The sequence below is a fragment of the Callospermophilus lateralis genome, unplaced genomic scaffold (assembly GCF_048772815.1).
Source record: "Callospermophilus lateralis isolate mCalLat2 unplaced genomic scaffold, mCalLat2.hap1 Scaffold_2286, whole genome shotgun sequence".
Taxonomy (NCBI): Eukaryota; Metazoa; Chordata; class Mammalia; order Rodentia; family Sciuridae; genus Callospermophilus; species Callospermophilus lateralis.
In genome coordinates, this window is record NW_027513193.1 from 10,318 (window position 1) to 82,406 (window position 72,089).

Here is a 72,089-nt window from a genome sequence, read left to right on the forward strand (position 1 = left end):
TAAAGTAACCCTTGTAGTTTCAGCAAATTGACAATGGTTAGAATTACCAGTGCTTGGAAAACTGACCTGCTCTTTTAAAGTAAAGGACACGATGAAAAAAATTCAGGTAAATTTGTGATTTGCACCTGTGTTAAGGCTATTAAGATTTTGTCTGTAAAGTGCATCTGTGTTAATTGTGAGTTTTGGTGCTCTCAAAAACTTTTGCAACTTGCTCTTTTAAAAATTTTTCTTTAAAAACACAGAATTTTACAAAATAACAATAATAATATGTACACTAGCAAAAAATAAAAAAATTGAGAATCAAATTAGCACAGTTTTCAAAAACAATTTGAAAACTATGATACTGTAGCAGCTGAGTAGATAACACCATATGGATATATATGATGATAATTATGTTGATATTTGCACAATGTCAGTGATGGAGATTCAAAACTTTTAGCTTCAGGTCCAAGATATTCACATGAATTTTTAAAGAGACAGCTTGTATTAAGTCATCCAACTTCTCTTCCATTTTTGAAGTACAATCTCTACTATTACATTTGCCAAACATGTGGACATTTCTTTCAAGGGAAGGGATAGAATTAGATTAAGTTAAAAACTAAAGGCATTTTCCCATGAAGTTAAAAAATGAAGGAAAATAAAACCAACCTCATTGCAAAACAAAATTCAAAGGATATAATCTCAAAATTAGTTTTAATCTATTCATGAAAATACCTGTCTACCTACTTCCTATTTATCTATTAATGGTGATTCAACATTGTGGAAAATCATGGGGCTATATCACTTGGAAACACAGAAACAAATATTCACTAGGTGTCCTGGACTTTTTTCTCCTCTATAAAATATGATTCTCCAACTTTATACCTTTCTGAACAGCTGAAAATTCATATTATTTAAATCTTCCTTGAGATAAGTTGTTCCTATGTCAGCACACCCTCTCTCCCTTCCTTAGTAGACTCTGCTGTGGACACACACTAAGGAAGAAACATCTTACAGAACCCCTGCAGGGACACTCTGAGGATAATCTGTTTCCAGAAATCAAGGGACACTTTGTAGTGTTGTCTGTTAGAGATTTCAGGAGAGTCATTGCACAAAGCTATGAACTCTAAATAACTGAGGTGATGCAAAATAGTTCTTGTACATTTACAGATGCAGCTGCAACCAGCTTTCTTAAAAAATGACTGTGGTTCTATGGAATCCATAATCTAAATCTTCCCAGTAAAAGGGACGTGGCTCCTGGTTTACCCTGCAAGGTCAGGACCCTCAGGGTATCTCAGATGAAGAAGAAAAGTGATTCCAATCTCTGCAAAGCATGGTCGAGGGTGTTATAAAGATTCAAGGCATCCATTTGTTTTCTTAGATATCAAAATCTGTCTCTGTCAATTCATTGTATTTAGAGGCTTAAAAAAGTCCAGATAACCTAGAAAACAACCTGCACAGCCAACTTAAAAAAGCTTTTTTGGTAAATTCTCATTCTTGTTGAACTGATGCAATTAATTAGAACAAACATTATAAAAATAGCCTTATTTTGTAATGAACCATTATTGAGAATAATTTTGACCAAAGGAAAGAGAGTATAGGGGAATTATCAGGATCTGCCTGAATGCTGCCTTATCTGGATTCTGAAGGACCCTCCCCCTTGGTTCATAACAGTGTGCCCAGGTCCTGTCTCATGACAAGATCATCAAATCTGTGGTTCACTTATTTATTATAACAATCAGGAGCATTTGATAAATATTTATTTATTAATTCACAAATCACTAAGAAGATGCATTTTTTAAGTATCTCACTTTCAACTTTGAATAGAAGCAGAAGAAAAAGAGGTCTCTGTAATGAAATAAGGCACTCTGTCAAAGAAGGAAACACGCCATTAATTTTGAAACAGGGGTCACTTAGAGAAATTTAATCAATATGCTAAATGCACACACACTCAACTAATTTTACATAGGAAAGAGCATATTCAGGTGGTTCTGTCAGCATGTCTCCTATTGGGCATAATTTGTTATTGTGAATAATACAAATTCTCAAGTACAGACTCTTAAAACCATATTTCTCTGAAGATATTTACAATGCTTGCAAGGTCAACTGAAAGAAGAATAAAACAGGTCATATAAGAAGTTGAGAAGGGTCAATTTTCAACACTAGGATATCTCCATATGTGATTAAAGAAGTCTCTCATATTTTTTTCTCTACAGTTTGCTACTTGTATGCAATTTCTAAATTAATAAATTTTGTTTCTTTGTTCTTTTGTAATATTTTGTGATTAAAAACTGAGCAACTATTATTTTTTGATTCATTACCTAAACAAACATGGCTAGACTGTAAGATATACTTGACAGTTATCAAAAGCTTACATGATTGATTTTTTTTAAATAATGTAATATATCTTTGTGCTTTTTAGTATCACCTGTGTGTTCACATGTGTAAATTATATGTGATTTCATACATGTGTATATGGACTTCATAGCTGGAGGTCTGGGAAAGTTCACTAAAAGTCCCTGAATCTCAGTTATGTCATTGTGCAATGGAATATCCATACAAAGGTCCTGTTATTGGGTTTAACCTATATTGCATACAGGAATAAACCCTACTACATTCAAGGGGCCAATATGAGACAACAGTCAAAACAAACCCATCATCTGACCTTTCTTCCATGCAGGGCAGGATGCAGATTTGAGCCTCCATTCTTCTACTTACTATGAAACCTTTGGATACCTGCTCTTTCCTCCTGTTTGCAGGTCATCAGTGCTGGGGTCAAGACTGAACAACTTTTAGGGGATCTTAAGAAAATCAAATCAAGTGAAAATATTATAACATGGGCTGTAAATAAATTTCTTATTGCTCTTTAGGTGACTAAAACTTAAATTCTCAAAATATAGCAACAGGATTCATTTTCAAATAAGAATAAATGTCCTCCTCACATCATTGAAGCAAATGTACCATGTTGAAAGGTGCTCTCCTGTGAGACACAGGCTTTTTATTTACATACTACTACAAGGTAAGTGTTATTTTGGCAAACTGGAACATGGATAATGAAGGTACTGTACTGACAGCTGTGTTTCACAGGGTCAGACATCAGTTCTGATGCTGCTGACATTTGTGCCTGTGGCTATATGTCCCACCTGCTCTCCTCTGAAGCCCTGAATGATTTCCACTGAGTGCAGCCACCCCATTCTGCTCATCATCTCTCCTGTGGGTGGACATGAAGTCCAGACTGCTCTTTAGGATCTGCTCTGCTTTCTCGAGGTGCATCTCAGAGGTGGAAGAACTTGATCACTTACTGATAGCAGTCTTAATGTTTTCAAAGAATCACTAAGCTGTTTTTACTCAAGAACAAGGCCTTTTCACATTGCTGCCCAAACAACGATGTTTCTCATTTCTCTGCACCTTTGTCAAAATATATTCTCTGCTTTGTTTCTTGATTAACTTTCCTAGTGGATTGAAATTAGTGTCTCTTTGAGTTTTATGTGCATTTCTCTTGTGATTTTAGAGAAAATACTTTTAGTTTTTCTCTATTTGGTATGATGCTGGCTTTGGATTTGTTTACAGTGCTGAGGCAAATCCATCTATGCCTTGTGTTTCCAGCATTTTTAATATGAATGGGTGTTTATCAAATATATTTTGCATCTATGGAGATGATTGTATGATACTTATTCTTTATTCAATTTAAGTGGTGAATTACATTTATTGGTTTGCTATGTCAAACCAATCTTGCATCCCTGTGATGAAACCCTCTTGATTGTGGTGTATTACCTTTCTAATGTGTGTTTGAATGTTTGCTAATACTTTATTATGATTTTTTTTCATCTCTACTCATAAGAACATTGATCTGTAATTTTCTTTCCTTGATGTATCTGTCTGGTTTTGGTGTCAGGGTAATATTGGTTTCATGGAAAGTGTTGGAGAGTGTTCCTTTCAATTTCTTGAAGGATTGAGAAAAAATGATGTTAGTTCCTCTGAAAGGTCTGCTAGAACTCAGCTGCAGATCCAATTGTTCCTCAGCTTTTCATTTTTGTAAGGATTATAATTGCTCTTTCAATTTCCTTACTGGGTACTTGTGTATTTATGTTTTCTATATCCTTATGGTTTAATTTGGACACACTATACATGTCTAGAAATTTATAAATGTCTTTTATATTTTCCAGTTTAATTGAGTATGAATTTTCCAAAAAGTTTCTAGTGATCCTCTGGATTTAAGAAGTGTCTGTTCTGAAATCTCTTGTTTAACCTCGATTTTTCTTACATGCGTCTTCTCTTTCTAGAAGTATATCGATATTAATAACCTTTTCCAAGAGTCAAATTATTACATTGATCCTGTGTATTTTATTCTGAATTAATTTCTCCTTCAATCTCAATTATTTTCTCTTGTCTACTTATTTTTTGATTAGTTTGTTCTTGCTTTCTAAGACCTCAAGATTGAACGATAAGTTTATTTACTAGGAATTTCTACACTTTAAATGTAGGCACACAGTGGTATAAATTTTCCACTTAGAACTGCTTTTATACTGTCCCAGAGGTTTTCATGTGTAGTGTATTTCTTCTTGTTTGTTTCTTAGAATTTATTGATTTCTTCTCTCATTTCTTCTATTATCAATTCTTCATTGAAAATAGAATCATTCATCTCTATGTTTATATGTTTTTTAATCATTTTTCTTGATGTAATTTCTAGTTTCTTTCCATAATGATATGACAAGAGGTACAGGATTCTATCTTTTTTTCTATATTCTAAGACTTACATTGTGACCTAGAATATGGACTGTTTTGGAAAATATTTTATGAGCTGCTGAGAAAAACACAAATTCATCTGCTATGAGATTAAATATACTGTATATATGTTAAGTCCATTTGATTAGTAGTATTATATTAGTCGAAATGCCTGTTTGGATGACCTGTCTATTGATGATAAGGGTGTGTTAAAATCATTGTATGGTTGAATTGGGGTTTATCTATGACAATGTCAAGAACTTGTGGGTGTGCATGTGTGTGTGTGTGTGTGTGTGTGTGTGTGTGTGTGTGTGTGAGTGTGTAATTATATACACTGATATTTGTGGTACATGTATTTACTATTTTTTATCTTCTTGTTGGATTATTATCTTTACCAGGATATAATGGCTTTCTTTATATCTTCTCATAATTTTTGCTTAAAATCTGCTTTGTCATATATGAGAATAACTACTCCCGCTTGTTGGGGGCTTCATTTGCAGATAATTTTTCTATGCTCTTACCTTCAGCCAATTGTTGTCTTTGTCTGTGAGATTAGTCTTTTGAAAATAGCATATAGTCATATCTTGTTTTTGGATGCACTTTGGTAATAAAACTCTTGTAATTATGCATTTTAGGCCTTTTATATTCAGGATTATTTTGGATATGTTTTTATATTTCTGTATTTTTTGTGTTATGCTTAATTTTGTCTTGATTTACATTTAGTTGGTTGTTCTAGTGATTGGTGTCTATTTTGGAGCTTTGGTATTTGTTTTAGATTCCTCTGTGTAGTTTATCTTTGAATATTTATAGTGCTGGTTTAGTGATTATGAACTCTTTTAGTTTATCCTTGTAATGGAAAGTTTTCATTTCCACATTGATTTTGAAAGAGAGCTTTGCTGGAGATAGCAATCTTGTCTGGCAATTCTTTTCTTAATGATTGGAATACCTCATTCTAGGATCTCCTTTATTTTAGGATCTGAGTTGAGAAGTCAGAAGTGAGCCCTATTGATTTTTTTCTAAATGTGTCCTGATGTTTCTCTCTTGCAGCTTTTAATATTCTTTCCTTATTTTCTATGCTAGAACTTTTGATTATGATGTGTCATGAAGAACTTTTTTTCTGATTGGTCTATTTGATTTCTTGGATAGACCATGCATGAGGGTGTGTATTTCATTTCTGAAATGGTGAGTGTTATGATCTTATTGAAAATACTCTTTCTGCCTTTAGAGTGAATATTCATGTTCTCTTCTTCCCAATGACTCTCAGGTTTGGTCTCTTGATGTTTACCCAGACTTCTTTTTTTATTTTGATTAGGTTCTTTTTTTTTTCCTTTATTGCATACTGAGTATTCTAGTTCACGTAGCCTGCCTTCAAGGCCTGAGGTTCTGTCTTCAAGGGCTGATGTTCTGTTTTCTCTGCAATCTAATTTGTTAGTGAGGCTTTCAAGTGATTTTTAATTTTATTATTGTTTCATTTACTGGTATCACTTGTTGATTTTTATCATCTCTATGCTTTATTGAAGTGGTGTTTCATCTCCTGTACTTATTCTTTTAATTCATAGAACATTTTAATAATCATATTTTAGATTATTTCTCTGGATTTAATTCATCCATAGGATCTTTTGTTAGTGAATTGTGAGTTTAGGGATGAGATTTATTTGTATTTTTTTCATATGTTCAAAGGTCTTGGACTTGGGCTTCATCTGAATTTGATTCCCCTTCTTTAATACGTGTGCCCTTTTTGTGTAGTTTGTTTTTTTGTTTCAGAGTTCATCCACATACAAGTAGATGTCCAGGAGTATGATCTGAGATCTTTTGGGGTTGTTCCTCTTTGGCTTGGTTATTGGTTTGTGATTATAGGCTCCCCAATTCTATGTGTTGAAATAATGTTGAGTCTCATATGTGGTTAGATCTGTATGGGGTGAGATCCACTTTTACTTGGCTGAGTTTTGAGTACTATTCAGCTGCAGTATCTCTACTCTGTAACATATTCTAATCTCTCTCCAGTCCCTGTTGGTGGAAAGTGGAACCAGGAAGAGCGCTAATGTTAGTAACAGATGTACAGCCTCAAGATAAATATCTTCTGTAATACTAATTGCCATTTGTATAGAAATGGTGAGGTTACTATTTAACATCAGTATCAACAATAAAATCTGTGAACTAGATCAGCAATTAAATAGCAGGTTGCTACTATGTTGTCCACTGAATTAATAACTACAAAAATACAAATGGGTTAGGCATATAATTTATTTGTAATTTTATCACAGAGATTTGAATTTTGTGAGTGAAGAGAAAATAGGATAGGAAGGAAAGAAAAATATTAGAATACCTTAAAAAGCAGATTAAAGACAAGAGATAGGTATCATCTGGAAGAAAAAAGGAATAAAATTTAAAAGGAATGAAAAATAAAGAGAGGAAAAGGAAACAGGAAAATTGAGCCATTAATTAGGAAATAGTCAAGTTGCAAGAAGAGGGACAAAAACCAAGTTATCAAAAAAAAGTAAATGCAAGATTAAAACACCTTAAACCCATAATATAAACATTCACATATGTATATATATGTCCTTACATATACATATATATTTTAATATATGTACAAGGTGAGAAAACACACACTCCCCCATCTCCACACACAAATGGAATTTTGTTCAGTGGAAAAAAAGATTAAAATACAACAAAATGATACTTGAAAATTTTTTGATAGTTAAAATGTATTTAAAAAGTAAAAAAAAATGAGGGAATACATAGAACAAAACAGTAAAAAGAGATGAGAAAAGAAGTGATATAAAAAAGCCTTAATGAGAAGTGAGGAGCTTGTTTTTGCTTAGGTGGTCAAAACTGTGAGCAGTTGTAGATTTTTATTTTTTATTGTGGGAATCCATCCATGAAATGCATGAGGAACTTCTGTCAGCGAGGAAGCCAGGGAGAGTGAGGCCTGGCACTGGGAACTTTCTGTGGCTCTCCCCCAGCAATAGATTGCCCAATGCCTGTGACCTTCCCATCCGCTCTGCTAGGAAGGCTCCTCATAGTAGCTTGGACATGGGCGTAACCCATTAGGAACTGAACTGCCCACCCTTAACCATTATTAGAAGAGAACATTGTATAGAATCTCTTTGATGTTCCCTGATATAAATAAAGCAGGCATGGCCTGTTTTGTCTAGAAGCTCCATCTGCCTGATCAGCTTGCCTGTCCTGCCCCTGCTTTGAATACCCTTTTTTTCTGCTTTCTAATTTTTCTAGGTTTTATTTCTCAGACCTCCCGTTCCATCCAAGGGGAACCCCATTCCTACTGCTCACACAGGACATGGGCAAGACCTTATATTAATTTTTGGCTCTGTAAGCCTTAAGTCAAGGCCTAGGCTTTTAAAAATTCAATTATTTTTGTGCTCCTCATTCAGATAACAGACTTTGTGTCTGGAAGCCAAAACTAGTTGTAGTAACTGTTACCTCCCTGTCTCCTGGTTAAGGGTGCAATAGACTAGGGGATGTTGAGTAACTGTGTCTCTACTGTAGCAGGCTGTACAGAGTTCTGAATCAGAAGTGCCAGTAGTTGAGGTTTGGTCTTGCCTGGGTTTGGGTGAGTGTTTGAGATTAGATCCCACCCCACTATGTCTGGGGGGATATTGAACTTTGCTGAACATCTGGATTTGTGGGGCCACTGGCAAAATTAAGGCATAGGAACTAACCCTCCACAGGTTTTATAATCACTGTTATGAATATAAATTGTTGGGTATGTGCCCTGGAGTGCAGATTCACCTGTGTAACTCTTACAGACATCTTCCCAATAGCTCTTAAGGGGCATCAACAACAAAAAGTGCACTATTTTCTTGATATCTGCAGCTTCTAATGCTCCACATGTAATTTTCTTAGTATCCATTTCAGTCCCTCTGTTTCAGACATATTCTGAGGACCTTAACTGGTGACTGCTGCCAACATCTTTTACAAACTGCATAAAATATCTCTGCTACCTGACATGCAGCACTTACAGATGTTTCCAAATTTGGCCACCAGTTTCCACAGTGGTGATCCTATTTCCTGGATGAGCTATCCACACATGGGTGGAGTGATTTTTAGTTGGTTTTCCTGAACAACTTCCCCACCAACACTGGGACCATTAAGTTAAGCTCCTTCCCTATTCCACATCTCCTCTCAAGGCAATTATTCTAATATTCTTATTTTTATCCATGAAAATGTCTTTTCTTTCTGCATTCAATCCCTCCCCTCAGCAGGTGCAACTGCTACCTGCTACTACTGATCAATTTGGTGCATCTCTAGCATATTATTTCTTACATTGTCTTTGAACTGCCTGAATCTCTGTGTCATACAGGGTTTCCTTTAGACTTCAGTGTATGTTTCAATGAGTTCCCTTAGTCACTCACCTTTCTATGGAGTAGTCATCCCACTTTCTTGGGCAGGTACAAAGTAAATTCTGGAAAGTGCATCCTTCCTCTAATTTGCAATCTTCCATATAATAACCCAGTCTAGATTTCTGAACAGAAAATCAAATAATAATTACTGATTTAAAAGAAGTTGCTAATGATATTATTATACAAATCCTACTCAAGAAGAAACAAAAAAATCTTTACAATGAGAAAGAAATCTGAAATTTTAGACTTAAGTCTTAAGCAATAAATATGGAAGAAATGAGTCATACTGTGAGGGTTTTAACATGTTTTTATTTATAAACCTACATTTGTGCATTTACATGAATTTTCTATGTCTGTAGTTTGAGTGTACCTTCTGACTTGGATAACTTTAAGTTTGTGTGCAACCATAAAGCATACATACTAAGAAGTTGAAACACAAATATTTTTGTTCAATAATTTTTCAGATTTCTCACAAAATATTTTTATCATAAATTGTTGTCTCAGAAAGTACCAATCTCTAAGGAAGAATATTAGATTTTTTTACAAGTAAGTAATACTGGTTCTTTTTTTGAGAGGCATAAATTTTATGAATAAGCCACAGAGTCTAATTACACTAAGAAATTTTTCCAAATTGGCTTAATAGAATGTATTGGACCTAACTAATTTTTGTATCGTCCTTTAGGATAAACCATATGAATCCTATATGGAATATTACAATCAAACATCAACTGATTTCATTTTATTGGGATTGTTCCCATCATCAAGAAGTGGACTTTTACTCTTCATTTTCATTGCTCTCATCTTCCTAATGGCTCTAATAGGCAACCTGACCATGACCCTTCTCATCCTCCTGGATATCCATCTCCACACACCCATGTATTTCCTGCTTAGTCAGCTCTCCCTCATTGACCTAAACTACATATCCACAATTGTTCCTAAGATGGCTTCTGCTTTCCTCTTTGGAAACAAGTCTATCTCATTCATTGGGTGTGGGATTCAGAGTTTCTTTTTCCTGACTTTAGCAGGTGCAGAAACCCTATTGTTGACATCTATGGCCTATGACCCTTATGTGGCAATTTGCTGTCCTCTCCACTATCCCATCCGCATGAACAAAAGAATTTGTGTGCTCATGATATTGGGATCTTGGATGATGGGCTCTGTCAACTCCTGTGCCCACACCACATATGCTCTCCATATCCCTTACTGCAGATCCAGAATCATCAATCATTTCTTCTATGATGTCCCTGCCATGTTGACCCTGGCCTGCATGGACACCTGGGTCTATGAGTACACAGTGTTTGTGAGCACTACACTTTTTCTGGTGTTTCCATTCATTGTAATTGTTTGCTCCTATGGTCGTATTCTCCTTGCCATCTGCCATATGCACTCGGGGGAGGGGAGGAAGAAAGCCTACTCCACCTGCAGCACCCACCTCACTGTGGTGACCTTCTTCTATGTACCTTTTGCTTACACTTACCTACACCCAAGATCCCTCCGCTCTCCAGCAGAGGACAAGGTTCTGGCTGTCTTCTATACCATCCTCACTCCAATGCTCAACCCCATCATCTACAGCCTGAGGAACAAGGAGGTGATGGCGGCTTTCAGCAGATTGACTCAAAGAATCTGTTCTGTGTAATGTAGATAAACTTTCTGCCTCATCCCCCAGGAATTATCTGCAAGTCCTTTCAGTAATGTTGGTACCTGAAAATACAATTTTGTGACTATCATGAAGAGACTACACATAATCTGGAATATAAGAAAACTGCTCATCTCTGTACAAATTTTTTCTATTAATGCTTGTAATTTGAAATAAGGACTTTTTATTTTATATTATCCAATTTTACTCTCACTCCATAGAACCTTTAGCTCTTAACCATCAACAGCTAAATCCTGTCTTCTCTATATTCCTAGATATTGTTAACTGATTATCTTCATTTATTTCACTTTAAATATGGATTATTTATTCTCAGTCCCTGTATTAGCCTGTAAAGTTCACCATAAAATTGATGACATTTGAGACTGGCTACTTGGAATCCAGAGAATAATTTACTTAAACAAAATATTTTCTCTATCAAGAAACTTGATTTATCAACTAAATATACTCTAACATATATATGACAATTTTTGAATCAAATAAACTCATCCATATCCCATTAATAAGTACAATGTGTTTTTAATTTCACAGATCACTCACAATTTTTTCTGAGATAGGGTTTGCACTATGTGCCAGGCTGGCGTCCAACTCCTGGGCTCAAGAGAACCTCCTGCCTCAGTCTTCTGAGTGATAGGGGCTGGAGGCCATGCCAACATCTTGACCCACATAAATGTCTGTCAGCAGAATTTTGGATGTTGGGGACACAGTATGGAGTTTATCAAAATGAGTAAACATGACTACTATCTTAAAGACCATGTAATTTAAGAATTATTCATACGAATCAAAGAAATTTTAACATAGTATTATAATAGCTCCAGTTTATTTAAAATTCTATTCTCATGTTTTCCTTTAGAATAACCCAAAAGTTTTGGATTACTCCAATCTTAGTACTAGAGTTCTTCTGGGGAAGTGTGAAGTGCTTGATGCCTCCATGTTTGGCCCCCTTGGTGACAACAGTGACACTTAAGGAGCCTTCCTTTTGCAGGTCTCCTGGATTAGGTAGAAGTTGAGAGGGTTTCTCCCTCAGTGTTTCTCTTTCCACCCTACAGACAGCCTGACGGGCCAACACTCCTTTTTACCATACCCATTGACATTATGGGATCCAGGGATGGATTTCTCCTGAGACTCATATCATGGCCTGCCTGGTGTATTATGCTTACTGCATTATGTTCCTGTCTCCAGTGTTACATGCCAGTACCTGACTCCAGTGTGTACTTGGGGTCACCACTCAAGAAGTGTGTCTTTCTTGTAGAAATTCTTTCCAATCCCTATTCCCATACAAATGAGGATAATTAGCACCTCCTCCTTCAGTGCAAAGGTGTGGAGTCCTCTAGGGGAGCCATAGTCCCAGCTCAGAGTGGGCAGGATGTGCACCAGCTCTATCACTCAAAGGCAGTTTGTTAAACTTAGCAAGTGCCCCAACTTCTCACATGCAAGAACATTGAAATGTCAGTGCAGTTTGCCTTCCAGGAGCATCTTACCAACAAATATTAAAAATTCAAATATTTTTAAGACCTTCGAAATGTAAAATGAACCAAATTTATCCTTCCTGAAAATGAGATTACTTTATCTAATAAAAACCATGTGAAATGTGTTAACATGTTAGCTACTATATGCAATATGAACTTTATTGCTGATAATATTTTGCGTGTGTGCTATAGATTGAGCCCAGGGCAAGCGTCTATCTCTGAGCTACAGCCCAAATTGATGAATATTTTAAAATAATATTAAAAAAAAACAGAAATAAAGTATTACTCATTAACTATTTAACAGGAGATTCCTGTTTTATAATTTAATGGGCATTTCCAAAAGAAAAAAATGTGAACCTATGATACCTAAAATATGTTAATAAATTCCATGTAATCGAAATTATAGAAATTCCATCATGTGTTTTTATTAATTTAGGTTCATTTTATAGTAATGTACCTTTTGCAATATAAACCAAACTGAGAAAGGAATGATTTTATTGAGAAACATTACTTTGTGCCATTAATATATGCATATACTGAATAAGAACATATAAAACATAGGACAGAGTAATACTGAGACAATCTCAGTGAATAAATTTGTTTTTTTTTTCTGCACCATGTTGACTCTTGACATGCCTTGAAAACACCTCAACACCTTGCTGAACCTCACTCCTCAACCTTGGCCCAAGGCTGTTTTGTGTCATTCCTGAAGTGGCCTGTTTTCCAGATGTCATTGACACCCTCATGAATAAAAGCAAATCATTGGCCTCAGCCCAGATGAAGGAAGACTGGACCCATGGCTGCTTCCTTTCTCCATAGAGATATCTTAAGGTGTGAAGATGAAGAGGAGTGAGGAAGAGGTATGTTTGAAAAAGAGTCAAGAAGGTTACCCAGAAAGTGACTTGTTCACTGGTAAACATTGGACACAGGTAAACAAGGCAGTGAGATTTGAATGTAGGGGTAATAAAATATACTTATCCAATCTAAATGTTTATTTTTATTCATCATGTGGGAGAAGAAATGACTTGTTCACTGGTAAACATTGGACACAGGTAAACAAGGCAGTGAGATTTGAATGTAGGGGTAATAAAATATACTTATCCAATCTAAATGTTTATTTTTATTCATCATGTGGGAGAAGAAATGTCTGCTTCAAAAATAGATCTGAAGTTGAATTTGAGGACCAGTGGTTAAATGTTTAATCACATCATTCAGCAGAAATCCTGGGGCATGAAACACAGGACACAGGAAGTGATTTCCAGCCCATTCACAAATGTGCTCTCTGGCTGGCAGGGGGATGGGGTAATGGAAGAGGTGGGACACATTGCCTGGGAGTGTGCTTTGATAGACAGGTGAGGCTAGAGAAAGAACTGAACACCCAGAGCCTGAGTTCATAGTAAGGATGTGATTCCTTTTTTTATACATGGATTCTAAATTGTTTTGGTTTTGCTTTTTTTTGTTTGTTTGTTTTCTACATTTGATTTGCCATAAGTGGTGATTAATTATATGATTCCCTTTATAATCTTATTACTGCTTTATGCTACTAAATTTTCTTCTGTGAATTTTCATTATTCCAATTAACTACTTGGAAATTACTGGTGCTATTTTTATATGAAGATGAATAATGGCTTCTAATAAAAACACGCTGTCCTAATTTTCTTTCTTTTTTAAATTTTTATTTGTTTTAATTAGTTATTAAAGGAAACAATTGAGGTAATCATAGTATTGGCAGCTGTGCTATAGGTTATTCAGATTTGGTTTGTAAAGGCAATTTGTGTTAATTGTGTTTTTTGAATGCATTTAACATCTGAAAATTGCTTTTGTAAATTTCCTTTTAAAAATGCTAATTTTCAGGGATAACAGGAATATAGCTCAACATCATAAAGTTTATCTACACTAATCCCCAGGCCAACATCATTCTAAACAGAGAAAAATTAAAGTCATTGCCTCTAAAAACGGTGGGGGGGGGGATGCACTTTTTCACCACTTCTACATAGTTCTTGAAAAACTGGCCAGAGCAATTAGACAAAAGAAATCAAAGGGATATACATAGGAAAAGAAGAACTTAAATTAGCACTATTTGCTGGTTATATGGTTCTATACCTAAAAGACCCAAAAAGTTTCACCACAAAACTTCTAGAAATAGTAAGTGAATTCAGTAAGTGAAAGTCGCAGGATATAAAACCAATACCCATAATTCAAAGGCATTTCTGTATATCAGTGACAAATCCTCTTAATGGGAAATGAGAAAAACTACCTCATTTACAATAGCCTAAAAAAAATAATTGGGAATCAACAAAAGAGGTGAAAGATCTATACAATGAAAACTAAAGAATGCTAAAGAAAAAAATCTAAGAAGGCCTTAGAAGATGGAAAGGTCTACCTTGTTTTGGATAGGCAGAATTAATATTATCAAAATGACCATAATACCAAAAGCACTATACAGATTTAATGCAATTATGATCAAAATCCCAATGGCATTCCTCATAGAAATAGAAAAAACAGTCATGAAATTCATCTGGAAAAATAAGAGACCCAGAAGAGCTAAAGCAATCCTCAGCAAGAAGAGTGAAGGAGATGGGGTCACTACACCAGACCTTAAACTGTACTACAGAGCAATAGTGACAAAACAGCATAGAATTGGCACCAAAACAGACTGATAGACCAATGGTACAGAATTGCGGACACAAAGGCTAACCCACAAAATTACATTGTCTTATATTAAACAAAGGCGTCAAAAACATACATTAGAGAAAACATAGCCTCTTCAACAAATGGTACTGGGAAAATTGGAAATCCATATGCAACAAGATTAAATTAAACTCCTCTCACCCTGTACAAAACTCAACTCAAAGTGGGTCAAGGGCTAGGAATTAAAACAGAGACCCTGTGTCTAATAGAAGAAAAAGTAGGCCCTAATCTTCATCATGTGGGATTTGGCCCCAACTTCCTTAATAAGACTCCTATAGTGCAAGAAATAAAACCAAGAATCAATAAATGGGATGGAATTAAACTAAAGTTTCTTCTCAGCAAAAGAAATAATCTGTGAGGTGAATAGAGAGCCTACATCTTTGGAGCAATTTTTTTTCCACACATCAGATAGAGCACTAATCTCTAGGATATATAAAGAACTCAAAAACCTTAACTCCAAAAAAAAAACCTCAAAAAATCAAATAACCCAATCAATAAATGGGCCAAGGACCTGGTCACTTCTCAGAAGACAGAAAAATACTTTAAAATAGTAGTTGCTGTTTAACCACAGATGTACAAACCTTAATTTTTCTAAGACTAGTTGCTCTAGAGAATAAGACACAATGTAATTAGTATTTTTAAAAGTTTTTGTCACTTTAACATATAGATCAAACTTTGGTTTATATCAATACATTAATATTTGTTCTTAAGGAACAACCGTGACAGTTTTAACTGTTTATATATATATGTTACTTATATATAATGTAGTTATACATAAACCTTTTAATATTTATCCTTTATTTATAGGCTTTACGTTACATAATTAGACCCTCTTATTGTTTACTTTGATGTACTACAATTATACTTTGCCACATAAAGTCTTTTTTACCTGGAAATATTTTTTTTCCTTTCACTAAATAGATCTTTATATTTAGAAACTTTTAATATTTTTTAATCCATTGATTCCTTTATGTTTATACTTTGAAATAACCCTTATAAATTTTTGAATTTATATAAATTATTTAATAAGATGAAATACTTTGTTATTTACAATACTCTAATTGAATTATAGTTGAAGCCTTTGGACCCCTTGTATATAAAATTATACTAGTTGAGACATTAACTTTTAATGCCTTTTTTTTTTATCTCTAGCTTTTACTTTTGACCTTTTTTTAGAGCTGTTTTCATCCATTTACATTTTAATGCAAGCTTTAGTGAGCACAGTTAAAACCTTTTAACCATTTTTTAACATTAGAAACAAACTGAGGTAGGGCTGGGGTTGTGGCTCAGGGATAGAGCACTGGATCCTCAGCACCACATATGCATACATAAAATAAAGGTACTGTGTCCAACTACAACTATATATATCTATATATTTATCTATATCTATCTATATCTATATCTATATCTATATATATATCTATATTATATATATATATATATATATATATATATATATATATATAAAACTGAGGTAGAAACTAATACAAAACAAAAAGGGAACAAACAATAACAAACAACAAACAAAACAAGTAATCTTGTTTTAGTTATGACAAAAAGTAATTTTAAATGTCTTTTTAATTTCTCAATTTATGAAAGCACCAATAATGTTTAAGTATTTTACCTTATGAAATTTAAGGAATTAAGAGTTTTTGATATTATATTTAACAGTTAGCATTTTAACTTTTAAACCAATCATATGTCTCTAGCAAACACATCCATGGTTAATTTCATATATGTCAGATATAATTTACTTAATTTTTTTAAAAAGCCAAGATATCAGACAAGTGCCTTGAATAGCATTAGTCATTTTTTTCCTATTGAAGAAAAAATTCTAGAGACAATGGATATTAGATACTTTATAGACATTAACATTTTATTCACAACTGTTTGACCACCTAGAAACAAAACTGTGCATTAGTAAGTTTAAACAAATTTGTACTCTTATTTATTTACCGTATTTAAATTGAACTTTTTAAATCATCTGAACCAAAGGTATTTGGATCCATTTTTAAATTTTAATTTATGAGCTTGTATGTCAATTTTGGTACCAAATATAGCAATAGACATAGCAATACATGTAGATGGACAGTACACCGGTACACCTACACAAAACAAACAGATAAACAAAAGCCTGGTAGGTTATTTTTTAAAAACCTATTCAATTGAGAATTAACCCTTATAAATTGGCCTTAGAACAATGCAGAATGTAATCAGAAAAACACATTAACCTAGGCGTTTCAGATCAAAATCATGAATTTAACAAATATAGAATTTTAAAAGTCTTCCTGGCCTTTGTCCTGAGGTGGTTCTGCTCATCAAAGGTGAAAAGAGTTTAGGAAACATAAGACAAATGATGGGGCCTTATTCCTCTCTGAAGGAGCTTCCCAAAGATGCAGCTCCATTGGTCTTCTTGGGAAAGTCCCCAGGTTGGGGTCCCATTCTAAACTGTTTTTTTCTGGTGTCTTGGATAGCAGCCACCAAATTTTTGCCTGACATTTTTAATAGTTGGGAGTTTTTCATGCTTGAAAATACTGAGAAAAAAAAGCCAAATTTTCTACACAAAATTATGCTTTTTGTTATATAATTTAGAAATAATAATTTTATAAAACACTATAGTTCTAATCTGCCCTCTGTAGGAACTGACATTGTCTACCCTGCAGGCCACCTGGCCCAGTTCCTAAATGAAGGCAATCTCTAGAATTTTTTTTTTTTTTACCTCTAGCTTTTACTTTTGACCTTTTTTTAGAGCTGTTAGCAGCCATTTACATTTTAATGCAAACTTTAGTGAGCAAAGTTAAAAACTTTTTAACCATTTTTTAACACTAGAAACAAACTGAGGTAGGGCTGGGGTTGTGGCTCAGGGGTAGAGCACTGGATCCTTAGCACCACACATGCATTCATAAAATAAAGGTATTATGTCCAACTACAACTAAATATATTATATATTTTATAAATATATATATATATATAAAACAAAAAAATAAGGTAGAAACTAACACAAAACAAAAAGGGAACAACAATAACAAACAACAAACAAGACAAAAACACAAGACAGACAATAAAACACACTACAGGTAAGGCGCCAAAGACAAATTTAACTGATAGAAAACCAGGCTCAGACCAGAGGACTGAGTAAAAACCAGACTTGGAGCAGAGGGCTGACTAAAAACCTGACTTGGAGCGGAGGGCTGACTAAAAACCTGACTCAGAGCAGAGGACTGAGGAAAAAGCAGGCCAGAGGACTAAGGAACGTCTTGCTAGCCCTGGACTCAGAAAATAATGCCGCATCCAGCTTTCCCCAGTCTCTCCAGGTGCGGATCCACGCAGACCAGATTTACCTTCCCAGGGAAACACAGACAACTCTTTATAGTTTTAGTGAGGGGGGTCAGGAGTGAGGAACATCTTCTCAGAGGCCTTCCCCTAGGTGATCTTTCTTCCAAGGCCCCTCCCTTGGTGGTCCTGAGTGATCTGAAGAATGCAAGAAAAGTAGGTCTTGGTGGGACCTCCAGATGTTGTAGGGCAGGTCACTCAGAAAACACACCTAGTCCCAGTTTTGTCTAAATTGAAGAGTCTTTATTTAGCCAGCTGGCAACTGCTCCCCACAAGATCCATAAATGTCTCTGCAAGGAACAGTTCCAAGCCTGAGCATTTTAGTATGTTTAAAGACAAAAACTGCAAAACCCAGATTGGGGTTGATATAGCTGCAAGTGAGCAGGTACAGAAGCTGAACTGGGCACTCAGAGCGGCAATGCAATGGATACATTGGTATTTCCCATGGGACTATCCAGGTTGGCATAAGAAGCAAGGAAGCAGAAGGGAAGTGGTTCAAAATGACCCTAGTTGAGTACAAGTTAGAGAGTGATTACTAACATCTAGACAATCAATCTCTGACAGGGTACATGCCCAAGAAAAATGGAAACCAAAGAGAACAATTTTACATTGTATAAGAATTGCTATTTTGTGTTGCCAAGTATGTCATGATAGGTAACTATTAATGGGTACAGAGGCTGGGCTTTCCCATGGGAAAAGCATTTCTTACATGACATGAAGTCTCAGGGTAAAATGGAGTCTGTTTGGTCATTGCTCATATAGCCTGGCCCATAACACTAGGAGCCTCTTGAAGCTAATTATTTTTGCAAGTATTAAAACTAAAAATTAAAAGAAAAATGGCTTTTTTAAAGAGTTTCAAATACAATTCTTTGTCCCAAGACAAGGGAACATAGAACAATAAGGCACATTGTGTACTAAAGGAGAAGACTGCAAGTCACCAGAGGTCCGATCATCAGTAGACACCGAGTCATGTGACCTTGGGACACCTGAAATATGTAAAGTGCAAGTTGGTATGAGTTATAAAATCCACACAAGGGTCTCCAAAATTAGAATTAAAACAAGATATAAAAGCACAGTAATAATATCAGATATGTATAAGTAATAAATGTCAATGTACTGAATTTATGTAAAAAAGTTGTAACAAGAGTACAATATAAAATCAATTCATTGTTTATGCTGTATTAATTATAGCACTTCCTATAAAACACATGTTAATAATTATTATATTTATGCTTAGAAATTGACATATCTAATTAATTTTGCTAATAAATATGTTATTAAAAATGTAATTACATATGTAGATTATATATACCGCTATAGGTCAGCACTGTTCTAGAGAGTTCCCAGTCTGCATGGAGAGAAGCCATACAGAGGAGCAGAGATTGCCATGCTCACTTCTTTCTGGAGGAGAGCATCCCCCAGACTCTTCCCATGGCCCCCAGCACCTCTTTGTTCCTCAGGCTGTAGATGATGGGGTTGAGCATGGGGGTGAGGATGGTATAGAAGACAGCCAGGCTTTTATCCTCTGCTGGGGTGCGGAGACTCCTGGGCCGGAGATAAGTGTAGACAAAAGGAGCATAGTAAAATGTCACCACGGTTAAATGTGTGAAGCATGTGGTGAAGGCCTTTTTCCTCCCTTCTTTTGAGCGCATTTGGAAGACAGCAAAAAGGACCCGTCCATAGGAGGCCATGATGCCAAGGAAAGGAAGGAGGAGAAATATGACTGTGCTCCCAAAAATTGTGTACTCATAGACCCAGGTGTCCATACAGACCAGAGGCAACATGGTGGGGACCTCACAGAAAAAGTGATTGATGACCCTAGACCTGCAGTAAGGAAGATGAAGGGCATAGATGGTATGTACCAGAGAGTGAATGGAGCCCAGTATCCAGGTTCCTATGATCATCTTCAAACACATAATTTTACTCATGCAGACAGGATAATGGAGAGGGTGGCAGATGGCCACAAAGCGGTCATAGGCCATGGAAGCCAGAAGTAAGCCTTCAGAACATGCAATGGTGACAAAGAAGAACATTTGCACACCACAGCCCAGGAAGGAGATACTCTTCTGGCCAGAGAGGAAGTTGATGGCCATCTTGGGGACAGTGGTAGAGATGTACATCAGGTCCATGAGGGAGAGCTGGCTGAGGAGAAAGTACATGGGGCTGTGGAGCCGGGGGTCCAAGAAGATGAGGGCAGTCATCCCTGAGTTCCCCAAACAGGCGAGAACAAACGCAAAGATGATCAGGAGCAAGAGAAGGAGGCCAGTTTGGTTTTGGGGTAACAGGCCCATTAAAATAAAGTCACTTAAAGTTTGGTTCCATTTCTCCATGAAAATGCACTGCTTTAATTTCTTTGAAATATAAGCAAAATTAAAACTAAGACCTAAACCTGAAAAGACACATCAAAGAAAAATAAAAATAAATTGACTTTATTTGTGTTTTTTAGAATGAATTATTTTTCCTTCAACACCATATCCTTGTTCAACTGTATTTAAGACCTGAATAGAATGTTCCTGCTGCAGTTTTCTCTGTAACCATCTCAGCACATCCTGGACACATACATGGTCTTGGAATACAAAGTCTATATCAGGCACAGGAAACCCAGTGAGGTAGCTGGAGCCTTCCTTCCTGCTGATTCCTGGCAGGAGCATTCCTAGGACTATGCACCAGGCTTAGCCCCGGAGGAAGCCAGGATCCTGCTTTCCCAGCTCCCCAACTCAGCACTCAGGTTCACCACAGACATGGCCTGTGGGGCACAGAAGTACACTGTGTGCTTGAGTCTGCATCCTCAGTGACCTCGCCTCCTCCACACCTTTAGTTTCTGCTCTCCCCTCCTCACTGGCACTGCTCCAGCTGAGTAAGCCAGGGTCTTCTCCCAGAGCTGTGCTGCTCATCTCCTAAACAGAAGCTGCTCGGCTGGTCCTAGAAGTCAGTCACTGTCCAAAGCATTGTTCTTAAATGTAAGGGTATCTTATGTTATATAAGATCCAACCTAATTATACTAAGATCTTTACATAGTCTCTCTTTCCTGAAGAGGTGTCCTTTTTCTGATGGCCTAAAAACCCAAAACAAACACATAGAAATCCATGTACATTTTTATTGTCTTCATATAAGCAAATAACATGTTAAATGTGACAGATTAAATAATGTGCAAAATAGTTTTCACCCTGTTTTTCAGAACACCAGTTAGAACTAGCAATGGAAATATAGCATCATTGTAGATATAGAAATGGAAATATAGCATGGGTGTAGATATGGGAAACACACACACTCAGATATTCATATTTTTATGGGAATCTTTAGATACCCCAACTTTGTGAACTGTTCATCATATTACATTATTTCCTATAATTTATCAACAGCTCAAATTCTGTAAATTTAGGCATTAATGTCTTCATTTTAAAAATGGAATTCATTGATGTGAAGAATAACATTTTTATACTGAGTTCCTCTGGGTAACAGGCTATGAGCTCGTCTACTTCCTATTTTAATCATTTAGTAATGTTTTGGAAAAAGCTTTCCTCTGTATATGATTCATTCAATTCTTGTTAGCATTGGACTCCTCCAAGAGATCATGCCTGATTCCACATGGGGACCAGGTAAGATCATGGAGACCTCAGTGATCATTTTATCTTTCTGTCCTGTAGTTACTTTTCACCTAGTCCAGGCAGGAGAGTGGGTCTTATGCTGAGCCGTCCAACTAGGAAGATTGGGAGCACTGGTACCTTACTGATTTGTAGCTTACATGTTTGTAATTATCATCTTCATAGTTAATCATTTAAGAAAAAGAAAACAAAAGATAGGTGTTAATCATTTGGAGTAAAATAAAAATGAGTAAAAATTCCCTTCCTACATAACATCGTTGCTTCTTCTGCCCATGCCATAACTTGGAAATTTGTACCTGGAACTTGGACCCCTCATAGCCTCTCTTTTCTCTTTGTATCATTCTTGTCATGGCAAGTTTTTCTATAATTCAGTCTCCTAAATATGCAGAATTGTGTTTTATATTTCTAGTCTATGTGTTTTGACTTCTTTGTTTATATAGACTTGGTATGAGATTTTCTACTTTATATGTTTGTGTTCTTCCATCTTAAAAAAATACTGATGACACACCTGTCCCAGCTATTACTTTTGATGCTTATTTGGCATTATCAATGTTGCAAAGGAAGAAAAAGGTATTAATAATTTGTTGCCATTATTCACATTTAATAATTTAAAATCAACTATCACTTTATAAAACTCTAGTAAGAATGAATAAAACTGTGACAATTTATCATAAAACTTGGAAAGCATTTTGTTAGCTATGAAATTGACAATACTGATAGTTAAATATTCATGGTCAGGGGACCAACAGAAGCATAGAATCACAGCACAAGAGAGATGGGAACACAGGCTCCTCTGCTTCTAACAACTTCAGGAACAAAAACTCAAGATCTCACAGAGAAGATAAAAACACCAGATCCACAGCATGTAACACATTTGTTCCTTCATATTGAGTAATTATTGATGGCAGTGTTCCTGGCTATTGACTTGGTTTAATGGTTAAAATATACAACATTCCACAGTCTGGAGCTCACATTTAGTGGGTGACACAGACAACAGAGCAACAGCTCAGACATATGCTGTGAGCTGTGTGGACATTAATGACAGCAAGAACCATAGAGCAGGAATGGAGGACAGAGGGACAGCTGGGAAGTAGCACTGAGCACCTCTCCAAGGAGGTGCTGCTGGAATCCTCAGGCTCTGGACCACTCTGCACAGACTGAGGAGCAGGACCAGCCCTGGAGGGAGCCTGCCTGGGTCATCAAGACAGCAGCAGAGACAAGAGGGCTCTGGAAGCTCAGGCCCCAGGGCAAGTGTGTAGGGAGGGGAGGACTCAGACTCTGCTCTGGACCAGGTGAGAGGCCAGTGGGTGTGGCATGGGGTCAGGTCCCCTTCTGGAGCTCACACAGGAGGCTCTGGTTGAGGAGAGAGCTGAGAGGAGGAGCCCAGGGCAGAGACTGGGCAGTGGGCAATGAGGACAGCTGGGGCTACCCTGGGTTTAGCAAAGGAAGCCAAGCATGCCAGGGACCCCTGAGGCCTGGGCACATCAGCACAGCTGGGTGCTGCTTAGGGACAGGGTGGGACACATTGAGTCCTCTGTCTCTGCCCCCTGGCTCAGGGGCTATTGCATAGTAGGCTCTCAGCAGATTTGTTAATTAACTGAACCAAATATTAGCCTCAGATGTAAGTCAGAATATAAACCAAACTGAGAAAATGTGAATAGTGTTATCAGTCCTTCTTTAGCCTATAGACCCTGAAAACTATGCATGAGCGTCTCTCAGGGACTTTCTCCACTCCTTTGGTTTGTCCAATTTTAACTTCAAAGGCAGACAGGAGCCAATAGACCTGGCAGTGCCAAGCCCTGAATACTTAGTATGCTATAAGTTTATGCCTTCTTTGGGCCCATCATTTTGAAGAGAGACCTGTGCTTACATTTAGACTATCTACTGTATACATTACAACTCAGAATATTATTAAGAATTTTTGATGGTAGTTTACTAGAATAATTTTTTTTCTAAGTTGAAACTCTCACATTTCAGGCAATGGTTGAGATCAGCTCAGGACATGTTCATCTGTGAGTCTAAGCTTCTAGAATCTGGGTCATTGGAATTAGACATGAGGGTCAAATTTTCATTGATTACCAGTGACTTACTTAATCAGGCATGGAATTTTATTTCATACCCCAGAATTACATAATACACCTGCTCTTGGCTACTTTATTCCTTGCAGAATATTCTTCCTGTTCCTATAAGACAGGTTGAAGTTTAATCTCTCCCTCCATCATCCTACAAGACATATTGCTCAAATACAGAAAGTGAAGAAACCCTCACTGGAAAGGGCCTAATACATGTAGATGCAGCAAGTGTAGAAAGCTAAGTTTATCTTGGTAAAGTCACAAGAAATGCATACTTTTTTCCCTGGTGCTGTAGATTAAACCCAGGGCCTCATACATGTGAGACAAGCACTCTACCAACTGAGCTATATCCCCAGCCCATAATGCACACTTTTAGAAGTGTTGTAGATAATCAACCCAAGACCTATAAGTAAATTTTTCCTGTGAGCCTCAGCTAACTCGGTCCCAACAGTTTCATATGAGAGCTGAGAAGATGAAATTGAATGAACTTTGTGTGTAGCACATAGAGGGGCCTGACTGTGTGTCCATTCCTTCACTTCCTCCCATACATTAAACATTGAGGACACTCAAGTCCAGAGAAATTCATGATTTCAAGGTCACATCACATGGAATTTCAAAAGGTTTACATAGCCTCATTTTACATTTAAGTTTACTCATATTCTTTCTGGTTTACTATAGTATTGCATGTGTGTGTGTGTGTGTGTGTGTGTGTGTGTGTGTGTGTGTATCTGTGTACAATATAAAGTGTTTCCTCATGAAAGAAAAACCACATCTCTTAAATAAAATATCAACCTGAGTTAACGCTAACACAAATCAACAGAGATCAATAGTATCATTGCAACTCACATTGTCTGGAGTTCTGTAGTTTTTATTGCGGGAGGTGTAGTTTTATAACAACAAGATTCCCTCCTGAGAGTCCATTGAACTATTTAAAATATTTAAACCCAAGGCCATGTTCATAGTCAACCAGGCTAAGCATCTTGGACCTGCCACTGGGCAGCAGCCCTGAATCTCACCAAGCCTTCCCGAGCAGAGAAACCACAGGCAGCAGGAAGGGACACTCACAACACATTCAGCGCTCACTGCTCCCACCTCTACCACTGTCTTTATGCTCAAATCACAAAGCTCTTTACCTTGTGCAGTGTTCCCTATGATATTGCTTTGCTCACACATCTTCCTTTGCTATTATCTTGTTCAAGTGAAAACAGATAGAAATGTCACACTTACTTCCTTGGGTTATATAAGAGAGATAGGAAAAGCTAATGCGTATGATATTCTTCTGTCAATTCTTAGATGTCCTTTTTTCTCCTCTAATTGATCCCCAAGCCCATAAAAAGAGAATCCTTGTTTTTTTTTTTTTTTTGCCTGATCAACTCCAGTTTAAGTTCGGACATATCAACCAACTCATTGAATTTTGAACCACTGTCTTTGTACCCAGAATTAATTTCTACAGGGATGCAAGCACTTACTCCAGAATGTGATTGCAGAGCTGTAAAGGATACTAGGTAGTGATTTCTGAAATCCTCTCTTTGCGTAAGTTAGAGAACGTAGGATCAAGAAGATGCAGAAATTAATTATGAGTGCTCAGTTGAATAACAGCAATATTAGAAGAAGGGATAATTACCTTTTACTGTCTTGTCAGTCCCCAAAGGAAAATTGGCATTCATGACTAAACTAAATTATGCTATGAACAAATACCCTGATTTGGCTAAAGTGAAAAGTCGACACACAGGTCCTGTGATAATAATAGGATTTGGGCTCGGAGACAATCTAGATTGCCAACTTCACCCCCAACTGGGAAAGTAAGCTGGGAAATTACATAAGACTAACTGAAGAACTATCTGAAAGAGTAATAAGACTAACAAGACTGCCAAGTGTCTTTTGCAGGGGTGGAAATTAATGAAAATGAGGATTTCTTATTATCTTATAAAACCTCAGATTTGGGAACCATGTAAGTGCACATTTCATGTTATCTCAGGCATTTATCTGTGACATGGAGTTTCCTGTGATAGGAAGTGATAGCAGAATATTATTTAATGAGATAGGACTTTATAAACACATTACCCATGTAATGGAACTATCCCCACTTTAAATCTCATTAGAGGATCAGTTGTAAAGACATATTTTAGCATTGCTGTTCATCTTTCTGGATCCATTCTCTCCCCCACCCCCTTGCTCAGAGTGATTCCCATTGCATATGCCTGCAGAACTGCCAGCTAAACTCTACCTCCAGCCTGCAGCCAGTCAAGTCCATTTGGCAGGATGAAACGTTGCTAGAGAGGACCGAAAGCCACGGTGACAGGTCTGAGCTCAGTTTGATGGACACAACTCTCCATTTTACCCTTTGGATGTCACTCTGTGTTCTTAATCTCCAAATATAGCAATGCTTGCTTTGACCAAGCTCCAATAGCCTTCTACATTCCTCTAACTCAGCTTAGAAAAGAAAAATGTTATTAGGAAAACACCATCAGTCAAAAGTCAGATCTCTTGCACTAAGTCACTGGTCTCCTTCACCCTGGGCCCAGGTACGCAGTCTTGTTTCCACTGACAGAGGAGGAAGTCTCCCTTCTCTAGTCTACCCCCTCCTGATTTGGCAGGGAGCTCATTTCGTCTTTTCACCTCTCCTTTGTGGGCTCCTATCAGCTCAGTAGTCCTCAGAAGCCTCAGAAGCACCAAATATGAACTTTTTAGAGGACACAGGAGAAGTCACCAGGGTTAATCAGGACACGGTCCGCACCACACACTGAATCTGCAGGCCTCATGATCCTGAGCTTCCCGGGTTCCAGGGTCATGAGCAATGGACTATGTCACTTATTAGTTTAAAACATCCTGTTAAAGCAGATTGAGGTACAGTTTCTTTGCTCTCCTTTGGAAAGGACCTAAGAAATACTGAGTAAATTAAGTGGAGGTATTTAGTGCAGGCCCCGTCCTCATTCCGGACAGTGAATAGTAGAAGGAACCAGGAACATGGGCCACTCTAAAACAACCATACCTTTGGGAATTCTAGCATCTCTCTGAACATAGTTTGCTGGGGAGCCAACCTGGGGCATTGTGCCCTGCAATGTCAGTGATGGACTCACTCAAGCCCCTCTTGCTTATAGTGCCTATTTGTGTATTTTAACATGCACACAAAGAAAAGCAATATGATAATACTGATCTAAGATAGTCCTGAGATACCAGAAGGGGAAATGACTAATATCACAAACAACTGCTTCAAAAACTGCCCAGCAGTTTGTCTTCATGACTACATTTGTTGTTCTCAGAAGGTTTTGATAGAACTGAAAAATGTGACCTTAAGACTAATTTTACGAAGCAGCTGCTAGACTTAACTTTCAGAGCTTGCCTGCTCCCACGATGACTCAGGAACATTCCTCTTCCTAATGAGCCCTTCCTCCTTTCCCCCCTTTTTCCAGACATAGCAGAGTCCCTCCAACCTGTGCACAGTACCCTGTATTACGAATCTATTTTTCATTTCCAGAGAAAAAGCCTTGTTTGAAGGTTCATCTCTTTTTTTTGTTTGTGTGATTGATTGATTTGCAATCAATCAAATTAATTGATTGATTGATTGACTTTCCTTCAAAGATCAGAGATGGTGTAACTTTTCATGCTAAGAACTCTTTATTACCAGCAAATATGGAAAACTTTAAGGCACTCAGAAATGACTCTGAAATTCTTCACCTGTAGGTCCTCTGGAGCGAGAAAATACTTTAGTCATGCCCACTGCCATGTGATGCCCACAGAGGCTCTCCTTCCCCTTCAGATCCTGACAGAGGTCCTGAACTTTGGAGATACCAGCCCCATGTGGCAGTGGACACTTGAAATGCATTTTCTGTTCATTTCTCTGTGTCATGAATTTAAAATGCACACATGGGTTGATGACTTAGAATGACAACAATAAAAGTGATATTTTCATAATAAATTCACAGAAATGAAAACATGTAAATATCAGTACAAGTTTTACTACATTAATAATACTATTGGAACAAACAATGTGTTATAATAACAAACTATAAATAACAGAATTAATTACAACAGTTAATTTTAATATTGCTTATGTTTTCAACTAATTAATATATTAAAAATCCTTACAAATGGTTATATGTGATGATCATTTTATTGTAAATTAATTTCACATTGAAGTGTGTCCAACAAAAGCTATGACTCTATATCTTACAGTTAGCTTGGTCATTGCAGCTCTAGGACTTAGTCTGAATGGAAGGAGGAAATATTGAGGAGCAGGGACGGCCATGCTCATTTCTTCCTAGAGGACAACATCCCCCACACTCTTCTCATGGCCCCCAGCACCTCCTTGTTCCTCAGGCTGTAGATGATGGGATTGAACATGGGGGTAAGGATGGTGTAGAAGACAGCCATGTTCTTATCCTCTTCAGGTGAGCGGAGACTCTTGGGCTGGAGATAAGTGAAGGCAAAAAGAGCATAGTAAAATATTACCACAGTTAAGTGTGTGGCGCACGTGGTGAAGGCCTTTTTCCTTCCCTCTTTTGAGCGCATTTGGAAGACAGCAAAAAGGACCCGTCCATAGGAGGCCATGATGCCAAGGAAAGGGAGGAGGAGAAATATGACTGTGCTAAAAAAAATCATGTACTCGTAGACCGAGGTGTCTGCACAGGCTAAAGGCACCATGGCTGTAATGTCACAGTAGAAATGATTGATGCCCCTAGACCTGCAGTAAGGAAGATGAAGGGTATAGGTGGTGTGTGACACAGAGTTGATGGAGCCCAGTGTCCAGGACCCCAGGATCATCTTCACACATACCCTTTTACTCATGCGGATGGGGTAGTGGAGGGGGTGGCAGATGGCCACAAAGCGATCATAGGCCATAGAGGCCAGGAGTAAGCCTTCAGAACATGCCATGGTGGCAAAGAAAAAGATCTGCATGGCACACCCCAAGAAGGAGATGTTCATCTGGCCAGAAAGGAAGTTGATGGCCATCTTGGGGACAGTGGAGGAGATGTACATCAGGTCCATGAGGGAGAGCTGGCTGAGGAGAAAGTACATGGGGGTGTGGAGCCGGGGGTCCAAGAAGATGAGGGCAGTCATCCCTGAGTTCCCCAAATAGGCGAGAACAAACACAGAGATGATCAGGAGCAAGAGAAGTAGGCCTTTCTGATTTGGGGGTAACAACCCCAACAAAATAAAGTCATTTGAAGTTTGGTTCCATTTCTCCATGAAATTGTACTGCATTACTTTCCTTGAAAGAAAAAAAAGTAGAAACTAATGACTAAACATTAAATAAAGCATAAAAGTGGAATTAAAAAGTCATTGGTTTTATTAGTGTTTTTTAAAATGAATTATTTTTTTCTTCAATACCTTAGCCTTTGTTCAATCGCTTTTAAGACTTGATTTCCATGTTCCTGCACAGTTCTCTCAGGTAATCACCTCAGAAGTGGTAGACAGATGTAAGGTCTTAAGATATAAACTCAAGTGCCACTTGTGTCAAACCCAGTGAGGTAGCTGGAGCCTTCCTGCCTGCTGACTCCCAGGACTATGCACCAGGCTCAGCCTTGAGGAAGCCAAGAACCTGCTTTCCCAGCTCCCCAACTCAGCACTCAGGTTCACCACAGACATGGCCTGTGGGGCACAGAAGTGCCCTGTGTGCTTGAGTCTGCATCCTCAGTGACCTCGCCTCCTCCACACCTTTAGTGCCTGCTCTTCCCTCCCCACTGGCACTGCTGCAGCTGAGTAAGCCAGGGTCTTCTCCCAGAGCTGTGCTGCTCATCTCCTAAACAGAAGCTGCTCTGCTGGCCCTAAAAGTGGGCCACCATTCAAAAATATTCTTCTGGAACACTAAGGTATTATAGGTATTATATAATATCATTAATAATATAAAGGTATTATAGACATTATGTAATATCATTAATAACATACAGGTATTATATAATATCCATGCTAATGATAATGTGCTCTTTGGCCAGTCTCTCATTCCCAGTGAGGTTTTCATTTTTGAATCCCCACAATCTCAAAATCAAACACCATACATATTCATACACTTTTTTTTCTTTTTTTCATAGAAACAAATCGCACATGAATAAGATGAAATATTATGCAAGGTTTTCACCCTATCTTTCCCAGCAGCCATCTCGAACTAGTGTGATAATGGACATGTAACATAAGTATGAAAAACAGAATCATACACTCAGATATTCTTTCTGTTTTTAGGTGAATCTTTGAGATGTCCTACCTTCATTCACAGTACTTCATTCATCACAATCTGTGTACTCCCTGTTCTATAAATTTAAGTCTTAATGTCTTCATTTTCCATAAGTTACCAGTAGAATTCACTGATGGGCATAATAGTATTTTCAAATAAAATTTTGCTCATGATCAGATTTCGAGTCTGTGTGCCTGATTCATGTTTGTAATTGTATGCTAGGGGTTTATTAAATGCTTTACCGTGTATACAAGAGTCATTCAATCAGTTTACATAAATATTGCTCTCCTCCATACTCCAGGCTCAGTCAGGCTAGGTCAGGCCTAATTCCATACTCCGGGTTAGGTCAGGCATGTAGACCTTGGAGAGAATGTTCATTTCCCTTCCTGTCCAGTGGTTTAGTTTCACCAGGTTTAGGCAGGAGGTGACTCTGCTGCTGAGCTGTTCACCTAGGAGGGAACATGAACAGAGGTGGCTTCCAGACTATAGTTTATTCAGGTGTGTTTTTGCCCCATTCAGAGGAATTTATTTAAGTAAAGCAACATAAATTAGATGTCAACATTCACAGTAAAGAAATCAAAATCAGAAATTAATGATTAACTTTCCTTCCTAGATAATTTTTTTTTCTGACTTAATATGCCCAGGCCTTTAATTGGGAACTTATATCTGTCATTCAGCTCTTTGTACCACCCTTTCCAATTTAAGTCATCTCAATTCTGGCAATTTGTTTTTCATTCTCCCAAGTATGCAACAGTGTGATTGCATCATTTCTTAAGTTCCCAGCATATGTGATTTCCATCTTCTCTCATCTTGTGTCAGTATGGGATTTTTTACTTTATATATTTGTGCTCTTCTGACTGAAATGCTGATGTCCCCTCCTGTAACAGATATCCACTGGGTAACCAGATTGTGTTACTAATTTTTCATAAAAAAGAACAATTATTAATTCTTTGTTATAAAAATTCATATTTAGTAACAAAACAAATATTGCTTCATATAACTGTGGTAATCATGAAAAAACTGTGCAAGAGAGCTTATCATAAAAAGTAGCAATGCATTGTTAGAACTAGCTAGTTGACAAAATATGACAGTGAAAACCTGCATGGAGAGGACTACAGTAGAACCACAAGGTCACCAGGTAGCAGGAGAGGTGACCAGGCAGCTGTGTGCTGAATGACTTAGAGATAAAAACCTATGACATCATAGGAAAAGACAACTGCAAGGTGCCATCTTCACAATGTATCCATTCCTTCAAATTACGCCTTCCATTTGGGGGCATTGTTGCTGGGTATCAACTTGCTCTAGTGGTTAAAATACACAAGATTCCACAGTCTGGGGCTCATATTTAGTGGGTGACACAGACAACAGAGCAGCAGCTCAGACACATGCTGTGAGCTCTGTGGACAGTAGGGACAGCAAGAAGAAGGACAGAGGGCAGCAGCACTGAACACCACTCCAAGGAGCTGCTGTGGTAGCCCTCAGGCTTTGGACCACTCTGCACAGACTGAGGAGCAGGGCCAGTCCTGGAGGGAGCCTGCCTGGGTCATCAGGGCAGCAGCAGAGACAGAGGGCTCTGGAAGCTCAGGTCCCAGGGCAAATGTGTAGGGAAGGGAGGACTCAGACTCTGCTCTGGACCAGGTGAGAGGCCAATGGGTGTGGCATGGGATCAGGTTCCCTTCTGGAGCTCACACAGGAGGCTCTGGTTGAGCAGAGAGCTGAGAGGAGGAGCTCAGGGCAGAGAGTGGGCAGTGGGCAATGAGGACAGTTGGGGCTACCCTGGGTTTAACAAAGGAAGCCAAGCATGCCAGGGACCCCTGAGGCCTGGGCACATCAGCATAGCTGTGTGCTGCTTAGGAACAGGATGGGACACATTGAATCCTCTGTCTCTATCTCTTGCATCAGGGGCTATTGCATAGTAGGCTCTTAGCAAATCTGCTGATCAACTGAACCAAATAATAGCCTTAGGATTAAATTTGTAAAATATTTCAAACTAACAAAATATGACTAGGTCATTTTATAAATCATTTTTTGGCATCCATACCCTAGAAATAAGGGCATGGCAGAGTCTTGAGTTTCTTTCCTTATTCCTTTGTTTGATTCTAAATTGAGAAAAAGGAAGGTGCCAACAGCCTGGTAGGACCAATCCCTGAACACACTCTTGATGTAAGTTTATGTCTTCCATGGGCTAGTCATTTTAAAGGTAGGCTATGTTTATATTAGATTTTTTCTTACATAGACTAGACTTCAGAGTATCATAAAATAGATTGATATTAGTTACCAGAAAAACTATTTTTCCCTAAATTGAAAATATTTGTGTTCTCAAGTATAAATGAGAAGAGTTCCATCAGGATCCCGTATTTCACTTTGGACCTGAATTTTTTAGGATCTGGGGCTTTGGAATTAGACATGGGGGTCTATTCATTTTTTATTGGGTTGAGGTGTTTTTTTTTTTTTGCAACAGAATTACATGAAACACAATTACAATATAACTTGGAGAATACAGTTCCTGGGATTTCAAGGTGGGTCTAAGATGAGAGTCTCCCTTGACCATCTTAAAAAGCAGAGGGTTCAAATATAGTTTAATGACCCTCATTTCACCAGGACATATAGTGTAACAAGTGTAGGACTTTGGTTTACCTTCCAAGTATTAAGAGTAATGCAGTTTTAAAAACATTGCAGCCAGTCACCAATGAGCAAGACCAATGAGCAAGCTGCCTGAACTTTACCCAACTCATTTCCAGCATCCCCAGGTGGGAGCTGTGGAGGGAGTGAGCTCTGTGTGTTCAGCACACAGTGGGGCCTGAAGCTGTGTCTGTCTCCCCTCTTTTTTCCATACCTCAAACATGGAGGAAACTCATATCCAGAGGCATTGACTGTTTCAATTACAGTCAACCCCCCCCCCACCCCGAGAGAAGCACATTGTTGGATTTTAACAAGTACCCATCACCTACATTTAAGTTGAAGCTTAACCTTAGCTTTTCCAATTTACTATGGAACTGCCCATTCTTTTACACAGAAAGTATGTCCTAGCCCTAGAAAAAACAAGCCTCCAGAATGTCCCCCTTAGATAAACCTAACCCAAACTTACTTGGTTCAATAATATCATGGGTCTTACCTTGTCTGAGGTTCTGAGTTTTCATTTGAAAGGAGTAATTTTATAATTATGACATTCATTGCTGAAAGTTCATTGAGTTCCATAAAATATTAAAACCCCAAGCCATATTCCAGCCTGCCAGGCTAAGCAACTAGATCCTGCCTCTGATCAGCAGCCCTGGCACAAGAGCCAAAGGCACCAACTAGGAAGGAATTCTTAGAACACATTCAGCTCTGACCACCCCCACCGATAGCACTCCCTTAGGCTGAATCACAGAGCCTTTCACCCTTGTGCAGTGTCCCCTATGTTACCACTTTGCTCAAACACCCTCCTTTGCTATTACCTTGTTCAAGTGAGAACAAAGAGACCTGTCATACTTCCTTCCTCAGGTTCCACAGGGGAAGAGAAGGACAGCTGCTCCACCTGGTGTGCAGAGCCTTCCTTCAGGAGCTTTATATGTCCTCCCTCCCCTCTAATTGATCCCCAATGTCCACACCCACAGGGACAGAAGCCTCAGCCATCACGTGACTTTGCTGACTTGGAGATGAAATCAGCTCAAGTTCAGAGCAAATCCACCAACCTGCTCAGCTCTGCCTCTGTCGCCTGCTGCCCAAAACTAGCCTCAGGAGGAAAGAACCAGTTATCCCAGAACATGTTTGGAGGGCTGTAAGGGGTGATATGCAGAGATAACTGAAACCCCTTGTTGTGTTAGAGACCTCAGGATCAACAATATGCAGGAATCACATGAACCTTCAGCTGACCAGGAGCAATCCCTTCTATAGTCAGCTTCCAGAGCAAATTGTTGTTTGTGACTAACGTTTTTTTTCAGGGAATGAAACAAGCAGTTAAAGTGTTTGTGATCGATTTAAATTATGCTATCACAAAATACTTTCTTCTATTTGAGGAGAGGTAGGTAAGTGATTCATGAAAATACTAATGCAGTCAGACATTCTACTAAGGTGAGAAGTTGACTCAAAGGTCTCATGATACAATGAGGATTTAGGCTCAGAAAGATGAGTCCAGCCTGCCACATCCACCACTGATTGGGAGACTGAGTTGGATTTTTTTTTAAGACAATGGTTTTTTGCCAAATCCTTTTAAAATAATGACTAATAGCATCTGGAAATTAAGTGAATGTATGTACGCCAAGTGCTCAAAAAGTGTCAGTTGCAGAGATAGGATGAATAGACATGAGAATCTCTTATTATCTTGTTCACTTCACACATTGTCAAAAGAGAGAAATGCACATTTCCAGGTATTTTTGATACTTACCTGTTGGAATGACTTTCAGTCTCAGCTAGCTGCTACTAGCAGCTCAGAAGTGCCTGAAATATCCACCTTCCTTCAGGCCTGACAGGAGGACCTGCAGGATGGGGTGAAACCACATTCTCAGCACTTGTGGTTAGCATTGCCAAACTGCCCTGCCAGGAAACTGAGAGTCAGGGGCTTCAGGGATGAAACCCCTGACTCAAAGGGCTAAAGACCCTTACAGATTGCTTTCTGCCATGACAGCAATATTTAGAGTATCCTCACAGTGCAGTTACATTAGGAAGAAGATGATTGGCTTATGGATATTGTCTTGCTTATGTATGATTGACAGGCACACGCCACTCAAACCCTATAACAGTTGTGTGCATTCCAAAAATAAACTGAGCTACTAGATGACAACCTGAGGTGGGTCTCCAGCCAGTTCTTTCACCAGCTCCCAGAGTCTGTGTGTTGATTCTGCATCTCTACCCACTGCAACAAGGCAGCCAAGTGACCACCGACCACGAAGGGACTTAGGAACGCATTCACTTACCTGTGACATAGAGCCTTTTATCCGAGGAAGAAATTATAGAATATTATTTAACTTAATAAGATTGGATTCAATACATAGTTGGGACCCATATGACGGAAGTATCATGAAGAGCCAGCCTTAACAAATAATTCCGTTGCTTTAAATCTCAGGAGTGGATCAGTTATAAACATAGGAGAGCTCTTGTCGTTTCTGCTTTTCTTTTGTGGATGCCTTCTGTCTCCCCCATGTGCGGGTTCTTCTGCTGTAGACCTACAGAACTCCTGAGCCTGGTACCCACACAGTCCATGGGGAACCAGGAAGTGGAGCTGGAGAAGAGTGCCATCCAGGGTGATGGATCTTGGCTCACACTTATGAACACAGGTCCCACACTGACCCCTTTGGCTTGTCACAGTATGTTCTTCCTCCCTAAAACTTAAGAGGGCATTCCCTGTCCGAATGCCAGTGTCCTTCCACATTCTTGACTCACTCCATGTGGAAAAGAATGAGTGGGTTCACAGCACCTGGTCAGCCAGCGTTGACACCTCCTTCCACTGAACTTGGCTTTGTGCACTCTGCACCCACCTGCTGGGCCTCCTGTCCAGGGACAATGCAGGAAGCAGCTATGCTTGAGCAAGTCTACCCCTCTGCCTTTGTTCTGCCCTTCATCTCCTAGTTCCAGCTTTCTCTCAGCTGCATCTTAAAAAAATGCAACACAATGTTTTTAGCCCAATGGTGGGTTTATGGAATTCAATAATGCTCTTTAAACCTACAAAAAAAAAAAAAAAAAAAACTGAAGGAGCTGACCTGACATTGAGTTTCTTTTTGTGTCTGTAGAGATGGAAGTTGCTCATTTTTAAGGTAGAGTAATTGTGGAAATGATGGAGAAGGGTTTTCAAGGATGGTGATCAAGAGTGCACCCAGGGTGAAAGAGACGGCTCCAGGGTGGTGTCTCCAGGACCAGAGGACCTTGTGTACATGGAGAGATCCATTCCACTTCATGTTCAGGGAAAGTGAAATGTCAAGGTGAAGAGGCCCCTGGGAGGACTTTGCCAGAGAAAGCTGGTGTGATGGGCACACCCCAAGAGCACGTCAGGCTGACTTTGGAAGACTAGGAGGCCAGGAGAAGGGTATACACCAGTGACCACTGTGGATAATGATAAATCGCTACTAAGTGGTTGGGGAACAACTAGGTGAAGAATAGTGACTTTAGGGAATGGGTATATATAAATAGGTCCTTTTGGAATGTTATTATGTTTTTAGCACATTTATATGCTGATTTCAGTACAAAAAAGTTTGTTCTGGCCCCAAAACAGCTGCAGATATTTACACTCTCCAGGGCATTCCAGCAGTCCTTCCAGTCCCTTGCTGTTTACTCCACGGGTCCTTTAGAAGTGGCTGTGGTGGCTTAGATAGAGTCAGTGCAGGAGCTCATCAGCAAGAGGTTGGCCTCACCAGGGCTAAGTTGTTATTATTATTGAGACCTAACATTGATTCATCTTTCTGGGGTCCCACAAAACAATTGATACATTTTATAATATGTTATACAAAAATCAGGGCAGAAAGCATTTCCAGCTCCTCAAACATTAATCATTTCTGTGTGTTGGGAATTTTCACAGGCTTCCAGCTATTTTAGAATATATTATGGATGACAGTAGCCAGCATATGATATTTGTCTTTCTGTGACTGTCTTACATCACTTAGTAACTACGAGTGCATCTAATGTTGCTGCAAATGACAGGGTTTCACTCTTTAATATTCCGTTTTGAATCAGTACATTTCCTCACCCACGTGTCTCTTCCTGGGAACCTTGGTAGATTCCACCTCGTGGCTCCTATGCATAGTACTGCAATGTCTATGGAGTGCAGGCCTGCCTTGGACAGAATCACTTTATTTCACCTGGACATATACCCAGTGATAGGACTGCTGGATCCTGGGAGAGTTCTATTTTTAGTTTCCTAAGAACCCACAAACTTTTTTCCATAATGGCTATGCTAATTTATATCTCCACCAACAGTGAATAAGAGATCGCCTTTTCCATAGCCTCATGATTATTTGTATTTTTATTTATTCATATATTTTTGATTTTTTATTATAGCCTTTCTAACATGGGTTAGATGATTTTAATGATTTAAATGCAGTTTAAATTTGCATTTTCTTCATGACATTTTGACCACTTTTTACAGACTTTGCCATTCCCACATCATTGAGAGTATCTATTCAGATCTTTACCCATTTATCAATAGTTACTTTTTCCTTCAGGACTGATTTAGTTACTATCTAATCTCCCAACAAGGTAAACCAAAGCTTAGCCTTCGACATGGCCTCCTTCAGAGAAGCTGAGCAGCCTCCTGGAGGCAGGCTGATTGTCTGGAATCTTCCAAGTCTCAGAGGGTGTCAGTCGGTTTTCCAGCACATGGACACAGGTTCATCTTCTGGGTTTGGCAGCCTGTGCGATTGCTTCAGTGGGCAGAAGCCCTTCCAGGAGTCTGTACTGTCTGTCATTCCTGGATGGACAAACCTATCCATGGGATCCTCTAGTGTGTGACTCTGGCCAGCAGGCAGATCTTATGGGAAGCAAAGTGGGCAGAGAACTCCTTCCCATTGGAATCCCATGAAAATAAAAGAGAGATCAGTGGTATAAAGGAAGGGATTGAGGGGGAGGCAGGAGGGATGGGATAAGGGAAGAACAGTGGGATAAATCTGTGCAAATTTCCTATGTGCACACATGAATGTTCCACAGTGAACCTCACCTTCACTTATATCCATAGTATAGCACACTGCTAAAAAGTCTATAATAAATAGAAGAGAACCAGTTCAGTAGCAGAAAGAGAACAGGATTAGGGAGGCGGGGAAGAAAGAGGTAGGTACTAGACACTGACCTAGAGTGGATTATATTCATATTGTGTGTCAAAGGAGCCCCAATGCTGTGCATGATCACGATGCCCTAATACAACACTCAATAGATGATTGTGTGTACATGGAGGGTTCGCGTCCTTCCTCTGCTCCTTCCACCGTCTACTTGTCCAGTTGTATTCCACAGCCACACTGTTTTGATTCTTTAGCTGTTGAAAATTTTTAAAACAAGAAGTGTCAGTCTTGAAATTTTATTTTAAAAAAAGAAAATTAAGGGCTGAGGATGTGGCTCAAGTGGTAGCATGCTTGCCTGGCATGCATGGGGCGCTGGGTTCAATCCTCAGCACCACATTTAAAAAAATAAAATGAAGATATTGTGTCCATTGAAAACTGAAAAATAAATATTAAAAAATTCTCTCTCTCTCTCTCTCTCTCTCTAAAAAAAGAAAAAAGTTAATTGAGATTGTGTTTGCTGTTCAGAATCCCTGCACATTTCATATAAATTTTATGATGGGATTTCTATTTTGGTGGGGGGGGGGTAGATTTTAATTGGTATTGCCTTGTGACTTTAGGTAACTTGTGTATTGTGACATGGTGTTAAGCCTTCCAGATCATGATTGCCGCTCTATTTCTATCTAGTTGTCTTCTTTAATTGGATTCATCAACTCTCGACCATCATCAATGTTTAAGACTTTTGCCTCTGTAGTTAAGTTTACTTCTAAATGCTTTATTTCTTTTAATTGCTTTTGTGAATAGAACTATTCTAACAAAAACATTTTCAGAGTCATTTTTGGTTTACAGTAATACAACATGTAATCATTATTAATTTTGGATGCTGAGACTTTGAAATTTTCACTTTTTTCTTTTCATCTCTGTTTTTCATTGGTACTAGGGATTGAACTCAGGGACACCTGATCACTCAGACACATTCCCAGCCTTACTGTGTATTTTATTTAGAGACAGGGTCTCACTGAGCTGCTTAGCACCTCACTTTTACTGAGGCTGGCTTTGAACTCATGATCCTCCTGCGTTAGCCTCCTGAGCTGCTAGAATTATAGGCAGGTGCCACTGCACCCAGCTTTTCTTTCTTTCTTTCTTTCATTTTTTTTTTTTTGATACTGAGAATTAAACTCAGGTGTGTTTGGCCACTGAGATACAATCTAAGTTGCTTAAGGTCTCACTAATTTTCTGAGGCTGCCCTTGAACTTTCGATCCTCCTGCCTCAGCCTCCTGAGTCACTGGGATCTTTGTTGTGCACACTCTCCTGGTCATTTATTATATCTAACAGTTTTCTGAGTGTGGAATCATGAGGTTTTCCATGTATGTTATGATGTCATATAAAAATAACAATGGTGTTATTTTTTCCCAAAATAGGATAATTATATTTAATTCTTCTTGTGTGACTTCTGAGGCTCCACCTCCAATTGCACATTGAATGGAGCCCGGGAAAGTGAGTGTACTCATCCTGTTCTACATAAGGCACAAGATTTTAACCTTTCACTGTGTACAAAGATGCCACTCTGAGTTAAATTCTCAACATGATTTCACATTAAGCTTTAGCTCAAGTAATGCATGGACATGATCAGCAGTGCACAGGACAAAGTGTCTTCCCAACACCAGGCAATGACATCAAATAGTTCTACATTTTTCTCCATATTTGCCCACTTATTCTCAAGTCACATGCTTTTCTTCTTCGAATCCCACAGCCCATGCACCAACTCCTGGCTCAGATCTTGGCCTGGGGCTGGGAACTGGCTCTTGGCCACATCACCCTCTGCATGGTGCTCACCCTCCTCCCAGGCTCTCATGGGATTGTGTCTCTCCAGATGGCTCAGGGGAGGGTGGACTCCAGGCTTCTCATTGTCAACACTAGTGCTCTCTCCAACACTTTAGGGTCTCGTTCCCAAAGAGAGTCATGAAAATTCTTTCAATAAAACATTTCTTATTCATTGTGTGATGTTTTCATGCTGCTTTCAAACAATAACACAGATATTTGATTTCTGAGAATTTTTCTTTCACAATATGAAACTTATTATTATTTCATTATAGACATTTCTAGGAAAGCCCACAAGCATGCACCAATTCTCTTTTTTTCCTCCCCTAGATTTTCTACCTTTTCTAAATGTCAGTCCTCTAGTATTATTGCTTCTGTTTTGTTTTTCTTCTGGGAGATTTTTACAAGTTTGTCTTTTAATTTTGTTCTTCTTCATTTCTCAATCAGCATAATTTGCTTTCCAACAGAATTTTATCATTCTCTTCCTCTTATAAAACTAGAGGAGCGGATACGTGTGTCCTTTCAGTAATATCTTGAAATATCTCTGAAATTTTGAACTTTTATTTAAAATGATCATTCTCTTCACAGAAGCATAAAAATTTTAGGCTTTTGGGAAATGTTTTGCAAATTTTCCAATGTTCATCTTTTATCAGGAGCAGAACTCCCTATGCATCTCTGCTGAGCTTCTCTGGATACTATCTCCTCCTTCACAGGCATCTGACCACTCCTCTATCAAGAGTCCTCCTCCATGCTCAGCATACTCCATTTATATCGCATGAGGAATGGAGTCGCCATCTATGGACTTAGACCTCTGAGAATGTGACCTCCAAATAAACTATTCCTCCTTGAAATTTTTCTTTTCAAGTCTTTTGATCATAGCAACAAAAAAGCTGACTGGTATACTATGTATTAAACATCTATTCAAGTGGATTAGAGAAAGTGAACATTTGTGGGCACTCCTAGCACCTGTTAGGTGGCAATTAGATTTAAATTGTGATTAATTTTGAGAATAATATTTTTCCTTGTTTTTCTAGTGTTTTTTATAATCTTTAAAAATTTTAAACCATTGGGATAAATTGATGATTATTTCAAAATACAAATTTCAATATGTCTGATTCTGATGGTTTTCATGGAGCAATTTTTTTTCTAAAAAGATGTAACTCTTGTGGAAATGAATTTCATGTCAACCTGAGTATGTGTATGTGTAGAGAAAGAGAGTCAGAGAGAGAGAGATAGAGAGAGAGAGGGGTGGATAGATAGGTAGATTGATTGATTGATTGAGGGTGGAGGGAGTTGCTATTGATGTTGTAATTTGTTTGGTTGATTTTGTGCAATTATAGGGATCTAATTTGGGATCTTATGTCTGTGAAGTAAGATCTCCACCAGAAAGGTATATACATCAGGCCTTAGATTTAAATTAAAAAAAAAACAGTCAATAATATTTAAATGAATCTTACATTTATGGTAATTTATAGAAGTTATATTTAAAAATCTGAAACACATAGTGTGGATGTATGATTCAAAGCCTATTTATATATTTTATCACAGGTTTCTCAATTACAGGGTAAATTTAAGTAATTCTTTACTATTAATAACTGATTCATCTGGCCCTTTATAATGAAATAATGTTTTAATCTATCCAAAAACCTCTACCATTAATTACTTAAATCTTTAAATGACCTTTATTCTTACTTCTGTTTTATAACAGGTGGGTGTTTACTTTGTAGTGCAGAGTATTCAAATCCATAGATTATGAACTTGATGAATTCTTACAAGTGCCTTTTTTCTATTCTTGCAATGATCACTTATATACTCTTATTTAGTTATAATTTTCTAGTGAAATATAGTGCCCAAGAACGGGCATTTCCTGTCTTGGCAAGCAGGTTGCATGGTAAGCTTCTTGCAGACTCCACAGAGGCTCTTTGTCTCTCCCAGGCAAAAGCATTTGCTGCCCTCTGTGACATATGCTGCTGCTGCCATCACTGCCATCATGGTGCATGGAAACCATGAGCAGCTCCAAGATGTGTGTAAATACATGAGAGGCACAAGTTAATTGCTCTGTGCACATGTTGCTTGAAAGCAAAAATGTGAGCTCTGCTGCTGTGGGTAGAGACGAGAATGAACACCACGGAAAGTTTGTGTCCTCCCCAACACATATTAAATGCAACCCCACAGTGGTAGTATTGGAGGTGGGGTGTTCAGGAGGTGCTCCATCAGTCATAATGCAGGACCTCACAAATGAGTGGGAGCTCTGAAAATCGCTTCTGAGGAGCTTGTTCACCCTCACCTCACATGGGGACACAGGACAGGGGCACCGTGTTTAACCTGGATGCAGCCCTCACCTTGCACGGAATCTTCAGAGATAGATTTACATTGCTCATATGCCTCTTATGTCTTCTTATCACAGCTTCAATGCACGAAGGTACAATCTTTGCTGTTCTGGTCTCTTGCTGTCCCTGGAATGAATCCAAAGGATACAGAATTCAGCAGAGGTGCTGAGTGCAGGCCGTGTGTTCATACTAGATGTGAATGGTGGAGGCCACCAGGAGCCTGGTCCACTCTCCTCTGAGACACCATGGTCTTGGGGAACTCATGTCAGCACTGTGCCCTGTAATATCAGCACTGGAATCTCTCAATCCCCTCTTGCTGATGTGGAAGCTAAGCACACAAACAAAACTACCCTTGTAACACCCCTCAAAGGTAGAGCTGAGGTGCCAGAAGGAGGAAGCACCAAGGTGACACACAACTCCTGCAGAACAGCCCCAGCAGGACAATCCAGGGAAACTGTTACCTTCAAGACTGCCACTACCACTGTTGATGGAGCTGTCCACCATGACCTTGAGACTAGGTTTACCAAGTAGCTTCTGGACTCCCTTCAGAGCTTGCCTGCTCACTGAACAACTCCTGCAGATTCCTCCTAATAAGCCCTCAACCTCCCTGTGTTCTCCAGACACACTGCAGTCCACCCAGCCTGTTCACTGGTGTCCTGCATGATTTATTCTCAGAGAAAAATATATTTCTGAAGATTCATCTATGTTTGCATGTTTAATTGACTTGTCACACTGATGTTGCTGCAGAAGTCACAGTTAATCTAATATGTCATGCCTGTAACTCTGGACTACCAGCAAATATGGAGAACCACAGGATCTTAGAAATGACTTTGTGAAATCCTTTGCCCTAGCAAGTCCTCTGGCTCAGGTGTACAATAAAGCAACACCCACTGGCATGGGACTGCACCCACTGGCATGGGACTGCACCAAGGGCACTTCTTTCCTCTTAGCCCATGACATTAGGAAGCTGAATGTAGAAAACACAGAGAGAAGTTCAAATTTCTGCCATCCAATACCTTCTCTAGAAGCTTCTACTGTAGATAATCTTGAGTGTTGGGCAATGTTACCTCTTGGGGAGACTCACCCACATCATCTCCATCTCACAGTGTCCCTAGAGCCCTCTTCACTATGCATCATTTTAGCCATTTCAGAAAACTATGAATCTGCAGTCATTATATCGCCCTTCCTCTCATTAATTAAATTTTAATCCTACAACTGTGAGATGCAAATTTTAGAGCACATGTTATCTGTTTTAAAGTGGACAGTGTGTGCATTCACAATTTTATTATAAATTGATTTAATAAGGTTTAATTTATGGAAAGAAAAAGGTACTGCTTTCTTTCTATATTGACAGATGAATATCTTTTTTTCACAAATATCTTTCACCAGTGTGATATTGTGGAATGTAGTAATGATTAACTTCATGATTTAAGAAAAACTTCAACCAAGATACTCAATTTTTATCTTTGCCTTTAAAATGTGTGTGTGGGAAAGAAAAAAAAAAACAATTATATCCAAGAGTAGGTGTTTAATCAAAAGTCTCTGAGTAGTGAGTACATACAACATTGCCTGTCACCCAAAGGTGGGTATGTAATGTTCCATAAAATGGAAGTCAGATTAACATTTTGGCCTTAAATGAGTCCTTTTATTCCAATTCCACAAGTCCAAAATATAAAAAAAAAACTTCATACTTCCGTCTCCTAATCATTCAAAAATATTTTTATCCACCTCCATCATTATAACCATGGCCCTTAATGTCCATAGAATTTTCTAGTTGCATTCAAATTGGCATTGAAATCAGATTGTATCACACAAGATTTTAAATTGAAGGGGAATGAAAGAAATTAGCACCCACTAAAAGAAAAAGGAAGGAACATTTGAAAGCCAAATAGTGGCTCAGAGCATCAGGCTGCAGGTGCACACCAAGGACAGTTCCCAGCACACACATAAGAAGAGCAATCAGGCTGCATGTCCAGGACCATCCAGAGTGTTGAATAAAGAAGGTGAACAGGGCAATAAACACAAACACACACACACACATACACATAAAAGGTGTAGCATTTGTCCTCAAGGCAAAATTACACACAACATGGCCAGAGAATAATTAGAGATGTGAAAAACTGGTTTCTAGGAGCCACATGGAGTTCCACATCACTATAAGACTAACATTAAAAATAAAAAAAAATGAATGCTTGATTTTAAGAGTACATAGGACAATGCTTTATCCCAAGAACAGAAATCATGGAACAACTCTCCCAGAGGTAGAGGATTACAAATCAACCAGCTCTTGCGTTTTTGTAGACACTGACCATATGTGGTGTGCACACTTGAAATGTGGAGAATAATATGAAGCCATGGTAAATATCAACCTCATAAGAATTTTATTACACTAATATTAATATGTATACAATCAAATGGTATAAGAGTGTGATATAAAATAATTAATATTATTAATAATTTTAAAAAATTAAAAATATCAGTTTGATTAATATTAACATGGATTGCAATGTTTTCAATTAAATAAAAATATTAATAATAAATATAGAAGCTTATAAACATCAAAATATCATTTAAATTTATTTTACAGTTAAACGTGTAACTGGAAAACTTTAATTGCATATGAGTCTTATACTTTCTATTGGACACCACAGCTCTTGAGTCTGCCTGAGAGAAGCAATAGCAAGGAGCAGGGATAGCCACGGTCACTTCTTCCTGGAGGAGAACATCCCCCACACTCTCCTCATGGCCCCCAGCACCTCCTTGTTCCTCAGGCTGTAGACAATTGGGTTGAGCATGGGGGTGAGGACGCTGTAGAAAACTGCAAGGATCTTGTCCTCTTCTGGTGAGCGGAGACTCTTGGGCCGGAGATAAGTGTAGACAAAAGGTGTGTAGTAAAATATCACCACAGTTAAATGTGTGGCACATGTGGTGAAAGCCTTTTTTCTCCCCTCTTTTGAGCGCATGTGGAAGACAGCAAAAAGAACCCGTCCATAGGAGGCCGTGATGCCAAGGAAAGGAAGGAGGAGAAACAGGACTGCACTCACAAACACCATGTACTCATAGTCCCAGGTGTCCACACAGGCCAGAGGCATCATGGCTGGGATGTCACAGTAGAAATGATTGATGGCTCTAGATCTGCAGTAAGGAATCTGAAAAGTATAGATGGTGTGTGCCAGGGAGTTGATGGAGCTCAGCGTCCAGGACCCCAGGATCATCTTCACACATACCCTTTTACTCATGCGGATGGGATAGTGGAGGGGGTGGCAGATGGCCACAAAGCGGTCATAGGCCATGGAGGCTAGAAGTAAGCCTTCAGAACATGCCAATGTCACAAAGAAGAAGATTTGCACACCACATCCCAGGAAGGAGATGCTTTTCTGCCCAGAGAGGAAGTTGTATACCATCTTGGGGACAGTGGAGGAGATGTACATCAGGTCCATGAGGGAGAGCTGGCTGAGGAGAAAGTACATGGGGGTGTGGAGCCGCAGATCCAAGAAGATGAGGGCAGTCATCCCTGAGTTCCCCAAACAGGCGAGAACAAACACAGAGATGATCAGGAGCAAGAGAAGTGGGCCAGTCTGGTTTTGCGGTAACAGGCCCAATAAAATGAAATCACTTGAAGTTTGGTTCCATTTCTCCATGGAAATGCACTACTTTGATATGCTTGAAAGAAAAATAAATAGGAAAGCTAAGAACGAAACATCAACTGAATCAGCACAGGAGAATAACAAGGAATTGACTTTATGAGACCTTGTTTAGATTGAAATCTTCTTCATTCAACATCACAGCTCTTGTTGACTTGATTTTAACCTGAATTAAACATTCCTTTCCCAGTCCTCACTGGTAAGCATCTTAGCAAGTCATAGACACAAACATGGTCCTGAAAAACAGGCACAGCAAACTCAGTGAAGCAGCTGGAGGCTCCTTCCTGGTGACTCCTGCCAGGGACCTTCCTCAAGGCTGTATGAACGGCCTCAGCACTGAGGAAGCCGGGATCCCTTCTTTTCAGCCTCCTTAATTCAACACTCACTTTTACCACACACATGACCCGTGTGCTCAGAAGACCCCTGTGGGCTCACGTGATGCTAGGTGCTCATGACTTTGCTTCTTCCACATCCCTCATTTCTCACCTTTCCTCCCCAGATGTCACTCTTGATACTCAATAAATTGGGATCTTCTCCCCAGGACTGTACCGCTTACCTTCTAAAAAACAGTCCTCTCCTGGTCCCTCAGTGTGTCACCAAACACAATCAAACTGTAAAAGGCTTCTATGTCCTGTGAGATCCACCTGGTCATAATATGTTCTTTAGTTTTTCGTTTTGTTTTTTCCTAACAAGGCTTCCATTATCTGAGGCCCTACAAACCCAAATATCCAACATCTAGATTTTTATGCACATTTTTCTTTTCTTTGTGTAAACCAATGACACATGATTAAGGTGACAGAGTAAATAATGCATGTAGATTTCGTGCTCTTTGTTTGAATCACCTAGAACCAGTGTGGTAACAGAAATACAACATGGATGTGGACAACAGAACCACAAACTCACATATTCTTTCTATGTATGAAACATTGACATTCCCTAAATTCTCTGAACTATTTTTCACATAATTACACTTATTATTGCCCATCCCTAACACAAATCTGTGTATTTATGTGTTAACACCCTCATTTTCCAAATACAACTGGTAGCACTCATTGATGTGAAGAATAGCATTATTAAATACAGCTATGCCTGGGATCAGACCCTGAATCTGTGTGCATACTTCATATTTCTAATCTTCTAAAATGCCAAATTTAGCAATTGATGAATGATTTACTGTGTGTAAATTTATTCATTCAATTCAATGTGTGTAATTACAATTCTCCTGCAAAAATAAATCATATTGCATTCCACATTTCCACCTAGGTTAATTAAGGAGCACATAGCTAAGGGGGACTGATCACCTGCAGTTCCTGTCCTGTGGGTGGTTATCAGATGAGCAGGTAGGAGGGCGACTGTGCAGCTAAGCTCTTCAAGGAGGAAGGATGTGAGCTGTATGCAGTTTCATGTCCTCCTCAGAGTTAATTATACAAGAGAGTAACAAAAACTAGATGTTCAGCATGGACAGTAAAAAAATGAAAAAGAGGAAAAAATGAGAGACTTTACCTTTCTTGATATTTTTTTCCTTACTTTTTATGTCCAGATCTTTACTTGGCAACTTTTATCTCAACTCATTACACCCTTTCTTTTTCACTTTCTGCCATCCATGTCTGGCAATTTCTTTTTGTTTTTCTTTCATTTTTCCAAATATGCATACAATGTATCATAGCATTTCTTTCAATTGCAGTATGTGAGTCTGACTTCTTCCCTGGGCTTGGTTTTGGCTTTTGCACTTAATATGTTGGCGCTCTTCCATCTGAAAGCCACAGTGGTGCCAGATCCTGTCTTAGATATTAATTTTGATAGTCATCTTGGATCATTGCTATTTTCTCAGGAAAAAAAAAAACAGTAATTGATAGTTTGATACTATTATTCACCTTTGGTAACTTAAACAAAATCGTTGCTTTTTGTAACTGGGTAAACAGGAATAAAATTTTGAAAGAGAGCTTATCATAAAAGTGAAAATGCATTATTAGATCTTGCAGTTGTCAGATGCTGAGAGGGAGAATACCTGCTCATGTCCCCAGCACGAGCACTGAGCCCTGGGCAGCAGGAGGGGTAGGATCCCAGGCTCCTCTGCTTCTAACAACTATGAGAAGCAAAGACTCATGACCTCATAGAAAAATAAAAAGTATAGATCTCACCATCATGACACAATCAGCCTTAATGTGCTCACTGCTTCTGTTTTGTGACCGTGCTTCAGGTATCTACTTGCTTTAGTGGTTAAAATAGACAACATTCCACATTCTGGAGCTCATATTTAGTGGGTGACAGAGAACAGAGCAGCAGCTCAGACACATGCTGTGAGTTGTGTGGACATTAGTGACACCAAGAACCAAAGTGCAAGGAGGAAGGACAGAGGGAAAGCTGGGGAGCAGCACTGAGCACCACTCCAAGGAGGTGCTATTAGGGCCCTCAGGCTCTGGACCACTCTGTACAGACTGAGGAGCAGGACCAGCCCTGGAGGGAGCCTGCCTGGGTCATCAGGGCAGTAGCAGGAACAAGAGGGCTCTGGAAGCTCAGGCCCCAGGGCAAATGTGTAGGGAGGGGAGGACTCAGACTCTGCTCTGGACCAGGTGAGAGGCCAGTGGGTGTTTCATGGGGTCAGGTCCCCTTCTGGAGCTCACACAGGAGGATCTGGTTGAGGAGATAGCTGAGGAGGTGCCCAGGGCAGAGACTGGGCAGTGAGCAATGAGGACAGGGGGCTACCCTGGGTTTAGCAAAGGAAGCCAAGCATGCCAGGGACCCCTGAGATGCCTGGGCACATCAGCTCAGCTGGGTGCTGATTAGGGACAGGGTGGGACCCATTGAACCATCTCTCTCTGCTCCTTGGCTCAGGGGTTAGTGTACAGTGGGCTTTCAGAAGTTCTGCTGATTAACAGAACCAAATATGAACCTCAGAGGTAAATTAGCAATATAGACCAAACTAAGAAAAAGTGACTAGGTCATTTTATATATCAACATTTAACATATAGATCTTTTCATGTAGGGCATGAGAACCTTTGTGCTGCCTTCCTCCTTTCCAGGTTTAGTCATTGCTTAATTTCAGAGGAGGAAAGATACCAATAGTCCTGGTAGTGCCAAGCCCTGAGCACACAGTCTACTGTAAATTTACATTTTCTCTGAACCAGTCATTTTGAAGGAAGGCTTTTGTTTATATTTAGATTATCTGCTGCCTAAATCGGAGTTCAGAGTACTATATAAATGGTTCGATGATAGTTACTACAGCTGTACATTTTTTATCTACACTGACAAGTTTCACATTGTCAGGCAATCATTGCAGACAGTGATTTTCAGAATCCTGAACATCTGGTATTTGAAGCTTTTAGGATCTGATACATTGGAGCTAGCCAGAGGGTCTATTTCCATCCATGAATAGTGATTTTTTTTCTTGGGGGAGACTTCCTTATTTCATGCATCACAATTACATGAAACACCAACTTCCGGGTAACAATATAACTTGGACAGTGTTGTTCTTGTGACTTCAGTTGGCTGCACGATCTGTGTCCCTCTTGACCATGCTATAAGTCATACTGCTTAACTATATAGAATTAAAAAAAACTAACCTCATGTGACAGGGCAAAATACATGTATGATTACCAAGTGTGGCACTCTGAGTTTATCTCTGGAAGTCATAAGAAAAGAACTTTAAAAGTCTTGTAGACAATCAGTCCAAGACTAATCAGGAAATTATTGACCTGCAGCTCACTCAGTCTCAACATCCTCAGGTAAGAGTTGTGGAGATAGAGTAAGTAACTTGTGTGTATCCAGCTCATAGAGGGGCCTGAAGGTATGTCCCTCTCCCCTCTTTCTTCCCTGCATTAATCCCTGAGGACACTCAGACACAGAAAAATCCATATATCAATTAAATTCACACCACTGGTGGTACCCCACGGTAGAATTTTAACAGTTCACATCAATACAGTCACTTAAGATTGTTCTTGCTTTTTCCAATGTGTTATGGAACAAACCAATCTCTGTTCAACAGAAAGTGTGTCCTTCTGTTAGGAAAGTCACACTTCAAAAATATCTCTCTTGTTTACATCTAGCCCAAATCGACTCGGTTTAATAGTATCAGTTTGACTCACCTTTTCTGAAGTTCTTGAGTTTGGACTATTAAAGTCGTAGGTTTATAATTAAAAGTTTGCCTGCTGAGAGTTTAATGAATTCTTCAATATGTTTAAACCCCAAGCAGTGCTCAAATAGTCTGCAGCGTTCATCAGCTAGCTCCTGCCACTGAGCAGCAGGCCGGGATCTCACCAAGCTCTCCTGACAGGAGAAGCCAAAGGCATCAGGAGGGAATCCCCAGAACACATGCAGTGCCCACTACTCCCACCTCTACCACGTCTTGATGCTGAAATCTCAAAGCTCTTCACCTTGTGCAGTGTTCCCTATGTTATTGTTTTGCTCACATAGTAAGACATGTCACACTTGCTTCCTCAAGGTCTACAGGAGGACAGAAGGATGAGCTGCTGCACCTGATATGCAGAACCTTCCTCTACCAAGCCTCACATGTCCTCCCTTTGAGTCTAATGGACCCCCAATGTCCAAGCCCACAGGGGCGGGAGTCTTAGCCATTTCTCCTGACTCTGCTGACTTGGAGATGAACTCAGCTCAAACTTGAGAGCAACTCCACCCACCTGCTCAGCTCTGCAGCTCTGGCCTGCTGCCCAGAATTAGTCTCGGGAGGATGAACCCAGCTATTCTAGAACAGGATGGAGAGCTGTATGAGATATTTGGTAATGTTCATCAAAATCCTCTGGTTTGTAAGCGATAGAACTCAGGATCAACATGAAGCAGGCAGCTCTTACTAGTACTTTGCTGAGTTATAGTAGCAGGAGCAATGACCTTGTCCAATATAGTTTCCAGAGGCATTTATTGGTGATTGTGACTAAAATAAATTATGCTATGACAATATCCTTCCTTCTCTTTGAGAAGCAGACAGATGATTACTAAAAACCCTAATGCACTCAGCAGTTATACTAAAGTAGAAAGTAATCTCAGAGGCCTTGTGATGAAATGAGGCCTTAGGTCTACCCCTTATTAGGACACTATATTGGAAAATATACAGAAGACATTAGTTTGTTGCCAATTCCTTAAAACAAGACTAATGGAGGGATAGTCTAGACATGCCTGGAAGTATGGCTGCCAAATGTTTGCAAAGTGTCCGTTGCAGGGTCAGATTGGGCAGACATAGGATCGCTCAGTCTCCCATCCAGTCCACAGATTGTAAACCAGAGAGGTAAGCATTTGAAGTTTATGGGGTACTTGTCTGTGTCCTGTGGCCTTTTATCTTGAAAAGAGTCAGCAATATCATTCCATGAGATTGTATTCAATAAATATCTGTGGCCAGTATCATGGAAATAAGATGAAGTGCAAAACTCAACAAGTTTTGGATAAGGCGAGTGAATAAGATACAGAAACGTACAGGTTTCTATTGTCACTGTCACTGCTGACTTCTGTGTGCAGCTTCTGTCTGCCCCTGGGCAGTGTCACCCACTGCCTTTACCTGCTCCATGCCAGCACAGCTGATCCCACCTCCAGCCTGTCAGCAGGCTTGAGAATCCATGAGGATCACTGACACATGGCTGGAGAGACAGCAGGCCATGATGACTGAACTCTTGTAATTTAGGAGCACAAACCTCATCTTGGCTCCTGTAGTGTTTCACAAGAAGGCTTTTGTTTTGTTTTGTGTTTTGTTTCTTTTGGTCACAAGAATTGTGCCAAGGGGTGCTTCACCACTGCACCATGTCTCCAGCCCTGTAGTGTTTCCAAAGTTTTCACTTTCAATGACACGATAGTGTAATGTTTCTTATAGGGGATGAAGTCTAAGGCAATGTCCAACAATAAAACATGGGAGGGACCAGCATAGGAAAGGGTGAGGGGTGGTGGACTCTAAGATGGATGGGTAGAGGGTTTAGTGTGGCGAGTGGAGTTAGGAATATGGAGGCCATTCCTGGTGTCCTCCCCGTGTTCAGCACACAACCCACTTACACCCCACGGGGCATGGCTACTCGTGGACCAGACCATGTCTGCAGAAGAGGCTTTGCTTCCCAGGTGCTGTGCTTCATGTGTCTATTGAAGAGGGTTGGGGACAGTGAACAGGTGTGGACCAAGTGGTTTCGCTCATTCTTACCATGTTATATGACAATCCATTTTAATGGTTTAATTCTGAGAAAAAGATTTCTTATATCTCTAGGGTTGTCCAGAAGGGTTACAGGTAAAAAAGTATTGTGATAAATTTCTGATAAATGTTTTTCTAAATAAAGTGTTCATGGTGGCTGAAGTATGTAATCCTCTGGGAGGCATTTGTTGCTGTCCATTGGTTATTTGGATTTTGGTAATGCTGACTGTCCAACCTACTGTCTCTTGCCTAGGAGGCAAGGGCTTCTCCACTGAGCTGAACCTGAGGCCTTGTTTTAAATACAAACTTACCAGTAGCATGATTCTCACCTTCTGGTAATGCATAGAAGTTGTTTTGTTGTTTTTTGTGTTTTTTTGTTTCTGTTTAAGAAAAGCCTAGAGGGAATGCATACTTCAATGCTTATTTATGCATTTTATCACCTGATCTATCTTCAACTATAAGGTAAACTACAGATTTTCTTTACTGTTAATACTTGGTTCATTCTGTTCTTTGTAATTAAAGAGCATTTTAACTCTCAAAAATCTTTATTTTTAATTTCTTAAATCTCCAGGTGATCCATCATTTTGTTTCAATATTTAAAGTGGTAAGAGTTCCCTTTGTATTTTCCATGTCCAAATCCATAGAATCGTTATGTGCTTATATGTACACTTTAATTTTGTAATAATTTCATGGTGATGTTTGATTCTTAGCCTGTCAGGTATCTCCTTTACTAGATTTTAGATGAGATGGAAAGGGTTTTACAGACCCACAGGAAAGGGCTATGAACAGAGGAGGAAACCAGCCTCCTCCATGGGTAGAACCTCTGCCAGATGAGGCTCCTGATCTCTCTGGGGACTGTCCACTAGGCCCACCTCTTACATCTGCTGCTGCTGCTGCCATCACTAGCATCATCTCACCCCCTCCCATCTCTGCAGCTCCCTGGGTTCCATGGAACCATGAGCTGCTCCAAGGAGTCTGTGTGCCCATGAGAAGCATAGCTGATTTCTTTGTGTACATGTTGCTTGAGAGCAAATGTGCGAGCCCTGCTGCTGTACTAAACCCTGCTGATGCTGCCACTTGCTGAGCAACTCAGATTTTATGCATGACCAGCGATGAAATAATTAGGAACTCCAATGTGGCAGCAGCACAGCCATAAATCAATGTGGGGGCTTCAGAGCATAAGACACCAGGCTGGTGCCCAGGTCATATGTCCCAAGGCAACCTGGGGAAGGAAAGAACAAAGGGGTAGGATAATAAGGACATCATGGAAATGTAGGTATAGATGAGAATGTTAAATGGGGAAAGTTTGTGTCCTCCCCAAATGCATGTTAAAATTCTAACCCCACAGGGATGGCATTGGAGGGAGGGTCTTTGGGAAGTAATCAATCAGTTATGAATGTCAGATCTGACAAATGGACCAGCTCCTAGAGTTTGTTCCTGTTCCACCATGTGGGGACACAGCAAGAGGGCCCTGTGTTTCACCAGGATGCAGCCCCCACCACACACTGAATCAGCAGGAATAGATGTGCATTGCTGATAGGTGTCCTACATGAAGGTGTCTTGTCACCACAGCTTGATTGCTCTAAGGTGCAGTCACTGCTGTTCTGGTCACTTGCTGTCCCTGGAACAAACTGGAAGGATATTGAATTCAGCAGAGGTGCTGAGTGCAGGCCCTGTGCTCCTTCTGGGCAGTGAATGACTGGGGAATGGAAAGCCTGGTCCACTCTTCTCTCAAAGACCATGGCCTTGTGGAACCCGTGCATGTCTTGGAATGAATGGGAGCACTGTGCCCCACCACGTTTGCACTGGAGTCTCTCAAGCCCCTCTTGCTGACGTGGAAGTTCAGCACACGGTACAAGAAACACTCTTGCAACACCCTCTAAGGCAGAGCTGAGGTGCCAGAAGGAGGAGGCACCAAGGTGACACACAAGCACAGCACAATAGCCCCAGCAGGACAATCCAGGGGAGCAGTCTCTGATCTTCAAGACTACATTTTTTTTCCTTAACAACTGTTGATGGAACTTTCCACCATGACCTTGAGACTAGCTTCTCCAGGTAGTTGCTGGACCTCCTTTCAGAGCTTGCTGAACAATACTGAAGATTCCTCCTCCTAATAAACCCGCAGCCTGTCCTGTGTTCTCCAGACACACTGCAGTCTGCCCAGCCTGTGCACTGGTGTCCTACATGCTCCATTCCCAGAGGAAATTCCTTTTTTGAAGACTTATCTTTTTATTTTTGCCTGTTTGGTTGGCTTTCACATTGACACTGCTGCAAATGTCACATTTAATCCAATTTTCATGCTTGTAAATCTTAATTACCAGAAACTTTCTAAAATCCTTTGCTCTACCAAGTCCTCTGGCTCAGGAACAAAATAAAGCAACACCCACTGGCATGGGACTGCACCAGGGACACTCCTTTTCTCTTAGCCCATGACAATAGAATGTAGATAACATGGAGAATTCAGATTTCCTATACCTTCTTAAGTAGCTTCTAGTGTAGTTAACCTCGAGTGGTGAGCAAGGATGCCTCTTGGGGAGACTCACCCACATCATCTGCACCTCACAGTGTCCCTAGAGCCCTCTTCACTGTGCACAATTTTGGTCATTTTCAGACAACTATAAATCTGTAGTCATTATATTGCCCTTCCTCTCATGCATTATATTTTCTCCTTCAACTGTGAGAGGCAAATTTTATAGCATATTGTATCTGATTTTATGGTTTTATAAAATTTACAGTTATTATAAATTATTTACAGTTTTATTATAAATTAATTTAATCAAGTTTGATTTGAGGAAAGATGGTATTACTTTCCTTTCAATTTTGACAGATGAGTACCTTTTTCATCACAATGGGCTTTCAGCACTGTGATATGGTGGAATATAATAATAATGAACTTCCTGTTTTGAGATTTACTTCAACCCAGTTACACAGTTTTTTTGTCTTTAAAATGTTGTGTGGGGGGAAACTAAATACTTCAAGGAATAAGTGTTTCATCAGACTTTTAATAGTGATTACATAAAACATTGTATATCAAGCAAAGTTAGATATCTAAGTGTCACATACATTGGAGGCCAGATTGACAGGTTGGCCTTAAAATACATCATTTTATTCCAATGCCAAACTCTAAATAATCAAAAATACCTTCAAGCTGAAGTTTTATAATATTTTAAAAATATCTTTACCCTCCTCCATCACTATAATCACAACCATTAGAATTCTCTAATTATATTCAAATTGGCATTGGAATCTGATTTTGACAGACAGGATTTTAAATTGAAAGGAAAAAGAAAAAAACAAATTATTCCTATGGAAAGTAAGAGATATGAATTGAAAGACAAATGCAGGTTCAAGAACTGAAAACGCTCAGGTTGCATGAATACATCAGGACAGTGCCCAGCATGTGCAGGAGAGGAGCCATCAGCCTGCATGTGCACAAACCAAGGGCAAAGCCAGCACATGAATGAGAAGAGCAATCAGGCTGCAGGTGCACACCAAGGACAGTGTCCAGCACATAAATGAAAAGAGCAATCAGGCTGCAAGTGCACAAACCAAGGGAAATTCCAGAACATGAATGAGAAGAGTAATCAGCCTGCATGTGCACACCAAGAACAGTGCCCAGCACATGAATGAGAAGAGCAATCAGGCTGCAGGGTGCACACTAAAGGCAATGTCCAGCACGTGAATGAGAAGAGCAATCAGACTGCAGGTGCACACCAAGAACAATGCCCAGCACATGAATAAGAAGAGCAATTAGGCTGCAGGTGCACACCAAGGACAGTGACCAGCCATGTGAATGAGAAGAGCAGTCAGCCTGCAGGTGCACACCAAGGACAATGCCAAGCACATGAATGAGAAGAGCAATCAGGCAACAGGTGTTCACCAAGAGTAATGCCAGCCATGTGAATGAAAAGAGCAATCAAGCTGTAGGTGCACACCAAGGGCTATTCCCAGCACATGAATGAGAAGAGCAATCAGCCTGCAGGTGCACACCAAGGGCTATTCCCAGCACATGAATGAGAAGAGCAATCAGCCTGCAGGTACACACCAAGGACAATGTCCAGCACGTGAATAAGAAGAGCAATGAGACTGCCGGTGCACACCAAGGGCAATGCCTAACCATGTGAATGAGAAGAGCAATCAGCCTGCAGGTGCACATCAAGGACAGTGCCCAGCCATGTGAATGAGAAGAGCAATCAGCCTGCAGGTGCACACCAAGGACAGTGTCCAGCACATGGATGAATAGAGCAATCAGGCTGCAGGGAACACCAGGAACAGTGCCCAGCCATGTGAATGAGAACAGCAATCAGGCTGAAGGTATACACCGAGGACAGTTTCCAGCACATGAATGAGAACAGCAATCAGGCTGCAGGTGCACACCAAGGACAATGTCCCATGTATGCACGGACAGAGTTGTTAATAGTGGCCACTTAGTGAAACAGCAGAAAAATTGTATTAACTCTTCCAGGACTATCAAAACCAGGGATGGCAGGGCCGAGTTGTGGCCGAATGGTAGAGTGCTCGCCTAGCATTTGTGAGGCACTGGGTTCAAGCCTCAGAACCACATAAAATGAATAAACAAAATAAAGGTATTGTGTCCATCTACACTTAAAAAAAACAGGATGGCAGCTCATGAGCATGGACTTGGGACTGTGGACAGGGGACAGGTAGGAGAGTTACTCCAGGGAGATCTGGGCATGTTGCAGATGGCTCACCAAAATGGTCAGGCAAACCGGTTAGAAAGGATGAGACACAGTGATAACTTGTTATGGTTTAGTATTAGGTGTCCCCCAAAAGCTCATGTTTGAGACAATGCAAGAAAGTTCAGAAGTGAAATGACCAGGTTATGAGAGTGTGATTATGATTAATTGACTGGGTGACAGCTGCAGTCATGTAGAAGGTGTGTAGAGGTGTTGTGTCATGGGGGCATGCCTTTGTGGGTATGTGTTCTTCTTGGAGAGCTAGCACTCTCTCTGCTTCCTGATTGTCATGTGTTAAGCTGCTAATGAAAACACAGCTCTATGCACAAGTCTCTCTGTGATGCTTTGCCTGGAAAATGCATATGATGTAGAGAGGCACATATCAGTATCTGTCTATAGTTTAGCAATCCTGAAACTCCCAAATCCAGCTCAGATGAGCCAAGGATGATAAAAGCCAAGGATAACTGTTTCAGTAAAGCCAAGGAGCATCCAGTGTTGAATCAAGGAATTGAACAGGGAAGTAAACAACAACAAGAAAAAAAGTCTAGTATTTGTCCTCAAGGCAAAGAAAGCTTCTTTACATATTACATGTCAGGAGACCAATTAGAGGTGGGTATAACTGAGGTTTTAGGAGCCACATGGTTCCATATCTCTACAAGAATAAAATTAAAAATTAGAAGAAAATAATAAATGACTGTGTTTTAGAGTTCAACAGAAAATTCTTTGTCCCCAAAACAGAAATCTTTGAAAAACAGTCCCTGAAGGAGAGGATTAAAAATCCCACCATGCACTTTTGTAGACTCTGGCCAGATCACATGTGCTGTGGACACTTGAAATGTGGACAGTACATATTTATATGTGCTAAAAATATAATGTACACACAGGACTTGAAAATTTAGAATAAAAATCAAATATAAAGCACAGTAATAATTTCATGTATAAATAGGTAGACATAATGTCAATATCAAAACAAATATTATTACATAAATATCAATGTGTGTACAAACAGATGGTGTAAAATATACTATGATATAAATTGATCTTTAATTCATTCATTACTGTTAATATTAACATTGATTGCAATGTTTTCAATTCAATACAAATATCAATAATAATGCAATTTTTTAATAATCATCAAGATATCATAATAAATTTTATTTATTTTTAAATGTTTGACTAGTAAACTTTAATTGCATATGTGTCTCATACTTGTATTGGTCAGCCCTTCTGAACACTGCTTAGTCTGCATGGAGAGAAGCCATACAGAGGAGCAGGGACAACCATGCTCACTTCTTCCTAGAGGAGAACATCCCCCACACTCTCCTCATGGCCCCCAGCACCTCCTTGTTCCTCAGGCTATAGACAATTGGGTTGAGCATGGGGGTGAGGACGCTGTAGAAAACTGCAAGGATTTTGTCTTCTTCTGGTGAGCGGAGACTCCTGGGACGGAGATAAGTGTACACAAAAGGAGCATAGTAAAATGTCACCACAGTTAAATGTGTGGCGCACGTGGTGAAGGCCTTTTTCCTTCCCTCTTTTGAGCGCATGTGGAAGACAGCAAAAAGGACGCGTCCATAGGAGACCATGATGCCAAGGAAAGGGAGGAAGAGAAACAGGGTGGTGCTCACAAACACCATGTACTCATAGACCCAGGTGTCCATACAGGCCAGAGGCATCATGGCTGGGATGTCACAGAAGAAATGATTGATTTCTCTGGACCTGCAGTAAGGAATTTGAAAAGTGTAGATGGTGTGTGCCAGGGAGTTGATGGAGCCCAGTGTCCAGGACCCCAGGATCATCTTCACACATACCCTTTTACTCATGCGGATGGGGTAGTGGAGGGGGTGGCAGATGGCCACAAAGCGGTCATAGGCCATGGAGGCCAGAAGTTATCCTTCAGAACACCCCATGGTTATGAAGAAGAAGATCTGCATGGCACACCCTAGGAAGGAGATGCTTTTCTGGCCAGAGAGGAAATTATATGTCATCTTGGGGACCGTGGAGGAGATGTACATCAGGTCCATGAGGGAGAGCTGGCTGAGGAGAAAGTACATGGGGGTATGGAGCCGCAGGTCCAAGAAGATGAGGGCAGTCATCCCTGAGTTGCCCAAACAGGCGAGAACAAACACAGAGATGATTAGGAGCAAAAGAAGGAGGCCAGTCTGGTTTGGGGGTAACAGGCCCAACAAAATAAAATCATTTGAAGTTTGGTTCCATTTCTCCATGGAAATGCACTACTTTGATTTCTTTGAAAGAAAAACAGAAGCAAAAACTATCCACTACACCTGCAATGAAGCAGAAAAGGAAAATAAAAAGAAGTCAACTTTATTATTGTTTTAGAATGAATTCCTTTTCTTCAACACTGTACATTTTTCCAGAATTGACTTTAAAATCTAAATTGCTTGTTCCTGTTGCAATTGCTTCTGGTAACCACCTGAGTATGACATAATAGACAAACATAGGAAATATAAAGTCACATACAATCTGGATGAGTGGATAAAGAAAATGTGGTACATTTACATGATGGAATTCTACTCAGCCATAAAGAGGAATGGAATTACGGCATTTGCTGGTAAATAGATAGAATGTGGGACTGTTAGGCTGAATGAAGAAGCAAAGGCCAAATGTTTTCTCTGATATGTGGATGCTAGAATGAATTGGACATAACTTTCTTGGGTGCACATATGAACAAATGAACAATGTAACTCATCCACAAGTAGAATAATGGGAAATGATACTCGTTGTATGCATATAAATATATCCTACAGCCACTGTATAAATACTAAGAAGACAAAGTGGCACAGGTATCAAACACAAAAGAGGCCGCTGGATCCTTCTTCCTGAAGCACTCATGGCAGGAGCCTTCCCCAGGGCCATGCAGCAGCCTCAGCACCCAGTCCCAGCACAGACACCCCTCACTCCTGTCGGCGTGACGCTAGGTGCTTGTGACCTTGCCTCTTCGCATCCCTCATTTCTGACCTTTCCTCCCCAGATGTCACTCTTGTCACTCAGTAAACTGGGATCTTCTCCCCAGGACTGTACCGCTCACCTTCTAAAAGACAGTCCTCTCCTGGTCCCTCAGTGTATCACCATACACAATCATTGTTCTTGACCTGTAAAGGTCTTCTATGCCCTATGAGACCCACCTGATCATAATGTGCTCCTTAGTTATTGTTTCTGCCAGAATTCAGTTTCCATTTTCTGAGGCTTACAAACCCAATATCCAACAACTGGATTTCCACACACATTCTCTTTTCTTTGTGTAAGCCAATGACCATGGTAAAGGTGAACAGAGTGAATAATGCACATGGGTTTCACACTGTTTGCTTGCAGCAGCTAGAACCAGTGTGACAACGGAAATATAACATGGTGTGGACACCGTAACCACACATTCACTTTACTTTCTGTGTGTGTGACGTTGCAACTCCAGAACTTCTCTCGACTCTTCTTACCACAAATTACATTTATTATGATCCATCCATGACACAAATCTGTGTATCTATAATTTTCAGAATTGTGTGCATCTGGGGTTTGAAGCTTTTGGGACCTGGGAGTTAGATATAAGTCTCTACTTTCATCTGTGAATAAATTTCTGATGTGGCCTAATATATGTAAGAGTATCAAGTCTAACATGCTAAGTTTCTTTTTAGAACTTGTAAGAAAAAGAGTTTTAAGAGTCTTATAGACAATCAGTCCATGACTAATCAGGAAACTGTTGAGCCTCTGCTCACTGGGTCCCAATATCCACAGGTAAGAGCTGTGGAGATGGAGTAGGTGAGCTCTGTGGGTCCAGCACAGAGAAGGACCTGAAGGTGTGACCATCTCCCCTCTTCCTTCCATACTTTAAGCTCTGAGGACTCTCAGCCCCAGAAAAATTTAGATGTCAATTAAAGTCACACCACAGGAGAGCAGGGCATGGAAGAATCTTAATAAATTTTAATGGACTCACATCAATTCATTTTACACTTAAGATTGTTCTAAGTTATTCCAATTCGTTATGTAACAATCTGTTCCTTGTTAAACTGAGTTTCCATATGATAGGAAAACCACATGGACAAATTGTGTCCCTTATTTAAACTCAGCCCAAATCAACTCAGTATAATAATATCATCTTGACTCACCTTGCCTGAAGTCCATGAGTTTGCATTTTGAGAGAAGAAGTAGCCTCATAATTAGAAGACACCCTGCTTGAGAACTTATTGAACTCTTCAAAGGCTTAAACCAAAGCCATGCCCACACAGGCTGCCAGGCTCAGCAGCTGGTTCCTGCCACTGAGCAGCAGGCCTGGATCCCACCAAGCTCCCCTGACAGGAGAAGCCAAAGGCACCAGGAAGGAATCCTCAGGGCACATGCGGTTCCCACTGCTCCCTCCTGTAGCTATCGTCCTCATGTTGAAATCACAAAGCCTTCACCTTGTTCAGTGTTTCCCATGCTATTATTCTTTCCATAATCTTCCTTTGCTATTATCCATTTCAAGCCAAAATAAAGTAAGACATGTCATACTTACTTCCTCAGGTTCTACAGAAGAAGGATGAGCTGCCGCCCCTCAGGAAGGTGTGCAGAACCTTCCTCCTCCAAGCCTTACATGGCCTCCTTTCCCTCTAATTGATCCCCAATGTCCAAGCCCACAGGGACAGGAGCCATGGCCATTTCTCCTGACTTTGCTGACTTGGAGATGAGCTCAGTTCAAACCTGCTCAGCTCTGCAGCTTTGGCCTGCTGCCCAGGTTAGTCTCAGGAGGGAGGAACTGAGCTATTCCAGAACAGAATGGAGAGCTAAGTGATATTTACTAATGTTCATGAAAATCCTCTGGTTTTGAAAGTGAGAGACTTCAGGATCCACAAGATGCAGGCAGCTCTTACGAGTGTTCAGATGAGTAACAACAGGTGCACGTTAGCAGGAGCAGTTACCTCCTACAGTCTAGTTTCCATCGCATTTATTGGTGATTACGATGAAATTAAATTATGCTATGAAAACATACTCCCTTCTCTTTGACAGGCAGACAGATAATAACTCATGCACTCAGCAATTATGCAAATGTAGAGAGGAGACTGAGAGTCTTGTGATAAAATGAGGCCTTAGACACAGAGAGAGAGTTCTACCCTGCCAGCGCCACCCTGACTAGGAGACTGAGCTGAGAGGTTGACTTGAGACATTAGTTTGTTGCCAAGTCCTTAAAACAAGACAAGGGATAGTCTAGACGTACCTGGAAGAATGGCTGCCAAGTGTTCGCAAAGTGTCTGTTGCAGGGTCAGAATGGGCAGACGTAGGATCCCTCAGTCTCCCAACCAGTCCACAGATTGTAAACCAGAGAGGTGAGCATTTGAAGTTTTGGGGTACTTGTCTGTGTCCTGTAGCCTTTTATCATGAAAAGAGACAACAATATCATTCCATGAGATTGTATTCAATAAATATTTGTGGCCAGTATCATGGAAATAGGATGAAGTGCAAAACTCAACAAGTTTTGGATAAGGCGAGTGGATAAGGTACAGAAACGTAGAGGTTTCTATTGTCACTGTCACTGCTGACTTCTGTGTGCAGCTTCTGTCTGCCCCTGGGCAGTGTCACCCACTGCCTTTATCTGCTCGACGCCAGCCCAGCTGATCCCACCTCCGGCCTGTCACCAGGCTGTGAGAATCCATGAGGGTCACTGACACATGGCTGGAGAGACAGCAGGCCATGATGACTAAACTCTTGTCATTTCAGATCATAAACCTCATCTTGGCCCCTTTAATGTGTCACAATATGGTTTTTGTTTTATTTCTTCTGGTCCCAGGAATTGTGTCCAGGGATGCCGACCACTGAGCCACAGACACAGCCCTTTTTTTATATTTTTATTTTGATACAGGCCTTGCTAAGTTGTTGAGGCTGACCTTCAAATTGGAATCCTCCTTCCTCAGCCTCCCAAGCAGCTGGGATTACAGGTGTGCACCACCATACCCAGCCCCTCCCATATATTGTGGGAAGGAGTTTTAAGAATGTGATCAAGGAGGAGATCCACAGAATAAGAGACTACTCCAGGTGGTGTCCACTTCAGTCTGGGGAATTAGACTGAGGAAAGAAATTCTTCACACTTACTGGGAAGGTGATCCTGGGTTCCCCAGAGTGAAGAGGTCCTCCTGAGAAGACTTTGCCAGCACAGGGGCACTTGGTGTGACAGCAATTCCTCAAGAGAATGGCATTCATGTTCAGCTGACTTTGGAAAATTAGGAGGCCAGAGAAGGGACTCATTGAAGCAGGTACAATGAGTCCCAGCTCTTCACAGTGGGTGATGACAAATGGCCAGAGGAGATTGGGAACAGCAAGATATAGAATGGCGACTTTTTGGATTGGCACCTGTAAATAGACTCTTCAGGAATGTGGTTATTTCCATTTGCTCTGAGTGTTTGATTCAGTGTTAAAGCAGTTTACAAAGGGCCAATAATCAATTCAAGTGTTTGCACTCTTCAAGATGTGCCAGCTCCCTGTGCAGCCCTGTGGCTGACTCATGGTCTCTTCAGAAAGTGGCCCAAGTGATGGAGTCACCCACCGCAGGAGGTAATCAACATGACTTGGGACCAAATGTGTTTTGCACTGTGAGATGGGCATTTGCTTTGGAGGTTCAGTGGGAAATGTTGTGGTTTAGAAAGGAGGGGCCCCCAAATCTCATGTGCAAGACAATGCAAGAAAATTTAGAGGTGCAATGATTGGGTTATGAGATACCTAACCTGATCAGTGCATTGACCCGCGGATAGGAAGTGATAACTGTTAACAGGCAGGGTTTGGCTGGGGGAATCAGGTTACCGGGGGTCTGCCTTTGGGGGTTATAGTTTGTGCCTGGTGAGTGGAGTTTCTCTCCACATCCTGACTGCTGTGTCCTAGGCTGCGTCCCTCCAACACATCTTCCACCATGTACTCCGCCTCACAATTGGGCCCACAGCTGCAGAGTCAGCCAACCATGGACTGAACCTCAAAAACTGTGAGCCAACAACTCACAATATCTAAGCTATGGAACCAACCTAGATGCCCTTCAATTGATGAATGGATAAATAAAATGCAGTATATATACACAATGGATTATTACTCTTCCTTAAAGAAAAATTATGTATTATGACATTTGCTGGTAAACAGAGGAACTGAAGACTAACATACTTAGTGAAATAAACCAGTTCCCAAAACCAACCGCCAAATGTTCTTTCGGATATGCCGATGCTAACACACAATAATGTGGGGGTAGGTTAGAATACGAGTTTGTTGGATTAGACAAAGGGAATGAAGGAAAGGGAGGGGTGGGAATAAGAAAGACAGTAAAATGAATGGATCATAATTTTAATTTGTGCATCTATGAACGTATGACTAGTGAAACTTCATATCATGGACAAATAGAAAAATGGGATCCTAATTAGGATAAGTTGTATCCCAGGTATGTATCAAATGTCAAAATATACTGTCATGTATATGTAAAAAGAATTTTTTAAAAGTTCAAGAAAAAAATATAAACCAAAATAAACTTTTTTCTCCTCTCCATGTTCTTGTCAGGTCTTTGATCACAACAACAACAAAAAACCTAACTAGATCATATCCATTCAGTATACACTTATTGATTTTTTTGACTAGAGCATCTGACTTAGGTAATTTGCAAGTTCCTGTATGGCTAAAAAGCATTCATAGCCCACTGAAATTAAAACAAAGATGGTTCTATACCATAAATCTTCAAATTTCTTGCAAAACATTTTAGTCATAAATAGTTGTCTCACAAAATCCTAAACTTTAGGTTCCTAACAACTCTCCCAGGAACTGCGCCAGCAGGCCTCTGCAGGGAGACAGCCTGTTATCTTGAAGACCATGTTTTTTCTGAGCATCTGATTGGTGGAACTGCGGCCACCCATGATCTTAAGACTGACCTCACACAGTAGCTGCTGGACACATGCTTCATGGCGTCACAACTGCATGAAAGGTGTGCACACACTCCCCTTCCCAACAAACCACAGATCCTTCCATGGTTTCAGACATACCTGGAGTCCACCCACACCTGTGAGCCAGTGTCCTGAGCTACAACCCTATTCTTTATTCCTAGATAAGATTCGTTTTCTGTAGACTCATCTCTCAATTGTCTTTGACTTTTTTATTGACTTTCACACTGACATCCCACAAAGGTCAGAGATAATGTAATCTTTCTTACCAGTAATTTTACTACCAGCAAATATGGAAAACTTTGAGGCTATCAGAAATGACTTTGTGAAATCCTTGACCTAGAAGGTTCTCTTTTTTTCATCCCCCTTCCCTTCCCTTTATTCCCTTTGTATAATCCAATGAACTTCTATTCTTCCCTCCCCTGTTTATTATATATTAGCATCCACATATCAGAGAAAACACTGGCCTTTGGTTTTGGGGATTTGGCTTATTTCACTTAGTATGTTAATCTCCAGTTCCATCCATTGACCTGTGATTGCCATAATTTCATTCTTCTTTATGGCTGAGCAATTTTCCGTGGTGAAAATATACCACAATTTCTTTATCCTTTCATCTGTTGAAGGGCACCTAGGTTGGTTCCATAGCTTAGATATTGTGAATTGAGCTGATATAAACATTGATGTGGCTGCTTCATTGTAGTATGCTGATTTAAAATCTTTAGATATATATCGATGAGTGGGATAACTGGGTCAAAATGGTGGTTCCATTACAAGTTTTCTATCGAATCTCCATGCTGGTTGCACCAGTTTGCAATCCCACCAGTAGTGTATGAGTGTAACTTTCCCCCACAATCTCTCCAACATTTATTGTTGCTTGTATTCTTGACAATTGTCATTCTGACTGGAGTGAGATGGAATCTCAATGTAGTTTTAATAAGCATTTCTCTAATTGTTAAAGGTATTGAACATTTTTTCATATGGTTTTACCATTTATACTTATTCTTCTGTGGAATGTCTGTTCAGTTCCTTTGCCCACTTATTGATTCAGTTATTTGTTTTTTTTTTGGTGTTAAGTAATATGAGTTCTTTATATATCCTGGAGATTAGTGCTCTATCTGAGGTGCATATGGTAAAGATTTTTTTTCCCATTCTATAGGTTCTCTCTTCAAGTTCTGATTGTTTTCTTTGCTTGCTGTGAAGAAGTATCTTAGTTCAATACCATCCCATTTACTGATCCTTGATTTTACTTCTTGCGTTTTATAAGTCTTGTTGAGGAACTCAGTTCCTAAGCTGACTTGATGGAGAATTTGACCTCCATTTTCTTCTAGTAGGCACAGGGCCTCTGGTCTAATGCCTACATCCTTGATCCACTTTGAGTTGAGTTCTGTGTGGGGTGAAAGATAGGGGTTAAATTTTATTTTACAACATATAGATTTCCAGTTCTCCTAGCACCTGTTGAAGAGGATATCTCTTCTCCAAAGTATGTTTATGGTATCTTTGTCTAGTACGAGGTAACTTTATTTATGTGGGTTTGTAACTGTGTCTTCTTTTTTTTTTGAGAGAGAGAGAGAGAGAGAGAGAGAGAGAGAGAGAGAGAGAATTTTAGTATTTATTTTTTAGTTATCGGCAGATACAACATCTTTGTTTGTATGTGGTGCTGAGGATCGAACCCCGGGCCGCACACATGCCAGGCGAGCGGGCTACAGCTTGAGCCACATCCCCAGCCCATGTAACTGTGTCTTCTATTCTGAACCACTGATCTTCATGTCTGTTCTGGTGCCAATATCATGCCATTTTGTTATTATACCTCTGTAGTATAATGTAAGGTCCATATTGGGATGCTTCCTGCTTCGCTTTTCTCACTAAGGATTGCTTGAACTATTCTGGGTCTCTTATTTTTCCAAGTGAATTTCACATTTGCTTTTTCTAGTTCTATGAAGAATGCATTGGAATTTTAATAGAAATTGCATTAAATCTGCATGGTACTTTTGATAGTATGACCATTTTGACAATATTCATTCTGCCTATTCAAGAACATGTCAGATTTTTTCATCTTCTAAGGTCTTCTTCAGCTTTTTTCTTTAGTGTTCTGTGATTTTTCTTATAGAGGTCTTTCAGCTCTTTTGTTAAGTTGATTCCCAAGTATTTTTTCAGGCTGCTATAAATAGCCTCAAATAATTTTTCTTTCAGCTGATTCATCATTGGTGTATAGGACCCCAATTGATTTATGGGTGTTAATTTTATATCCTGCTACTTTACTGAATTCAGTTGTGAGTTCTAGAAGTTTTATGGTGGAGTTTTGGGACCTTCTAAATATATAATCATGTCATTGGAAAATAGAGATAGTATGAGTTCTTCTTTTCTTATTCATATTCCTTTAATTTCTTGTATCTGTCTAGTTTCACTGGCTAGGGTTTCAAAAACTATGTTGAATAGAAATGTTGAAAGAGGGCATCCCTGTCTAGTTCCAGGTTTTAGAGGTAATACTTTCAACTTTTCTCCATTTAGAATGATACTGGCCTTGGGTTTAGCATAGATAGCTTTTACAAAGTTGAGGTATGTTCCTACTATCCCTAGTTTGTTTGTCTTGTGTTTTGAACATGAATGGATACACTATTTTGTCAAATGCTTTTTCTGCACCTATTGAGATAATCAGTGATTCTTGTCTGCAAGTCTATTACTGTGAGGAACTTCATTTATTGATTTCTACATGTTGAACCAACTTTGCATCACTGGGATGAACACCACTTGATCATGGTGCACTATATTTTTAATATGATTTTGTATCTGATTTGCCATTATTTATGAAGAATTTTTGCATGTATATTCATTAGGGATATTGGTGTGATGTTTTCTTTCCTTGATGTGTGTTTGTCTAGTTTTGATATTAGGGTGATACTAGTTTCATAGAATGAAGGATCCTTTTCTATTTCATGAAATAATTGCTGTGACCCCCACCTGCCCTCATGCCTCTGAAAAAGATTTGTGTTATTTCTTCTTTGAAGATCTTGTAGAACTTGGCCAAGAATTCATCTGGTTCTGGGATTTTCTGTGTTAGTAGGGTTTTGATGGCATCTTCAATGTCATTGTTTGAAATTAGTCTGTTTAAATTTGACCTAGATAGTTCTCAGAGTCAGAAAAATAATATAATAATGCCCACTGCCATGTAACTCCACCCATAGCCCCCCCTTTTCCTTTTAATTCATGTTATTTAGAGAAGTAATGTATAAAGAGGTAGTGCTGCTCAAATGTAGCAATCTGCTACATTCTTTCTTAGTATATACTACAGATTATCTTGAATTTTAGACATTGATGCCTCTTGGGAAGAATTACCCAATCCTTCTCCTCTTTACAGTGTTCCTAATACTCTCTTCATTGTTCATAATTTTACCATTTTTTGCCCAAATGTTAATCTACAGTCATTATTTTTCACTTTCACTCATTCAGATTTTTTTTGCCTCCAAGAGTGAGATACAAATTTTAAACCACATGGTATATATTTAAATGATTTTTATAATGCATATTATGTGCATTTTCAGTTTCATCTATATTTGTTTAGCAAAACATGAATCAAAATAAAAATATTTTCTTCTTTTCTCCCTAGTTAATCAGTGGATGAATCCATTGATTAGGCCAAACTCTCATAATCCAATCATTTCACCTTATCTCACACATGAGCTTTTGAGGGACACCAAACCATATCATTCTTGGCCCTAAATAGCTCATGCCCAACTCACAATGCAATTTTGGGTACCAGCTTTTGTTTTAGTCATCTTTTTATACCTGTGACCAAAAAACCTGACAAGAAGTACACAGAGGACAGAAAATTTATTTAGGACCATGGCTTCAGAGGTCTCAGCTTACAGATGGCTGGCTCTATACCTCTGGGCCCAAGGGGAGGCAGAAGATCACTGTAGAACAGGGCAAAGGAAGGCAACCTTCCACCGTTTTTTGCCTTTAAAGATGGAGAAAAAAGAGCAATTAATTCTAAGAGTAGAAGCTTTGTCAGTCACTAAATACTGAGTTCTTATTATATTGTGGGGGACACAGAGATGTAGGCAATTGTCTCATAAATTGGAGGCAAGTGTGACATTTGGATCTTAAATCGAGTTCTTTTATTCCATTGCCAGCACTCAAAAGAATCAGAAAATCATCTTACTCTTTTTCCTGAGTATTTAAGGATATCTTGATGTTGGGCCTGTGAGCTGGAAAGCAACCTATGTTGCTCTTAGGGCCGGGCACACTGGGTCCAGATATTTATGGCTTGGAACACTGACATGACCTGCCCTATCACCATGGTGACCTGGCCTCCCTCAGGTGCACAGCTTGTCCCTTTCCTTCTGCTTTTTTGCCACTGACCTATTAGCCCATTGGTTGCCTCTCGTAAGGGTGTCGCTAGCTCATTGGATCATTATGACCCTCAGCTAATTTGCTCAGGAACAGGCTATACATAAAGCTTGCCTATGAAATAATAAAGTGGATCAAGTTCTCTGAAACTGATCTCCGGAGCTCTCTCTTTGACTCTGTCATCACACCCTCCTCCTTTCTAATAACCACTACCCTTACTTTCCATACGATTTTCTAGTTACATTCAAACTGACATTGGAATATAATTGTATCATCCAGGGTTCTTAGTTGAGAGAGAAATAAAGAAATTAATCTCCATTGATTAAAAAAGGAACATATTTAAGAATATATGGTGGCCCTTAAAATCTTCAGAAACACAGAGGAATTAGGCTGGAAGTATAACCACCAAGAACAATGCACTTGGAAAAATTAGAAATAATAAAAGATATCACCAGGTCAGATAGCAGATAAATTGTTTTAACTCAACATAGGCTCAAAGGACCTCAAGACAGCACATGAGCTTAAATTTGGTGAAATATGGAAAGAGCACAGATTTCAGAATTACATCCAGGAAGGAATTAGTCATGTGGCTGATGGCTCATGGAACTGAACAAGAAAGTAGATTAGAAAGGATGAGAACATAGTGACGATTATACATAAAAGCCTGTCTGTGAGGCTTTGGATGGTAAAGTCATGGTCCCTTTGAGAGGCGCAAGGTATTAACAGCATAGATTTTTAGCAAAATAGACACCACAACTCCCAGCTCAGATGAGCCACCAATGATGAAAATCAAGAATGATTCTCCCAGTGAAGTCAAGAACCATGGACAGTGTTGGATCAAGAATTGAAAAGGCAATAAAATAAAAGTGTAGCAACTCTCCCCACGGCAGAAAGAGCTTCTTTACATACTGAGTGCCAGGAGAATAATCAGAGATATAAAAAATTGTGCTTTCTAGGATCCACTTGGAGCTTAATATCCCTATAAGGATTAAAACTAAAAATTAGAGGACCAGAAGATGGCAGATGAGAGGAAGGGTCGGTTTCCCCGTGTTTCTTTAGCTCAAGATTTAAAAAGAAAAAACAAAAAACAGGAAGACTGCTCTTGAATTCCTAATGGAATTCACTAAAATTCACTGTGAACAGCAAAAAAAAAAAAAAAAAAAAAAAAGCAGGGACAAAGAAAGTTGGATACTTTGAGCACAATATGAGAAGTCATGCATTAGGCCCACATAGCTTGGCTAGTGGCAGCCACAACTGCCAGGAGGAAGAGAAACCTAGGCAGAGAGAAGAAAAGCACAGGGGAAAGCCGACCTGTGGGAGCTTGTGAAACATAGACGGAGCTGTTCTTAAAGGACTCGGGTGGTGGGAAAAGTTGCTTGGCCCACAGGTTGAGAGTCCTGGGCGAACCAGGGTCACTAAAAGTGGGAACCATTAAAAGTGGAATCATGGCAGCAAGCAGGGACAGGAGACCAGGAGCTCATGAAGGAGGGGCCAGCCTGACCTAGCACTCACTTGTTGTGGAGTTCAGATGGTGCCTGAGGCAGTGTGAGTGAAACCGGCACAGAGAGAATTGTGCCTGGGGTGATCCAAGTTTGTGATTTCTCTTTTCTTAATTGTTGGCCCCTGTGCAAGCTACTGGGAATGTGGCAGCAGCCAGTCAGACAGGAGTGCCTATACCTCAGGCATAACCATGAGTAACTCATATTCCTAACAGTGTCTGTGAGACTTGTGGAGGGTTAGATTCTGTATCCCCCAAAGTGGAATTTACAGGAAGCCCCTGAGACACAGATGTCCAGCAGAGGTCAGCATCTCCCAGCTACAGGGGTCATGGATCAAATCTCAAATACCCATCAAAATAGTTCCAAAGTTCAGCCACGCCTAATCCCAGCTACTTCCTGTTTAGAACTCTGCACCTAGCTTGCCAGGGGAGTACATCACTGTCAGCACTCTCCTTCTGTGTCAGACTGGACTGGGGGACGAGAAGCTGGGAGCCACTACAACTAGCTCTGACTCCAGCCCACACCTGGCACCTGGGTGTGAAAACCAAAGATCTAGGACTTAATCACCCCAGAGCTGTTTCAGAGCCAAATGATAAATACAGCAAATGACCCACTGCAGAGCCAATGAACGTCCATCCTGGCCCACAGTTTTGATCACTTCCCTGGAAATCAGACCTTGGTTTTTCATTAGGAATTTTTACCATTTTTTATTCCCTATGCCTTTACTCTCTGAAAATTGTACTTATTGTTTTATTTTATCTATCTGTTGTGTTTTAGCATTTTGCATGATTGTGAATATATACGTTTGTTCTCACTGTGAAGATAGGTAGATTGGGTATATATTTTCATATAATTTTTACATTCATTTCAATTGCTTTCTTTACCCACTTATTATTTAGCCTCAGTTTGACTCTGTGGGGTAAACTGTATGCGAGCTTGAGTTGTTCCTATCTTACACTCACTTGTGTCCACCTTGGTTTATCCCTTCTTCCTCATCTAACAGCCAAGCTTTCCTGTTCTACTTTCTTCTCTTTCATTATTTTATTGCCTTTAGTTATGTTCTACTCCTCTTTCTTTATAGCCACCACCTGCTACTTCTGTTTCTCCTCTGCTCATTTTTTAGATATTTCAGTCTGTCCCTTGACTTCCTACCCTATTGTCTATGCACTTTAAATAAAAATCATAATTACACAATTTGATAGAATTATATAGTTTAAGTAATTCCTGATGCATTCATTCTCTTGTGATTTTAATGTGGTAGATGGCATAGTCAACACCTGCTGCTTTATGTCTGATCTAATTCATGGTTGTTTCATGGTGTGGATGTTAAATTCTGATCACACCATTCTTAGACATTTATTTTAAATCTATACCTCAGGTGCTAAAAGTATTTCTATTCCTGGCTTCCCCTTTCTCTAAGAAGGGATGGAAAATGATTGGAACAATTTAAGATCATGGAGTAGAGATCCTGTCGCTAAGCAATATTCAAATCTCAGCCAAATAATAGCAGTTTAAGTCTACACATAAACTAGCCCCACCTGAACTCAATAATACTTTGACATGTAGGATTGTTTTGGGGTCTTCTCTCTCTCTCTCTTTGGTTAGTTTGGCTAAGGGTTTGTGAATCTTATTTAACTTTTCAAATTCCAACTCACTGTTGGTATTTGAAAAACAGGTACCATGGAAAAGTTTCTGGTACCATTGTTAGTACCGGAGGACTTCTAGAACTGATAAATGAATTTAGCAAAGTAGCAGAATACGAGGTCAACACTTATAAATCAATAGCTTTTCTATATACTCCAAAAGTGATTCTGCTGAGAAGGAAATTGGGAAAATAGTTCCATTCATGATAACCTCAACAAAGAAAATAAAATACTCAGAAATTAATCTAACAAAGGAGTTGAAAGGTCTCTACAATTGAAATTGTAGAACCATGAAGAAAAAAATTGAAGAAGACTTTAGAATATGGAAAGACTTCCCATGTTCATAGATAA

At 39.6% G+C, this 72,089-nt stretch overlaps 4 protein-coding genes and 1 pseudogene across 4 annotated transcripts; 1 reads left to right on the forward strand and 4 right to left on the reverse strand.

The window, feature by feature from the left end:
- Positions 1-9,771: 9,771 nt before the first annotated feature.
- Positions 9,772-10,704, forward strand: LOC143387915 (olfactory receptor 2L3-like). Its single transcript, XM_076842012.1, has one exon. The coding sequence runs from the start codon at positions 9,772-9,774 to the stop codon at positions 10,702-10,704; it is 933 nt and encodes a 310-aa protein (XP_076698127.1).
- Positions 10,705-19,606: 8,902 nt separating this feature from the next.
- On the reverse strand, positions 19,607-20,545 carry LOC143387127 (olfactory receptor 2L13-like). The gene has a single exon (XM_076842009.1). The coding sequence runs from the start codon at positions 20,543-20,545 to the stop codon at positions 19,607-19,609; it is 939 nt and encodes a 312-aa protein (XP_076698124.1).
- A 7,598-nt stretch (positions 20,546-28,143) lies between these two features.
- LOC143388498 (olfactory receptor 2L13-like) lies at positions 28,144-29,082 on the reverse strand. Its single transcript, XM_076842226.1, has one exon. It carries the CDS (start codon positions 29,080-29,082, stop codon positions 28,144-28,146), a length of 939 nt encoding a protein of 312 aa, XP_076698341.1.
- Positions 29,083-44,597: 15,515 nt separating this feature from the next.
- On the reverse strand, positions 44,598-45,536 carry LOC143388504 (olfactory receptor 2L13-like). Its single transcript, XM_076842230.1, has one exon. The coding sequence runs from the start codon at positions 45,534-45,536 to the stop codon at positions 44,598-44,600; it is 939 nt and encodes a 312-aa protein (XP_076698345.1).
- A 12,107-nt stretch (positions 45,537-57,643) lies between these two features.
- Positions 57,644-58,582, reverse strand: LOC143388503 (olfactory receptor 2L13-like; annotated as a pseudogene).
- Between the last annotated feature and the right edge of the window lie 13,507 nt (positions 58,583-72,089).

What these genes read in the sequence shown, in the direction of transcription:
- LOC143388504 (XM_076842230.1), bottom strand. Translation starts at nt 45,536, where the DNA reads ATGGAGAAATGGAACCAAACTTCAAGTGATTTCATTTTATTGGGCCTG.
- LOC143388498 (XM_076842226.1), bottom strand. Translation starts at nt 29,082, where the DNA reads ATGGAGAAATGGAACCAAACTTCAAATGACTTTATTTTGTTGGGGTTG.
- LOC143387915 (XM_076842012.1), top strand. Translation starts at nt 9,772, where the DNA reads ATGGAATATTACAATCAAACATCAACTGATTTCATTTTATTGGGATTG.
- LOC143387127 (XM_076842009.1), bottom strand. Translation starts at nt 20,545, where the DNA reads ATGGAGAAATGGAACCAAACTTTAAGTGACTTTATTTTAATGGGCCTG.